Below are 67,171 nucleotides of genomic sequence, written 5' to 3'. Positions count from 1 at the left end.
CCTTCTGGCCGTCGCTTCAAGGCCTCTTTGGGGAGGACAAAGAGACTTAAAGAGTCATTTGTCCCTACTGCTGTTCAAATAATAATCAGTAATGGCCTAAGCTGTGACTCTATTGAACATATTTTAAGCTCATTTAATGTTTCTTAAGCTCATTTAATGTTTTGAATTGTGAGAATCTCTCTTTTTGACATATGCCGTTGGTTCTGATGTGATGTCTGTCTGGCTGCGAAATCAATTTCCCTTTGGGGACAATAAAGAAATTGAACTGAATCGAACTGCATAACTTCCCACCTCTCAGTTATCTAAATAACTAACTTTTTAAAAATATCTTTACCCTTATGCACACGTATGACCATTTATGTTGTTGGGGAAATTTCATATTATTCCCTTTATTATATTGTGTCTACTGATCACGCTCAGGGTAAACAGGTTGTTTAGGTTCTTGGTAATTAAGTTTAATACTGAGTAGCCTGTTGCTATCATGCATTCTTTAGAACAGTTCACTCTGACCTGTGTGACTTATCTGATACCAGCCAGGCGCCTCAGGATGACCCAGTCGGGCATCCTGCCTTAATGTCACTGGGGTTGTTTACGTGCTCAATAAACTGAAAAAGCTCATTAGGTTTGCTGAAGTGTCTAATCCTGTGTGAGGAACAGACAATCTCTTTGTTTGTATTTCATGATGTGTTGTGACTGATCATTCTGCTTAAAAGATGCTGCATGTATGTTTCTTATCAGATTCTCTTCAGATTTTGCATTTTAATTTCTAGCATATTTAACATTTCCCCTAACTGATTAAATTTGTGTGTTTGTGAGTATGTGAATAAGGAAACATATGCAAAATTTGTGTGTCTGTGCACGTGCAAATGTCAACTGTGTGCACAATGCATTACGGCGTGACAAAATGCATAATAGCGCAGGTAGCTTTCAAGTGGCACTTTTTACATATTATCTGTTTCATGTGTGTCTTTTTTTCCTGAACGTTCTAGCAGCACCACATTTTTATTTTAAAACACGTAAAATACACACGGTGAGGGTTGGACTCCACCAAGGCTGCCCTTTGTCACCGATTCCGTTCATAACTTTTATGGACAGAATTTCTAGGCGCAGACAAGGTGTTGAGGGGATCTGGTTTGGTGGCTTCAGGATTGGGTCTCTGCTCTTTGGGGAAGATGTGGTTCTGTTGGTGTGAAGCAGCTGGGATGAGAATCAGCACCTCCAAATCTGAGACCATGGTCCTCAGCCGGAGAAGGGTGGAGTGCTCTCTCCGGGTCTGCGATAGGGTCCTGCCCCAGGTGGAGGAGTTCACGTATCTCGGGTCTTGTTCACGAGTGAGGGAAGGATGGAGCGGGAGATCGACAGGTGGATCGGTGCGGCGTCTGCAGTGATGTGGACTCTGCATTGGTCTGTCGTGGTGAAGAAGGAGCTGAGCCAAAAGGCAAAGCTCTCGATTTACCGGTCGATCTACCTACCCTCACCTATGGTCACGAGCTGTGGGTAGTGACCGAAAGAACAAGATAGCAAATACAAGCGGCCAAAATGAGTTTTCTTCGCAGGGTGGCCGGGCTCTCCCTTAGAGATAGGGTGAGAAGCTCAGTGATCCGGCAGGGGCTCAAAGTAGAGCCGCTGCTCCTCCACATCGAGAGGAGCCAGATGAGGTGGCTCGGGTATCTGGTTAGGATGCCTCCTGAACGCCTCCCTGGTGAGGTGTTCCGGGCACGTCCCATCGTTTAGAGGCCCCAGGGCAGACCCAGGACACGCTGGACGGACTACATCTCTCGGCTGGCCTCGGGATCCCTCCGGATGAGCTGGTGAATGTGGCCGGGGAAAGGGAAGTCTGGGTTTCCCTACTTTGGCAGCTGCCCCAGCGATCCAACTCCGGATAAGCAGCAGAAGATGGATGGATGGATGGATGGATGGTAAAATACACAACTACATGCATTTCCCTGCACTGCTTTGAAATAAACAAAACACAGGACCCTTGGCAGCACATCAAAGTTATGTGTTGAAGTGAAAACCAAAACAAACCCCGTCTTTGTTTACACAGCTGCATCTGCAGTACGTTTATAAAAGCAAGTTGGAGAAAAGCTCTTCACTTACTACCTGACACCATGAATAAACATTACACCGTAGCAGAGGCCCGAGACATCATGCAGTCTAAAACAGTGTGACTGAGCACACCGGTGAAATCTCACATAAAATCACAGAAAGCAACACTCTCTCCACCAAGGTGAGGTCTATCTTCTGGCGGCTGACTAATCATCCACACAACTGACAAGTTTTTCACTTCATTTTGTTTGGCAGAGGAGCTGCTGAAAAACAGTATTACCATGGTTGGCTCTAGCAGAAGAATTGTGCAAAGCAACTGCAAAAACTGCAGGCAACCTCTTTGAAAGGAACATTAGTTCACAGTTTGCAGCTCTTGCCTCCTCTGAACTGTTCTTGTTATGTTGTTATTGTTGTTATTGTAAAATTAATTTCTAGATATTGTTCATGTTCTATTTTTTGTTAGCCTTCATGGTGTTATAATAAATGGCTCGGCTTGTTACATGGATCGTAGGTGAAGCTCTTTGTTACAGCACACACACAAAATTAGATTAGATTAGATTTTGTGTGATGAGGACTGATGAGGGTTTTAAAAAAAAACAATAAATGACAATAACATAATTTGTTTAGAATTTATTTAGTGTAATGTAAAACTGAATTTTATGTGCATTTTTTTGTGCAGAAGAGTATTTGACACTAAGCAAAAACTAATAATGCGTATAAATGAATTTCTAAGCTAATCTTTAACTTGTACCAAGCCCCAATCATCATAAAATAAATTATCCAGTTATCTTAAAAGATATTGAAAATTTTTGTGTTCTCGGATCATAAAATGGAGGTGCACCATGACTAAAGCTCGGCAATGTAGAGGTTAAAAAGGGTAAAAATTCATTAATCAAGATTCAAGATTCAAAGCGTTTATTGTCACATGCATAGTAAGGAAACAGGTTTCCCTGTACAGTGAAATTCTTACTTTGCCATCCACACCAAATGCCATAAATATTCAAAGTATATAAGAAAAGACTAATTTAAGAAGAGCATGCAAAAGAGTAAACATAAACTATAGGTAAAATATAAGTAAAGTAAAGTAATCTATGTACATAATGTGCAGTGTGCTACATAAACTGTGCAACATTCAGCATTAAATGATTAATTGTGCATAAAAAGAACTGTCATGAGGTAGATGGTATGATACATGTGCAAATACTGAATAATAATAATAAGGTGATAATGTAAACAGTCAGTATGTGTAAATGTACAGTCCATTGTTACTCCAGTCTGCTGTTAACTGTTAAGGAGTCTGATGGCTGAGGGAAAGAAAGAGTTTCTGAGTCTGCTAGTCCTGCATTTCACACTCCTGTACCTCCGGTCTGAGGGGAGGAGAGTGAACACCCAGTCACATAGTCAGCATAATCCTGTACACTGAAAGAAGAGTCCTCCTGAGTAGCTGCAGCTTTAAACACATCCCAGTCAGTAGTAGCAAAACAGTCCTGCAGTGTTCCCTCAGTCTCAGGTGACCAGAGCATCACCTGTTTGGTGACTGGATTAGATTGTTTGAGTCTTTGTCTGTAGGCCGGGTACAGGAACAAAGAGATGTGGTCGGAGTGTCCGAAGTGGGGTCGGGGTGCGGCCCTGTATGCACCCTTTATGTTGGTGTATACATGATCCAGAGTGTTCTTATCACGGATGGGAATGTTTACATGTTGGTGGTATTTAGGAAGTACAGTCCGTAGGTTGCACTGATTAAAATCGCCTGCAGCAATAAAAACAGCATCAGGGTAAGCCGTCTCCAGAGCGCTGATGACGTCATGGAGTTTATCAAGTGCTGCTGTAGAGTTGGCTAGCGGAGGAATGTAAACAGCGGCCAGAAACACAGATGTAAACTCCCTTGGTAGGTAGTAGGGACGGCACTTTAGCAATAAGAACTCCACATCAGGCGAACAGTGTCTATGAACAGTCCATACATCTTCACACCAGGCGTTGTTGATAAACACACACACACCGCCCCCCTTCGCCTTACCAGAGGCTGCTGTCCGGTCTCCTCAGTGGATGGAGTGGGTCTGTAGCTGAATGGTGGACTCTGGGACGTCGTCTGAAAGCCAGGTTTCAGTGAAAATTAGAGCGCAGCATTCTCTTATTTCCCGCTGTGTTGTAATCCTGGCTCTTAGCTCGTCCAGCTTATTTTCCAGAGATCGGACATTAGCCAGCAGGAGGCTGGGTATCGGTGGTCAGCTGGCACGGGCCTTCAGCCTTGCATGAAGCCCTCCCCTCTTTCCTCTCTTGCGATGCCGTCTCCGAAGCAATCTCCTTGGGTCAGCTGGCTTGCTTGAGTACGGTGTGCTGGGGCCTTCCTGGTATTGCTGGTGGTGGTGGTGGTCGCGCGGGCGCACAATGAGTTGCAGATCTGGTGATAAAAATCCACTAAACTCAAAAACCAGTGCATTGGTTCTGCGAAGTGCAATAAAAACAAAAAACACATAAAAAAGAAGAAAAAGCCGGCATTCACGAGCGACACGAGCAAACACGTCCACCACGGGGGGCGCCATTTAGCTCATTGATATGGATGATTAGAACTGATGCTGGTTTGAAGAATAAACAAGTTTAAAAAAATAAATTAAAGAGAATATTTTTTACATGACTTTTTGACATACACATTTGTGTTAAGGTGCAAAAGGGAATTTTTTTTAAAAGGGGTGCTTAATATAACATCTCTGTAGAATAAGGTGGAGGGAATACTTCAAAGACCACCTTAATCCCACCGACATGTCTTGCGACGAGGAAGCAGAGTCTGGGGACCCTGACATGGGCTCTCCCATCTCTGGAGCTAAGGTCGCTGAGGTGGTTAAAAAGCTTCTCAGTGGATGGATGAGGTCCGCCCGGAGTCCCTTAAGGCTCTGGATGCTGCAGAGCTGTTTTGGTTGACACTCCTTTTCAGCATTGTGTGGACATCAGGAGCAGTTTCCCTGGATTGGCAGACTGGGGTAGCGGTCCCCCTCTTCAACAACCGGAGGGTGTGCTCCAACTACAGGGAGATCACATGCCTCAGCCTCCCTGGTAAGATCTATTCAAGGGTCCTGGAGAGGAGGGTCCATTGGATAGTCAAACCTTGGATTGAGGAGGAGCAGTGGAGTTTTCGTCCCTGTTGTGGAACAGTGGACCAGCTCTACACTCTCTTCAGGGTCTTTGGGGGAAGCATTAGAGTCAACCAGTCTACATATGCTTCGTGGACTAGAGAGAAGGTGTTTGACCGTGTCCCCCAGAGACTCCTGTTGGGGGTGCTGGAGGAGAGCTGGAGCCCCTTGTATGAGCTGTCTGGTCCCTGTACAACTGTTGCCAGAGCTAAATCAGATTTGATTCCAGAGGAGCCAGATGAGGTGGATCGGGCATCTGGTCAAGATGCCTCCTGGATGCCTCCCTGGACATGCTAAATCAGAAATCAGAAATCAGAAATACTTTATTAATCCCTTGCAGGGAAATTCATGTTTTCAGTACAACCCATCCAAGACTAGACAAAACAACATATAACACAACAGGAACAGGCAGACTGACGGAGCAGCTGTTTCTACAGCGCTCCTTGTCTAAGATATAGGTGAAAGGTAACATTAGGGGAGTAAGATGAAGCTGGAGAGGATAAAAAAGGCATCTCCACACTGGGCCTAAGGGCCCATTATTGAGATACAAAAACACTCCTCAGTACATAAAGAACAAAACTCAGACAATCACAACATCAGAAACACGTGGCGGGGGGGGGGGTCTCCCATCACAGCAAGTCCGGACGCAGCTGACACGAGCGCAGTCCAGTCGACCCGCCGCCAGGGAGTGGAAGGAGCGGGGTAAGGAGCAGCCCCAGGCAGTGAATCACGGGGGGATGTATCTGTAGTGGTGTACTTGAGTGTGGTGCATGTATGTGTGTGCGTAGAAGTGAGCATATGAACTTTGTCCCAGTTCTCCCTCACAGTCTCTGCCACCTGATGATAGTGGGGCATCCTTGAGGGCTGATCCAGGTTGAAGTCCATCGCCCGTGAAGAGGGTGAGGGGAGGGTGGGGGACTGAGCGTCCATCAACAAAACATTCCAGGGAGCTTTCAGCCAGCCATTCAAGGCCAGCACAGGGAGCCAAATTTGATAACAGCATTTGTTTTGGTTCAGGCCAGAGCTGTTTCGTCTGCCTTGAGTCTCTACAGTGGTCCCACTGGCGACTCCAATCATCCGAATTTTGGGTCAATTTCCATCCAGCCGAGCTGACAACTTCTCCAAGTTGGTGACCACCTCACGTACAAGCCCAGAAATCGCAACCAGTTTGCCATCCAGAACTGAAATAGCCTCCAGTTTACGATTCAGCTCCTGTACCGCCACAGCCTGATTGTTCATAGCTCGGCACACACCAGCACAGAAATCCGGCAGCTTGCCAGTGACTGCCGACAGTGTCCGAATTTTGCGATATGCCAGGAAACCGCCCGCTCCAAACAGCAGAAACCCAGTTATCATGAATCCGAATGTATAGATGTCCTCAGCGTCCTCGACAGAAAGAATCGACAGACACATGACTTTCCACACTCCCCAGGAATCCATCACATATCCAGCCGAAAACGTTCCGCCAGGGCAAGCAGGCTCCCCTACGCCTGTTTTCCGATTCGAATAAATTTGGTCGATTGCATTTAGGGACGAACTGATCAGATCCATATTTCAAGATTTAAGTTTTGGAAGGAAATGCAGAGAGATGCTCAGAGAGATGACAGGACAGTAGCAGGGCAGAGTGGGAGAGGGAGGGAGAAGAAAAAGCGTCTGCCTCGGTTGAGAGCCGGGACTGCATCTCTCAGCTGGTCTGGGCCTGACCTTGGGATTCCCCCGTACAAGCTGGCAAAGTTGGGGTTTTCCTGCTTAGGCAGCTGCCCCCATGGCCCAACCATGGATAAGCTAGATGGATGGATGGATGGATGGATGGATGGATGGATGGATCCATTGCTAAAACACGTTTTAATATAGATCCATCAGTGGTGAAACTCTGAGTTGTTAGCAAAGCTAAAAAAATAATTTGATCCCGACAGTTTAGTAATTTCTGTTCCCCTTACAGTGAAATATGCTTTACTAGAAAAATAACTAGTTTCTTTTTTTCCCCCCTTTTTACCACTTTAATCTTTATTGAATTTTTGACAGAAATGACAGTTTAAATAAGCAAACAGTGAACAAAAAGAAACATGGGGTGGGAGGAGGATGATATTCAGTAGTTATAAATGAGAAAACAAAATAAAAAAACAAACAAACGAGATAGAAAGTGAGCCTATACTTTGACATTTTCACACCTTTATCTTCTTCTATCCAAGCATCCTTCTTTGTTAACGAAAATATGAAGATCTACAGATTAGACCTGAACATATATATAATCGAAACCCCAGCATCAGATCACATAGTGCTTCAAGATAAAGGCGGTCACAATTCCCAAGCCCATTACATAGACAAACCAGGGTTATTTTGGTGCAGAAAACAGTGAGTTTATTACTCCATGTCAAGACCCATAAACCTGGTCCATTTATTCCATTTTTTATGAAATTCTGATTCTCGTAACCTTATGATAAATGTTAATTTTTCCATTAAAAATATGTTCTGTATTATATTCGTCCATTGACTTTGGTCTGGAGCAGATGGTTTAAGCCAGAGCCTTGTTATGGCCTTGCGGGCTGCGGTTAATAATATTTTGGTCAAGTATAGATCTTCCTGCCGTACCCTTTCGGTGATGTTGCCCAGGTACATAACAATAGTACTCTCCATAGGGACCCTATTAGTGATGCGCGGGTCGGGTTTTTTTCCGACCCGCGGGTCCCGCTCTTTTAAAAAAATTGGACCGCACCAACCCGCCCCGCACCTCCGCTTCTATTTTTTTAACCCGACCCGACCCCCCCCCCCCGCCCCATTAAAACACATGTTATGATATTGACGAATGCTTTTATTTAGTCTGAGAAAGGTGCATATGGTCTCCTAAATTGGCACTGGAACCTGGCAACACAAAATGTATTTTCATTTGAACGTTAAGCCTATAAACATAAATAGGCAAATAAATAAAGTGTTTTAAAGCGTTTAAGTGTTGTAAAGCACATAGCCAATGCTGCTGCTGTTGTCTGCACTGATTACCTTGTTGAACCTGTGCCAAATCTGTGATTTAGCCATTTGACCCTCTTTCTTCTTTTTAAGGACGTAAACTCCCGAACGAATGTTATTCAACACTTCTTCCATCTTTTGTTGCTTGTCTGCTTGGCGCTTTCTGCACGTAGTCTGCGTAGCCTGCTACACGCCTATGTGGACATTATGTTACAAAACGTGACCTGTTTTTAATAACTGATAAATATTTTGTTTTACATATTATAGTAACAAAATGTAGACACTGATTAAGGTCTTTATTTTCAGTTTGACAAAAAATAAAATTAATAGATAGAACTAGATATTTCAGAATAGTAAACCACACCAACCCGCCCCGCAGTGAAGCGAAAATTCTTTGACCCGACCCGCGGGTAACCCGCGGGACCCGCGGGTTAGGAGGCGGCCCGCGCATCACTAGACCCTATATCCCAGTACTCTTTGTATTACGGTACTGACAGAAACCCAAAATGCTTGAATTTTAGGACAACTCCAAAAAATGTGATGTGATGTGCATTCATACAGCCACATTCTCACCAACAGGCTTGTTGAAGTCAGAGCTGTTTACTTTTCACCTGTGGAGTAATAAAAAACCTAACAACACATTTCCAGTTGAATTCTCTCCACTGCTGGAAGTTAGTAGAAGTCTGTAGTAAACGACAGGTTTGGTACCACTCCTCTTCTGTGATTGCAATGCTTAGTTCACTCTCCCATTTCGCCTTTACATACAGTGATCTGGTTTTCAGATTATGCATCAAGCCTTGGTAGAGTTTAGAGACGATCTTCGTGGTTTTTTGCTGGTAAGCGCTACACATTGTTTTGATCAGCGGATTCACTACAGAAATCCCCTGTTTAATTTCTTTGTTGTAATAATCGCTTAATTGCAAGTATATAAACAGATCTTGGTTCTTGCGGTCAAAAATATTTAACTCCTGAAAGCGCCTCATTCTGTTGTTATTGGTGGCCACGCAAATAGCTGTCAGTCCCTTACTCATCCAGTCTTTAAAGGTGGAATCATAAGTTCCAGGAATGAATTCATTGTCCAGGGCAATCCACCTCAACAGTTTTTGACCACTTTTCAGTTTCAGCTGCCTGACAAGGGAGAACCATGTCTCCAAGGAAAATGTAACAACAGGGTTAAAAATACTCCTGCAAGAGTTTGACAGACCCTCCTCCCCCAATAGTGGGACACCGGTCTCACTAATGTCCTTCCAGCGTGCAAAATAAGAATTGTAACACCAGCAACATAGGGGTCGGAGTTGTGCAGCTTGAAAATACAATTTCAAATATGAATCTTCACACCATTCCGTCCCAAACCACAAATTGTTGTAGTGGTACTTCTATTGGTAAAGATTGAAATAAGTACATAAGTGAAATAAGTGGCAGTATATTCATTTTGATTACACTTATTTTACTACTGAAATCCAGGGGGTAAGTTGACTATCTCTCCAGATCATTTTTTTTATATATTTTCATTAATCATTTTATAATTAGCCTCATACAAATGCTCTATTTTTTTGCTATGTTCACACCCAAATACTTATTTTTGTTTTCCAGTTTACATTGAACCTATTTTTTATTTCCTCTGCAGGGATATTATTGAAACAGATCATCTGTGTCTTATTAATGTTAAGTTTGTATCCTGAGCATGAATGAAACTTTTCTATGACCTCCAAAAGGCTTGTGAGAGAGGTATCCAGTTCCCCAAGATCTAACATTACATCGTCAGCAAATAAATTTTGTGTTCAGTTTCTCCTATGGTGATCCCCTTTATTCCCTCATGCTGCCGAATTGCCTGGGCCAGAGGCTCTATATACAGAGCAAAGAGAGTAGGGCTGAGGCAGCACCCCTGTCTCGTTCCCCTGCTAAGTTCAAAACAATCTGATAAAGAACCATTAACTTTAATTCTCGCAGTGGGTCGTTGGTAAATTGCCTTAATGGTTTTGATTGAATCTTGGCTAAACCCAAACCTTTCCAACGTCTGGTACAGAAATTCCCACCCCACCCTATCGAACTCCTTTTCAGCATCTAGGCTTAATAGGGCTGCACTGAGATTATCTTTAGTAATTTTATGTAATACATGTATAGTTCTTCTAATATTATCCTGTGCTTCTCTGCCTGGTACAATTGGTCCTCATCAATTAAATCTAATATAAATGTTTATATTATTATTCCATTATGGGTCGCGGGTGAGCTGGAGCCTATCCCAGCATTTTAACAGGTGAGAGGCAGGGTACACCCTGGACAGGTCACCAGTCTGTCGCAGGGCCAACACAGATAGACAAACAACCATTCACACACACACTCTCTCCTAGGGAGAATTTAGAATAACCAATTAACCTATCATGCATGTCTTTGGACGGTGGGAGGAAGCCGGAGAACCCGGACGGAACCCACGCATACACAGGGAGAACATGCAAATTCCACACAGAAAGGCCACCGCCCTCAAGGTTCGAACCTCCCCCAGCCAAGATTTGAGCCGGCGACCTTCTTGCTGTGAGGCTGTGGTGCTAACCACCACACCACTGTGCAGCCATGTCTCCAATTTTTGCAATAATTGAGGTGTATAGTTTGTAATCTGTGTTCAAAATGGATATAGGCCTATAATTTACACAATTTTCTCTATCTTTAACTTCTTTGGGAATTAGAGACTCAATTGCTTCGTTCCAAGATGGAGGAACCTGGCCTACCTTTAATGTCCAGTTAAACGATCTTAAAAGAAGTGGATTTAGTTTCTCATGGAACATTCGGTACCATTCTGCAGGAAACCCATCACTGCCCGGAGTTTTATTTGCTTTTAATCTACCAATGGCCTTATTTAATTCTTCCTGTGATTTCTTTAGTAATTGTTTTATTTTGCATTTCACCAACGTTAGGTAAGTGAATACAGAAAATCCCTAATTAACTGCTTATTTACTTTGTCCTCCTGTGAATAAAGCTTTTGATAATATTCTTTGAAAATATTCTCTATCTCCTTTGGCTCAGTTACCATCTTCTGTGAGATAGGATTCTTTATTCTACGGATTGTTGTGTCTGCCTGCTCTTTACGCAGTCTTTGTGCCAACAGTTTAGCAGATTTAGGACCCAGCTCATAATAGTTTTCTCTACCTCTTTACTTAGCAGTTCATCAATTTGAGTCTTCACTTCCCTTATTTGTTTTTGTATATTCCTTTCTTTTTTTACTCTCAACCTTTGTTCCAAATCCCTCAAACTGTTTGTCAGGTCTTTATATATTTCCATTCTGATCCTTTTAAGGTGTGTAGTTCTTCCTATTAGCTTTCCCCGCAATACAGCTTTCAGAGACTCCCACAGTATTAATGGATCAACTTCATCATTATCCTTATCCCTGAGAAATGTATCAATATCCTGTTTAATATCATTTACTGTTGTCTCTTTGAGAATACCTACAATCAGATGCCATGCTGTGCTTTTGGGGGAGGTGTCTACCTGGATGGTCAGAAACACTGCATTATGATCAGAGACATCAGCATCCCCAATTTTACAATCCATCACTCTATAACAAGCTTCTTTTTGCATTAGGAAATAATCAATTCGTGTATGCACTGAATGGGGGACGGAGTAGTGTGTATAATCCCTCTGGGAGGGATGCAGTAGTCTCCAGACATCTACTAAAGAGTAGTATTTAGAAATTTAATTAGGTGCTTTTTACTTCTATTTTGGCTATTTGTATCCAAATTGTAGCTCAATATCACATTGAGGTCCCCACCACAGATACAAATTCCTTCACTTTCCATTGAGATTGTATCAAAAAAGTCTTTGAAAAATTGTCTATCACTGTTTGGAGGTGCATATGTACAGACAAGAGTCAAAATATTGTTTTCACCTTTACCCTTCACAATGATATAGCGTCCTTCCTTGTCTTTTATTTCTTTGTATGCTTCAAACTTTAAAGAGTTTGATATAAGAATAGTTACTCCCCTTTTGTGGCTATGAACATGGGAGCTATGGAAAATTTTTATGTATTCAAATTTTTTCAGTTTTTCATTCTCCTGCGGCGATAAGTGGGTCTCCTGCAACAAGATAATGTGCATATTTTCTTTCTTCAGTTTAGTCATTACCTTGGCTCTCTTGATTGGATTGCCCAGACCATTAACATTAAGTGATTTAACTTTAAGGTTTTGTGACATGGTATGATAAAATGCAACAAGATGTTCCTCCTCCACAGACCTGCAGAACATGAAACTCTAAACAAGAACAAACCCGTGAACAAATAAAGTAAAATTGTGTTAATGAAAATAATACAAACTGAACCTGAGAAAATACTGACTTCCAAAATGAGGTATTTGCAATACACTCTGGGTTTTTAGTCCCATCATTAAACCAGAACCAGAACCAGAACTAGAACCAGTGATTAACCCATTAAGAGACACATTCATTCCAGCTCAAAGCTGCGTCTACCTCATAGCAGAGCTTTTTAAGGATGCAGTGATTACTTATTTGCACAGTACGATCAAGTTGTTTTCCCCTGACGTTAGTCAGGTGAGCACAGACAGGTGCATGGCCCAAATAAAAGTTGCAAGATACCTATAGGGTCCACTGGTGTCAGGTTAGACCGTGTTGCGCTGAAACTCCTGAAGTCGTCCGCGAACTCGTTGGATAGTTCCCTTGTTGCCGTGCGAAGTGGCACATTGCCATGGTGACGCCGTCTCCAGCTGATCAAGTAGAGCTGCTGTTTCGGGTCCGGCGCTCTGTCTCGGCTCATCCACTGCAAATCACTGTCGCTGTAGATCATGAGCGGCCTCACCAGGACTGTGGTAGGTCTGGGGGCTCGTTGTCCCAGTGGACACGTAACTTTGTGAATGGTGACTGGAATCGAATACCCTTTTCCTTTAAAGCGCTCTTCACGACTTTGGAGGCTCGGCGCTGCTGCACCACTGTAGCTGTGTAGTCGTGGTCAAAAGCAAGGGGCTTGTCCCGTATTAAAATCTTCTTCTGCCAAGCGTTTCTTAGGACAGTTTCTTTAATTTTAAATTGAAGAAAGTTAGCAATGATGGATCGGGGAGGTGCATCAGCATTGGGTGTGGGTCCGAGAGAACGGTAAGCTTGTTGTATTTGAATGTCAATTTCTTCATTGATAAGTTTTTCATTACGGATCACGTTTTCGACAAAGTGAATAATGGAGTTGCCCTCCTCTCCTTCGCATATTATTCCTTCTTGCTCTCGATTCAAGATCATCTATCTTATCAAGCATCTTTCTCTGGTCTAGTAGTGATTGCCTGAGCGCTTTGTTAACTGCCACGGACCAAGTCTCAAGTCCATCTATTTGTGTCTCGGCCTCCTCAAGTTTTCTGCCTTGGTCCTGCACAGCTAGCTTAGTAGCCGTTAGCTGCTGCATAATGTCCTGTTTGAGTGCGTTCAATCTTTCTTTCATGTCACGCTTAAAATCGTCCTTGAACGAGTCCAAGTCGGATTTCAGATCTGAACGTAGTTTACTAATCTGTTGGCTGATGGTTTTCATTCCCTCGTTGCTTTTGCTGAATTTTAGGGGAAAAACTTCTCTACTATGAGGAGCTCAGATATCAGTCAGCCATTCTGCTCCACTGCCAACCAGCAAAAAATAACTAGTTTCATTTTGCATAACTCCTTTGACAAGCCTACTTATTCTTTTATTTATTTTTTTATTTTTATTTTTTTTTTATATTTTGTATGTTTGAGTTTGGAAATGAAGAATATTTCCTATATTTTATTGCTTTGATGCTTGTTGCTTAACAATTGGCATTAGTGATGCGCGGGTCGGGTTTTTTTCCAACCCGCGGGTCCCGCTCTTTTAAAAAAATTGGACCGCACCAACCCGCCCCGCACCTCCGCTTCTATTTTTTTAACCCGACCCGACCCGCCCCCCCCCCGCCCCATTAAAACACATGTTATGATATTGACGAATGCTTTTATTTAGTCTGAGAAAGGTGCATATGGTCTCCTAAATTGGCACTGGAACCTGGCAACACAAAATGTATTTTCATTTGAACGTTAAGCCTATAAACATAAATAGGCAAATAAATAAAGTGTTTTAAAGCGTTTAAGTGTTATAAAGCACATAGCCAATGCTGCTGCTGTTGTCTGCACTGATTACCTCGTTGAACCTGTCCCAAATCTGTGATTTAGCCATTTGACCCTCTTTCTTCTTTTTAAGGACGTAAACTCCCGAACGAATGTTATTCAACACTTCTTCCATCTTTTGTTGCTTGTCTGCTTGGCGCTTTCTGCACGTAGCCTGCGTAGCCTACTACACGCCTACGTGGACATTACGTTACAAAACGTGACCTGTGTTTAATAACTGATAAATATTTTGTCTTACATATTATAGTAACAAAATGTAGACACTGATTAAGGTCTTTATTTTCAGTTTGACAAAAAATAAAATTAATAGATAGAACTAGATATTTCAGAATAGTAAACCACACCAACCCGCCCCGCAGTGAAGCGAAAATTCTTTGACCCGCCCCAACCCGACCCGCGGGTTAGGAGGCGGCCCGCGCATCACTAATTGGCATGTATTGGTGGGATTATCCAGTATAAGACACGGGTTTTATTCCTCAGGCTTGAACATCGTGACTTCAGGATCCTATGTCTAGTGATGGTTTAATGAAGCCCCATGAATGTGTTGAGTCTTTCTGGGCACTTACGTCGCCAAAAGTGTCATTACTCAAGGCCCCATTTAACAGCTCATTTGGTAGCACTGACATCTGCTGGTCATGTGATGTCCAGCAGTCCTGTAAACTACATATTGGTGGAAATGTAAACACAATGATGCGGCTGTATTGTCAATCTATAAATATATATAAAAATATAAAAATAAAGTAATTCTATCTTTCTATCTATCTATCTATCTATCTATCTATCTATCTATCTATCTATCTATCTATCTATCTATCTATCTATCCATCTATCTATCCATCTATCTATCCATCTATCTATCTGTCATATTAATCATTCCCAAACTGCTGATGTATTTTGCTTTAGTTGGTGCTGCATGTGTTGTATCACCTCACTGTCACCTGGAATTACGCACAGCATTTTTTCTTTCTTAACCATTTCATCATAACTGGGGATTTTAATATTCATATAGATAACATGATGGATGGTAATGTCAAGGAATTTTGCTCCACATTTGATGTTTGGTTTGTGGCAACATGTAAAAGAACCGACCCACATTCGAGGTCACATTCTGGATCTGGTTATTTCAAAGGGTGTGGACATTTCTTCTGTAGCAATCACTGATTCGGCCTTGTCTGACCATTTTTGTATTTTGTTTGATTTACTGATCACTCAGAAAGTCCAACCAACCTGCTCCTCGGTTAGGAAGAGGTACATTAATGAAAGAACAAGTGCTAAGTTTGTGGAGGCCATAGCTATGTTACCAACAACCAGTGCAGAGTCAGTTGATGGACTCCTGGATAATTTCAATCTGAAAATCTTGAATGTAATGGATGCTGTTGCACCGATAAGAATCAAGAGCACTTTGAGCAAACAGAAAACACCATGGAGAAACACCACTGTGGTTACCAGCCTAAAAAGAGAATGCAGAAAAACTGAGCGGAAATGGCGGAAAAATAAACTTCAAATTTACTATGAGCTGTACAAACAAAGCCTGCGTAACTATAACAATGAGCTGTGAAGGCCAGAGAGCTGCATTTATCTGGAATGATTAACAGGAATGTCAACAATTCTCTCTGTTTGCTATGATTGTAAAACTTACTAATCCTTCTATACAGATAAGCCCAGAGCTCCTTTCAACTGAGAAATAAAACCAATTTGCCAACTTTTTTAGCCAAAAAATTAAAACAATCAGACAAAATATTATTTCCACACAGTCAAACAAGAAAATTAGTCTGTGTCTAAAACCGAGAAATAATTCTGATGTCATGTCGCAATTTAAAATGGTGAATTTAAAAGTCCTACAAGAAACAGTTTGGCATTTGAAATCAACAACATGAACTCTGGACATGATAACATCCGATTTTTAAAAACAGTTTTTAACTCAGTAGAAAGTGCTCTCCTACTGATAGTTAACAGCTCACTGGCATCAGGCATTTTTCCCAAGTCACTAAAGATAGCTGCTATTAAGCCTCCTAAAGAAAAGGACTCTAGACGCCTCTATAATTAACAACTATAGACCATCTCTAAACTCTTTTATTTCCAAGATTATTGAAACAGTTGTATTTCACCAGCTTCATGACTTTTTAAATGAAAGTGGAAATCTTGATAAATTTCAGTCCGGCTTCCGACCTCATCACAGCCCTGAAACAGCTTTGGTCAAAGTGTTAAATGACATTAGGTTAAATACTGATTCTGGTCAAGTATCAGTCCTGGTTCTGTTGGATCTCAGGGCTGCATTTGACACTGTAGATCACAGAATCCTGCTGCACAGGCTGGAAAACTGGGTTGGACTTTCTGGAGCGGTTCTTAACTGGTTCAGGTCCTATTTAGAAGGCCGGAGTTATTTTGTTACGATCGGCAGCTATGAATCCGAGCGAGTGGCCATGACTTGTGGAGTCCCCCAGGGGTCAGTCCTTGGACCTCTTCTGTTCAACTTGTATATGCTCCCTTTGGGTAAAATATTACAGAACTATAGCATTAAATATTAAAGTTATGCAGATGATACCCAACTTTAAGTGTCTCTGTCACCAGATGACTGCAGTCCAATAGACTTATTGTGTCAGTGTCTGGAGCAAATAAACACCTGGATGAAGGAGAATTTCCTACAATTAAATGAAAATCAAACTGAGATTATTCTGTTTGGTAGCAAAGAGAAGAGGGTCAGCATTGGTAAACACCTGGAGATTCGGGCTCTTAAAATCACCAACCAAGTTCGTAACCTGGGAGTGTTGATAGACTCAGATCTGACTTTCAGCTGCCACATCAAAGCTTCACTAAGAAGCTTTTTACCAGCTCAGAAACATCAACAGAATTAAAAGTTTAGTCTCCCAGAAAGACCAAGAGAAACTCCTCCATGCATTCATCTCCAGTAGGCTTGATTACTGTAATGGTCTTTTAACAGGACTTCCTATAAAGAGCATTAAACATCTGCAGCTCATCCAGAACGCTGCTGCTAGAGTTTTAACCAGAACTAAGAGATCTGAACACATCTCACCAGTTTTGAAATCTTTACACTGGCTTCCAGTCAGTCACAGAATAGATTTTAAAACCCTTCTGATCATTTACAAATCCCAGAATGGTTTAGGCCCAGAACACATCTGTGATATGTTCAGAGAATATAAACCTAGCAGAGCTCTTAGATCCAAAGACTCTGGTCAACTAGTCCAGACCAGAGTCCAGACTAAACATGGAGAAGCAGCATTTAGCTGTTATGCTGCAAACATAGTGGAACAAACTGCCAGTGGAGATAAAACTTTCACCAAATGTAGACATTTTTAAATCCAGGTTAAAAATATTTCTTTTCTCATGCACCTATACATGAAATCTACACGGAAACTTTTTAACTAATCTTGCTTTTAATCATTTTAATATAATTTATTATTTTATTGTGATTATGTGTTGATGCCTTTTACTATTCTAAATATCTGAAATGTCTGTTTTATGTAAAGCACTTTGAATTGTCCTGTACATAAAATGTGCTGTACAAATAAACTGCCTTGCCTTGCCTTTTGTACCATTTTAATTTGCAGATAACGACATCCTTTGGTTCTCCCTCCGGTTCACCACAGTAGCATCCTGAACGGCACTGTTGCTCTGAGGTTGGGGAGACCACTGTGTGTGGTACTGTATAGTACTTTCCCACTGTGCGTGGTACTGTGTAGTACTTTCCAAGTAGTTCTGGCAGAAGTCCAGTTTTGATGAATTGCACTACTCTGCTTTATGTCTCACCGAGGAACACTTCATCAAACTGAATGCGCTGAATAAATGTTTCAGTCAGATTCCACATAAAAAAGTCACAATACTACACACCTACAATACGCATTTGTGCTTGAACTTGTGACGTGTATTTGTGATCGGCCTTTAGTGTGATCACATTGTTCTTTTCCATCAGACAGAAATTTGTGCCGGTGTTCTGTCAGTTTAGCATACGCATCAGAGTAGCATACATTACGTTAATGCACATGCGGGTTAAGGTTAGGGTTAGGGTTAAGGTTAGGGTTAGGGTTAGGGTTAGATGCAGTTAGTTTGCACTATGCGTATGCTGATCTGACATTGTATGCTAAACTGACAGAACACCGGTTTTACAGCTGTTGATGATAGAGCTATCTTTGAGGACAAAGGGACCTCTACCATGGCAGACACAGTTAACAATCCCATCTGGTGAAGCACCAATCCAGGGCAAAGATGGGTTGATGATGAGGCCTGTTGTTGTTACTTGAAGATCTGTGTGATGATCTCGCTGTGATGTAATGCTTCCTTGCTGCTGGCTCATTTTGATTTCCCCATCTAGAGAAATGCAGTAGCACATTAATTAGACCGACTACTACTTAGTAGTACAATAGCAAGTTAGAGTTTACTAGTTCATATAAAAACCTGTACATTAGAACGTATGTATACATTATGTAATTGTAAATTGTACAAATTATATAATAGTGGAATTACCTGTTTTCTTTTTCTTTTTTCTTTTTTTTTTGTAAGGGGGGAATATTTTGAGCTTGCAGAACTTAAGTGTTTGAACTGGAATAATAAGAACTGTTTCACACTGCAATCTAGTTTATTAAGGAAACGAAAACTGTTGGATAAAAATAATCCCAGACTTTAAATCAGCAACGACAGACCAACAGAATCTTGGTCGAGTCAAATTTACTTGCAAGGAGTTCAATTTTGTCATGCTCCGTTGTATGGTGCTCAGATTTCCCAGCTGCCCTGAAGGCATCTTCCTTCCATTCACTATGATTGCTGATGCGCTCCACCTGTGCTGAGCTCTTTATATGCCTTTTTGTGGTGACTATTCCCTACCAGTTCGTCTTGGTTCTTCCCTGCATGCATCCAGCCTTTGTTATCCTGCCTGCCTGTCTGCCTGCTTGCCTTTGACCTTGTTGTTTGGACCTGGTTTTCGCCTCTGCCTGCCCCCTGTCTGGTACTCTGCTTTGTTTGTGTTGGATCATCTGGCTCTCTGACCTCTGGATTTGTTAACAGGACTAGGATATCGGATTACGGACTTAACCTTCCTTTTCCCACCGGAGATATTCAGGAACCTCCGCTGTCTACCATACAGCATCCCTGCCTATAGTCTGTGACTTTCCCACTAACATCTCCTTTGCTCAGCAGCTCTTTCCCACACCTCAGCGGTCTCCCTCTTGGCTTCCCCCAACCCAGACTCCAGAGACTGCTCTAAGTCATATGCTGGAACTAGGGATGGTGAAACCGAGGCCTCATGAATCATCGAGCCAACTTTGACCCAAATGCTTGAAAATGGCTTAGTGTTCTGAATCATTTGACCAAACCAAAGAGCTCCATCTGCTGGCTGTGGGAGTCTGATGCATCAGAAGGACAGCGTTGACGCCTCACATCTGTCATCCCTATCTCAACTTTGAATACGTGTTCAATAAAACGATACGTAGTCTACCATCCGAGTGAATATTTATTTTCTGTTGTTCATATAAATAACAAGGAGGAGTATTAGGTAACATTTGTTTAGGTAACAGAATTGTGGTGTAACTTAAGTAAACCAATCTGTAATGATAGTAGTTACTCAGTGGGAAGGCATGAGGGAAGGAGTGTTTGTGTAACGGGTATAGTGACTGTGTTAGTTATTTTATACAGTTGTAATAAAATTGTTTACTGTTTTATGTGTCTTATTATTTATAATAGAAATTGCAAATGCGTGTTATCGTCTACCTCATGAGTTGTTTTCTTTTGTATAGCTGATTAATGTTAAATGTGGCACAACAGTTTATAGCACACTGCACATTTATGTACCCACCTGTTCTCTGCTGCATGGACTAGTTTTTATTTAGAGTCCAGATCTGCATCTGGTTCCATTAAGCTGGAGTTTTGAGTGTCTTTCCCCACACAGGAACTTTATTTCTTCCATTTTATTTGAGCTGTTTCTTTCTGTTTTTATTTATTTCATTTATTTCTTTTAATCTTTTTTAATGCACTAGTATTGCTTTCTGCTCCCCATTTTATGTAAAGCACTTTGAATTGTTTTGTATATAAAATGTACTATACATTAAATTTGCATTTGCCTTTATGAATTTCAGTCAGGTTGAATTACAAACTCGACCCTAAGACCAGGTACAGAGACTACGGATCTTAGTTTCATGAGCATGACGTCACTAGAAGGCAGAAAACTGATCCTCCGACCAACGTCTCAGACTCACGGTGCTGATAATAAAACAATAAAAGTGATCTGCTATCTTCTCTTATCCTGAATAAAACACATTTTATTTTGTGTTATTGTGATTTAACATTTTATACAAACTTCACGGCGGCAAAACTGATTATTAAATTCTGTTTGATACATTTTCACTGCGTTTTTATTTTAGTTTATTAAGTTGATAAAATGACAATTAAAATGATTATATAAGTGTTACGCATGCGCACACACGCGGAGATCTTTCACTTTCATGCAGCAGCTGCTTCGTGACGCTTCACGTTACACGGTGAGTGATTAAAATGACCTAAAACAAGTTTTATTATATATAAATAGTTTCTCTCTGTGAGGATGAAGATTAAACACGATCGTTAAAACGAGCGGAGCTTTAAAACAGCCTGAACATTATTGATCGTTTATCAGTAGAAATAACGGTAGAAATAACGCATCACCGTCAGACCGCTCAGATTTTACAGAAATGATTTTAAACGGCTGAAAACCACTTCCAGACATTTTACAGGCTCCACATCAACAGTGATGATCTGATATTTACTTCTCAGCTCTTGGTAAGATTTTCTAGGACCGCCGCCATTTCAGAAGAAGTTAAAAATAGTTTGAAGCATTAAGTGGAACAGACTTACATAACAAATACTTCAGATGTTAAACTGCTTAACAACAGTTTAAATGAGATATTCAGATGTTACAGAATAAAAAAAAACTCCAGAAATCATGCATTCTTCTATTTAAGGTTTAAATAAACTCTATTTAATATTTGAACCCAGTTCACACTGCACCCAACTATACACCACAGGTGTGTGTGTGTGTGCATGCTTGTGTGTGTGTGTGTGTGTGTCATTTTGTGATATTAAATAGTTTCTACAAATGAAATAAAGCCATGAACAGGTTTCTTCTCCTGCAGGTATCTGTTATCATTTTCAGGGCTTAATGAAACCTATTTGTATTTATCATGTCTGAGTTTTAAAAGTTTTTATTTAAAAACAAAAACCTTTTTTCTCTGTCAGGTTGGTGAAACCAGTGTTTGTTCTCCTGCTGAGTTCTGGTGTGACAGAGTAACGTCATGGCTGCAGCACCTGGTGAGTTCACACTGACACGATTACAGACGTTTTTACTTCTAGCAGAAGTCAGTAACAACCAGGCCAGTCCACATGCAAAGAACCAGACCTTAGAAATGATGTGTAATATAAAGGAATGACCAGGGAAAGTAATGAACTCGCTTACTGAAAGTTAATATTTAGTTGGTGAAAACGGCTTCCAGACGTCTCCTGTACAGAGGAACTAGTCTCATGCATGGCTCAGGTGGGATTTTGTCTCATTCTTCCATAAAAACGTTCTTCAGATCCAGATGCTGCTGCACCTCTTCTGTGGACTCTGGTCTTTAGCTCTTGGATTCTAGTCTGGTGATTGGCTCCTCCGTTCTAGCAGCTTTTCTTTCTTTCTCTGAAACCAAGTGAAGTTTCCTCAGCCGTGTGTTTGGGATCATTGTCTTGCTGGAATCTCCATCCTTGCTTCATCTTCTTCCTCCTGGAAGTAGTTTAGAAATCGTGCTTCACCTTTGCAATGAAGCAGCGTTTTATAGGGCATCAGCCGGGCCTGAACCAGCTGATATTAATCTGCTCTGATGGGCAGGATTGCTTCTAATTACTGATAGATTTCAGCTGGCGTGTCTTGGCTTTCCAGTATTCAACCTTCATGTGTTGAATACTTTTTCTCTTGTCATTTAGAGGCTAAACAACATGTTGCATGTTCTCATGTCTGCAGAGTGGCATTGTGGGTAATAATCACCTTGTTTGAGCTGAAGTGATGTAACAGTAACTGTAGGAATAAATTCTTTCAGTTTAAACACAACTGAAATGAAATATTAATGTTTAATATTCTTAAATATGACCCAGAGACCAAAAAGCTTCTTTAGAGGAAGAAGAGATTTTTTAAACTGAAGGTAAAACACTATGAACCAAGATGCAGTAACTTTCAGTTTGCAAACACTTTAAACTGATCAGCTGCTTTTTAACAGCAGTGTTTACAAATTAGAAGTTAAAAATGCAGTATGTGTCTTTTTAACCTTAAAACTCTGCGTTCCTGACTTGTTTGATGGCACGGTAACATCTGTTATGTACACTTGTTGCTGCCCAGTTGCATCGCAAGGCTGAAAAACCACATTTTACTACTTTTTCTTCCCTGAACGCTGCATGACGTTGCAGCCGAGTTTCAGTCTACGCACCACCTCACGCTAACAAGCAGATATAAACTCACCGGCCACTTTGTGGCTGATTCTCCCTCCTGTGGTCCTAGATTTCTTTCTCTAACCTGTCCTGTCCAGCATGAGGACAGCAGGGTTGTTCAATACTTTTCTCTGATGAAATTAAATTTGAATGAATTTGATTGAATAATGTGTGTTTATTGAAGAAAACAACATCCAGGGTCCTCTGGGGTCAAACATGCAGAACGTGGTGAAATGAGTTGAATTGTGACGACACTGTTGTCCTAAACATCCTTGATGTTGCTGCTGGATTTGATAAAAAATAAAATTAATCAAAGGTTTTATTCTATTTTATTATAAAGGTTTTATTGTATTTCACATTTCAGAGAGAGTCAGTGCAGCAGAATGAGAGGCAGATTGATCAATATTATTATAGTGAATCTGATGCAGCAACACGATGTAAAAAGTAGTTCCAGGGTGGCGTTCGGCACGGTGTAAAAAGTAGTTCCAGGGTGATGTTCGGCATGGTGTAAAAAGTAGTTCCAGGGTGATATTCGGCATTTCCCTGAGGACTCTCCGAAGGGATTAATAAAGTATTTCTATTCTATTCTATATCGCCCAGCCCTAGTCTGGCCAGTTCAGCAGCTGGACTCTTCTGCACCACTGTAGAAGATGGGATCTTTAAAGTCTTCACAATTTTACGCTAAGGAATATTTTTCTGAAATTGTTCCACAGTTTTAGATCCAGTTTGTCTCAGATTGGTGAAGCTCTGTCCATCTTTCCATCTGAGAGACTCTGCCTCTCTGAAATGCTCCTTTTATACCCAGTCATGTTACTAACCTGTTACCAGGTAACCTGATTAGTTGTCCAATGCTCCTCCAGGTGTTTCTGGTTTGTACCAGGTACTTTTCCAGCCTTTTGTTGCTCCTGTTCCAACGTTTTCCAGACGTGTTGCTGCATCAGATTCACTATCAGCTCATATTTTTGTCACATGGTGAAACGTCATCTGGTATGTTGATTTTCTACTGGGAACAAAATATGACTTGATGAGATTTGGACATTATTGAACTGTGATTTTATGTGGATTTTAAACAGCATCCCAATAACTGTTTTTACTTGAAAAGGTAGTGTTGACATATTTTATTTCAGGTAGTGGGTATGGGTGGCGTGGCCCACAGAGGCCAACACCATCAGGGAAAGCAGAATTAAAAGGCACCCTCAAAATTCAGGTTTTAAAACAGTTTATTCCCTTTTACAGATGAGCCATCTTCCACTCTCAGTCCTTGAAATGTTCCCCGAAGATATCCTGCATGCAGCCACTGGCAGTAACTACACCCATCGATCCCGGGTCGATTGTTGCACTCCGACTTGCATTTCGTCCATCACTACTCCGAGGTCCCGTGGCATGTCGCTTTGCTCTGGTCTCAGCCGCCTCCTTGTCACTCCTCTGTGGTCCCACAGGGCGTCCCGTGCTCTGAACTCAGCCGGTACCTGTCTCGGCTGCTATCCTCCGATCCCAGCCGTCTGCTGTCTCTCTGTGGGCTCTGCCTAAATCAGAGCTGGACTGGGACAAGAAATAGGCCCAGGCATTTTGAGCTGAGACTGGCCCACCAGGTACTGATGGAAAGACGACCACGTCTATGAATGGAAAATAACTTTCCTATAAGACTGTTTATACACTGCCTTGTTTATTTATATGTATTTGTCTCATAAACTTAAACCAACACCATCCTCCCTGTTCTATTATATAGAAATATCATTTTAGGAAAACAGCTTAAAGTGATACTAATAATAACAATAAAAGGAACATTAGGAAACATTTATTAGTCTCTCAATGGGGAAATTGCTTTGTTGCAACAGTACAGGTGCAGTAGCAGAAGCACATGGGTGACATAGAAAAGAACACTCACACAAAAATAATAAGTAATAATAAATGCAGTATATGGTCTGACAAGTATTCAAAATAAATAAATTACCAAATAAAATGTCTTTACACTGGAATAAATATATAAATAAGGCAGCTTTGCCTCCTCAAATGCTGGTTTCTGCTGTGGGTGGTGACCTAAGAATGCCTGAACCATGGCGGCTCAGGGCGAGCAAAGCAGTCCATGCCCTGGCTTTTTCTCTCTTGTTCTTCCATCTCCTCTCTCTTTACACTCCTCCACTGGGGACGATGGATCAACTTGATGTAATATATTAAGATTGACACAATTGGTTGATCTTTTTTTTTGAGGTCACGGATAACAAGGCGCCAAAAAAAGATATTTCTATTATATTCCTGCAGTTTAAAAGGTTTTCACTAAAGTAGTAAAGCCTAATTAACCTGGTTGTAGTTACATGCATCCATACGTAGATCTATTTTATCATGATGCAGTTAAATAAAAATGGTACAGAATGTAGATTTTACAGTATTTTGAAAGATCGTACTCTAAAAAATAACAACCACTAATTATGTCTGAAATGAAACTGAAGGATCTCACATGCAGCCTAATCAATGATATAGGTTAGGATAGCAACATTATACTTCTGTATGACTAACAAGTACCCGGAGTTATTTATCTATAGATTATAAAACAGTTGCCCATTTTTACTGTTAAAAGTAATTCCCAGGATCAGTATGACATTGACATACGAAGTGGGACCAATGCACCGTCTACATGTCTATGACAGAAACTGCTCAGCGGTAGAAAAACCTGTCATGCTAGCATGTGTAGCTAGCTAAATTGTTAAATGGCCTACTTGTAACTCCTGACTGTTTTAGGAGGTATCAAGCAAAACAAAAATAAACTACACCCAAACTTGATATCTGGCCCAGTGCTTACTACAGTTCATTACTTACCATAAGTTCAGTTTCCCACCAGTGGCCCCGGCCGCCGCCAGACTCTCCTCCTTCCTCCTCTTCCCCTCATTCACCTGCCGGCCACCTCCATCACCTACGGCTGGTTCTGATGCTACTGAGCAATCTCCGTCACTGGCAGCAAAAAGTTGTGTTATTTTAACACATTTAGCTGCATCTGCCTGAATGGTTTGCCTTTTTCTGTTTGGAATTTTTTTGGCGCCTCCTTTATGATTTTTGTTCTCCATCTTGTTCTCAGTCTCGCTGTGTGATTGACTGACGTTACAACCGTGGCTCAAGAGGGAGGCGGGCATCAGTCCTCGGCTGTAATTGGTCCAGGCCGAATCAGTCATGACTAGTGGGTCGATATTTCAGATTTGTGTACCAATAGGCATCTTCCCTTTATAATTAGTAGCCTAAAAAAAAAAAAAAAAGAAAGAAAAGGCCCGGCCTAAAATCACCATTGGCCCATCAGGCAAGTGCCCGGTATGCCCGATGGCCAGTCCAGCACTGGTCTAAAGCCCCTCAGAACTGCTCACACCTGTCTCTAATCGGGCTTATTTCCCAAGGGTTTGATTGGCTTCAGAGGGTGTCAATAAAATCAATACAAAATACTTTAAAACCCAGGTCTCACATAAAAAGGTGAAACATGCGGTTAAAAATATAAATAAATTAAACTAATCAAAACATGCAGCTAAAAGAATAATGCACTATTTCAAATAACACACACCGTCTTGGGCCCCATCACATAATGAGGTTGAATAATGTTAATTAAATGCTGAAACAGGTGGGTGATAATTTAGAATTCATGCTTTTTAAACAGGCAATCCAGATTGTGACCCCAGAGGACCACAGATTTAATTGTGCTGCTATTAATACTATTATTTTTATGGTTTCAAAACAGCATCTTTACTCAACTTTGACATATACTTGTCTGTAATGATGAATTAACATACAGGACTCAGATTTCGTTAACTACAGCCAGAATTATTAATGATTTTATCTATTTTTACGCAATAAAAGCGGAAAAGTTCATGCAAATGAGGTCTTATCCTTAGATTAAAGAAGGAATAATGAAATTGTGTTAATGTGTTCATATGCAGCTATTATTGGCAACAAATGACACAGAATTGGCTGAACTATTCCCTTTGTATTATTTAAATACCCATGAAACTAGGTGGGTCATTTTTGACCTGAGGGGGGGCCACAGGTGTGATTATTTGCTGCCATTAAAAAAACAAACACAAAAAACATCCTCACTAAACTTTGACATGTGCCACTCAAATAGTTTTATTTAATGCTATCTAGGGTCTATTTTTGGGATGTTGGCCCTAAATTCCTATAAGATGGGAACAATTTGTGGTGGGGGGTTGGCCTGTAGCATGACCGAAGGTGTAACTCAGAAATGATTGACAATTTATACTTTATGCTGTAATACAGATGGAGTGGACCCAAATGCAACACAGTACACTGAGGAAAGGGAAGAAACTTTTTTACATTTCCAAGCAGAGTCAGGTGGATAGGTCTGTAACCGCAGCAGGGACACGGGTGGAGTTGAACCCCCGACACCACTTGCCAGACAAACTCTTCCTCTGGACCAACAGGTCTGACTGTGATGCGACAGAGCTGGTGAGTGATGAGAAGCCCAGGAGGTAGCAACAAGATGATGAGACTTTATAGTACGCAAGTGAAGACTCACTGTTTGTCGTTCCAGAATATGATCCACGTAAATCCAGATACGGAACAGGGCTGAGACAAAAGGCAAGGTCACGAGCAGGCAGGGTCGAAGCCAGGAAATCAGAGACGAGGTCAGACACAGATCCAGAACAGAGCTGGGATACGAGGCAATGGTCAGGAATCCCATTTTTCGGAATGGCAGCTCACGTAATCCAGCTTACTTTTACCCCTGTTGTTCAAAGAAAAATAGGATTGGATCACCCTGATCCAAAATCCCGTTTTTCAGGATCACAAAATCTGGATTTTCAGTATGTAGATGAGTGTGTGCTGCCGGCCACGTGAAGAACAACAGGTAGAAGAGACGGTCTGCTTGCCTTAAGTACTTGTGAGTGGAACCCCAGGGAGCATGTAACATCATATGTGCATGTTTTGTCCTGCATAACATTGCGACCAGGTGGACTGTCCCTCTCTGTGACCATGTTAATGATGCACCTGAGCCCCGTGTGGAGGTACCGGCCGCCTGGCATTCTGTCAGAATGACGGATGGATGGGACGTGTAGTGAGGAAAGCAGTCGTAAGAAATTTCTTCTTTTTTTTTTTGCCAGGTTCTTCTCTGATTATGCAGTGATGAGTAACAGGAAAATTTTATTTGTGTTTGTTATTGAATTTGTTGGGGTGGTTATTTCATGGGGAGATGATAATGTAATGGTTTTTTTTTTTGCTTTACTACGCTGAAAGGCTTAATAGGGCCTATGCCTATTTAACCATTTTATCACTGTAATGGTTAAAAAAGTCAGGTGCATAATACAAATATAAGCATATACACCGAATAAAAAGTTCTATTATTTGATCAACTGTTAGGTTTTACAGCAGTTTCTTCCTGAAATCCACCTTGTAATCCTGCCCTCTGTTGCAGGAGATCACGGTTGAGTGTGACACTATGCTGTAAATAAGAGTGAAACAAAGTGTGGTTAAGGACCATGCGTGTATAGTTATTGAAAGGACATTACCAGGGTTAAGCAAAGAAGTGCAAGAGGACATTATTGGCGGTAGAGAGGAATTAAAAGAAAGAAAGGGACAGAGCAAGAGATAAGACAAGAGTCAACTTAGGACTCAATTTCTCTGTCTGTAGAGATCTCACAGTACAGGTAGGATGCAAGATGGATACTGAATTAGCCGTTGTTAAGGGGTGCATTACTAAAAAAATCTGCAAAAAAATCCATCCATTTTCTTCTGCTTATCTGGGTCGAGTCGCGGGGCATCTGTCTAAGCAGGGAAGCCCAGACTTCCCTCTCCCCGGCCACATTCACCAGCTCATCCGGGAGATCCCGAGGCGTTCCCAGCCCAGGCAAAAGATGTAGTCCCTCCAGTGTGCTCTGGATCTTCCCCGGGGTTTCAAGATGCCTTTTAAAAGCAAAAGAACAATATCTGATAGTAGATTTTAGCCATCATGAGCATTTCCCTGCCGGAACAGACAGAAAGCAGGATTATAATGTCAGAACTTTTATAGTGTGAGAGAGGAAGTGGTGTTTCAAGGGGAAAATAAAGAGAATGATCTGAAACTTGTGCAAATATTCAATTAATCTACGATACAACGTTTTCTTTTAAAATTCCTAACATCTACAGTACCAGCCATTTAATGGGAAAGTGTGTCCAAATTTTTAACCCATGGGGGTTCCAAGATAATATCAGAAGGTTGCCATATCATTGTAAAAAAAATTATGGCTGTCAAATGATTACATTTTTTAAATCAGATTAACACAGCTTTCAAATAATTAAGCATGATTAATCACATATTATAAATTGATCATGATTAATCACCATTCTCAACTGTGCCTGAAATCTGCCTGTTTTTACTGTATTGTATCAACAGAACGAGCCGATGCTACAAATATTTACTGTTAACTGACCTTCTCTTACCAATACCAATCTGTGCACTGCCTGGATTGATTACAAGAAAGCCTATGACTCAATGCCACACACATGGATCATGGAATGCTTGGAGATGTATAACATCAACAGGACTCTAAGAGCCTTCATTGCAAACTCAATGCGGCAGTGGAAGACCACCCTCGAGGCCAACTGCAAGCCAATTGCACAAGTGTCCATCAAATGTGGCATATACCAAGGAGATGCCCTGTCCCCTGTGCTGTTCTGCATAGGTCTGAACCCCCTCAGCCAAATAATAACCAAGACTGGCTATGGATGCCGACTCAGGAATGGGTCCACCATCAGTCACCTCCTCTACATGGATGACATCAAGCTGTACGCCAAGAGCGAGCGAGACATTGACTCACTGATCCACACAACCAGGATCTACAGCAATGACACTGGAATGTCATTCGGGTTTGAGAAGTGTGGGCGGATGGTGACAAAGAGAGGGAAGGTAGTCCATACAGAAGGGGTCTCACTCCCAGATGGCAGAATAGCAGACATTGAGGACAGCTACAAGTACCTTGGAATCCCACAAGCAAATGGCAACCTCGAACAGGCCACAAGAAAAGCAGCCACAGCCAAATACCTCCAACGAGTAAGGCAAGTCCTAAGAAGTCAGCTCAATGGCAAGAACAAGGTCCTGGCAATTAACAGCTATGCCCTGCCGGTCATCAGATACCCTGCGGGAATAATAAGCTGGCCAAAGGAAGAGATTCAGACCACAGAAGTGAAAACACGAAAGCTTCTGACCATGCGTGGAGGGTTCCACTCCAAATCCAGCACCCTGAGACTGTACACTAAGCACAAGGAAGGAGGCAGAGGACTAGTGAGTGTCAGAACCACTATCCAGGATGAAACATCCAACATCCTGGAATACATCAGGAAGATGGCCTCAATGGACGAAGTACTCTGTGAATGTCTCAGGCAGTGGAAAACAGATCATGTGGTGATGGAGGAACCATCATGGGAGGAAAAGCCCCTCCATGGGATGTACCACCGACAGATAACTGCAGGGCCCGGTATGGAGAAATCCTACCAATGGCTAGAAAGGGCTGGACTGAAAGACAGCACAGAGGCACTGATCATAGCTGCACAGGAGCAGGCCTTGAGCACCAGAGCAATAGAGGTCCATCTCTACCATACAAGACAAGACCCCAGGTGTAGACTGTGCAAAGAGGCCCCTGAGAGAATCCAGCACATAACTGCAGGGTGTAAGATGCTGGCAGGGAAAGCTTACAAGGAGCGTCATAACCAAGGTGTTGGTATAGTGTACAGGAACATCTGTGCGGAGTACAGACTGGAAGCCCCAAGGTCAAGGTGGGAAACACCTCCGAAGGTGGTAGAGAATAACCGAGCTAAGATCCTGTGGGACTTCCAGATCCAGACCGACAAAATGGTAATGGCAAACCAACCGGACATTGTGGTGATGGACAAACAGCAGAGGAAAGCCGTTGTGGTTGACATCGCAACACCAAGCGATTGTAACATCAGGAAAAAGGAACATGAGAAACTGGAGAAACACCAAGGCCTGAAAGAACTTAAGAAGGCCTGGAAAGTGAAGGCAACAATGGTGCCCGTGGTCATCGGAGCAGTCGGGGCAGTAACCCCCAAACTGGAAGAGTGGCTACAGCAGATCCCAGGACAAACCTCAGACATCTCGGTCCAGAAGAGTGCAGTCCTAGGAACAGCCAAGATACTGCACAGAACCCTCAAGCTCCCAGTCCTCTGGTAGAGGACCCGAGCTTGGATGGATGACAGACTGCCCACGGAGGGCGGGGAGACAATTTATACATACATATATATATATATATATATATATATATATACACATGAATATGTGTATATATATGAAACCATTTTGTGGTATTACAACTAAAACCAATTGATCTTAATTTGTCAATAAGCAATCCATGGTCAACTGAGTCAAATGCCTTAGAGAGATCCACAAATAAGGCTGCACAGTGCTGTTTTTTATCTAAGGCTCCAATTATGTCATTTATTACAACTGTGGCAGCAGTGACAGTGCTATGACCAGCTCTGAAACCCGACTGAAAATTATTTAAAATATTTTTATCAGCCAAGAATTGTTTTATCTATAAATTTACATAAGACTCAAGGATCTTAGCCAGAACGGAAAATTTAGAAATTGGACGATAATTGTTCAAATCTGCAGGATCGCCACCTTTAAATAAAGGGAGAATTTGGGCTGATTTCTAATTTTTAGGTATGGTATTAGAGCAAAGACTCAAATTAAAAATATGAGTGATGGGCTCAGCAATAATATCAGCTGCAACTTTTAAGAGGTATGGATCCAGTGTATCTGGACCTGCAGACTTTTTGTGATCAATTTCTTTTAGTGCTTTATGAACTTGAGAAACAGACAGGTTTAAAATCAAACAGCTCCATATTTCTATATTCTACTGAGTTGGCTGGGCTTGAGACAGGTGTATTTACATTTTTGTGATCAAATATAGATCCAGCTTGAATAAAGTGTTTGTTAAACTGATTGACCATAACATCTTTGTCTTTTATTTTGTCTAAGCCAACAAGAATTTCTTCCGGGAGGATTGAGGCCATGTCTGTACCAGACAGGGATTTAATCAATTTCCAGAATTTTGCAGGGTTTTTTTGATTTTCTGTAACTGATTTTAAATAGAATTCAGATTTGGATTTTTGGATCATTAAAGTACACTTATTTCTTAGAGTTCTAAATGCTGTCCAATCTTGAGAGGAATGTGAAAATCTAGCCTGCACCCACAATTTATTCCTCAAACAAATTTGCTCTTTGAGACTGTCTGAAAACCATGGATTTTCCCTACCACTGACCCGAAACTTCTTGATTGGTGCATGTTTGTTAGTAATAGAAAGAAAATATTGTCATGCCAATTCAACATCAGAAATCAGAGAAACTCTATTGAGATCACTTTGTTATAGGTCACGCAGAAAAGCCTGATGTTCAAAGGTTTTAAAGTGTCTTTTAAAAATGAGACAAGGTTTTACCTTGGGGATTTTAGTATTTCTGACACAAGCAATTACACAATGATCACTATATCGTTACAAAATATAGCAGGTGAAATGTACTTGTGAACTGTATTTATTATAATTAAATCAAGAATAGTAGATTTAATAGCCAACGGGTGGCTTTGGTCTGTAAGGATTAAACGAGCCTTGTGTAACATTCTGGCTTGATGCAGGGCCGAAAGGTCATTCAGGGAGATCCCTGCAATTTTCCCACACAGTCTAACATCCCCTGTAATCTATTCTTGTTCCTGAGAGAAAGGAGCCGTACCAACAGATAAAAGAGAAGGTTAAAAGTGATTCAATAAAACATGAATAAAACATTTGCTTAAAAGTCCTGTCAACGTTAAAACTACAAAGCTTCCGATAAAAATACATGTGCTGGTGAACTTCCTGCACACAGCGTCCACATGAATGTCGAAGGTCAGCCTGTCATCCAGGCGGGTGCCCAGATATTTATAAGTGTTCACCAGCTGTACTGCCTGGTTCTCAATCCTGACAGGAGAGATTCTTCCGAAAGTCGATGCACATTTCTTTTGTTTTGCTGATATTGATATTTAGAAAGGATGACCTGCACCAATCAGTGAATTCTTCCACTACAGGTCCGTGATCACTACTCAGCAAGGACACAATAACTGAGTCATCTGCAAATTTAAAAATGTTACGACCTACGTGTTGGCTGCGACACTCATTTGTATATAAAATAAATAACAAAGGTGAGAGGATTCTTCCCTGTGGGGATCCAGTGGAAGAGGTGAGGGTGTCTGACAGAACGCCATTAACTCTCAGACGTTGTGGCCGCTCTGTTAAAAAGTCGACCAGCCAGGCTACGAGACCAGAATCAATGTCGTGGGAGTTTCTTAATCTTTCTGCTAAAACATGCGGCTTAATACAGTTAAAAGCAGATGAAAAGTCAACAAATAAAAGACGAGCGAAGGACCTGCTCCCTCAAGATTGGTTAAAACTAAATTCAGCAGGGTGCCTGCAGCATCCTCAACACCTCTGCCTGACCTATAAGCGAACTGCAGTGGGTCCAGATGTCAGGAGTGATTCCTTAACAATTTTTTCAAAAGACTTCATGACCAGAGAAGTTAGGGCAACAGGTCTGAAGTCGTTAGGAGTTTGGGGAGATGCAGGTTTAGGTACTGGAACAATGATGGAATATTTCCAGAGTGAAGGGACCTTATGAAGCTGGAGGGATGTTGAAAAAATAAAACTAAATATATCTGCCAGCTGCACAGCACGGTTTTTGAGGACCCAACCTCCAACACCATCAGGACCAGGACTTCTCCTCTCCTTAACTCCTCGGAAGAGTTTAACAATGTTGATCCTTTCGACAACAACACTGCTCTGAGAAGAGACAGTATTTCTAAACACAGACAATTCTTCACTAAAAACATTGACATTAAAACGGTTAAAAAAAACTATTCAGTTCATTGGAAAGCACCAGGTCAAACCTTCTATTTAGGGAGACGTGACATTTCTTTGGTGGCTCCCCATCATGGATTTCAACCCCTCCCATGCAGGGCGAGAGCTGCCTGCTCTTAGCATACTCTCCACCTTGTCCTTGTACCTGTACTTTGCGGGTTTAAGCCTCTTTTTTAACTGTTTATGAAGCTCTCTCTGTTGTACAATATCACCCTGCAAGGAGCAAATGTTCCTTTGGTTAATTATATTTCTAACGTTTTTTGTCACCCATGGCTTGTTTTGGAAGAAAGAAATTTCTTTCCGTGGTATGAAAAAAGGAAATATAAGAAGAGACAACATCAGTTAGTTAGTCAAGATCTACACACACTTCTTTGAATAAGTCCCAGTCTGTGTAATGGAAACAGTCCTGAAGACAAAGAATTGATTCCTCAGACCAAACCAGAACCAAACGTTTCTCTGGCTTGTTTCTCTTCAGGACAGATTTGTATGACGGAACTAAATGAACCACACTGTGGTCCGACATTCCCAACTGAGCTCTGCTTAGAGACTTATATTTGTCTTTCACGGATCCAAAGCAGAGATCAAGACACTTTCCGGCGCCGTCCCCTGGAGCGGCTGTACTGCTTTTAGCACAGCCAGTGTGGCTATGCAAGTGTTGGCTTTAGGGTGAATATAAACCAGGGTTATAAATAACTGTGGAAAGTCTCTGGGTATATAAAAAGGTCGCAGTGATACGGACAATAATTCAATGTCTTTAGTGCACAGTGTCTCCCTGACAACCACCGTTCTACACCCGCTTTTATTGACATAGACACACACATCCGCCAAGTGACTTGCTGGTCACTGCGGGGTCTCTGTCAAGGCGATAGGGAGCTCCAAATCCATCAATTTCCAGATCCGACTGGGGATCCTGCTCTTTAAGCCAAGTCTTCGTCAAGGTCAAAAGACAGGCATCCCTGTACTCAGTCAGATATTTGACGTTGCTCTGAAGTTCATCCACATTATTCCAAAGTGGACTGAGGGCATCCAGCGGTGGCCCAGTAGCTTCAGGCTCTGGCGTAGTCCACCACGTCTCCCCCTCTTCCTCGTTTGCCTCGATCCAGACGACCAGCTCCAGTTTTCCGTGGAAGGATCCAGCCAGTAGAACGCCGGGGGTACCGTTCCCGAGGAATCCAAAATGCTGATTCCGGAGTCACAGAGCAGGAGTAGGAAGTCACGGCTGTACTGAATAGGTTTCCCAAAAAGTGGAATAACAAGAATAAAAATAAAGAGGATGCCCACCAAACTAAGACGAGTCCCTGTCGCCATTTCCCACACTTTTTCCTTAAAACTGGGAGAGAAATGAGAAATGAAAAAGAGAAAAACACACAAAGTCAGCAACACTAGCACGTCACCCACACTGCTGCCGCTGCGTGTCGCCATGACCAGCGCCACATGCATCATCTTTTTTTTTTACATTGGAAACTTCAGCCAACCAAGCGGAGGCAGCTCCGTTCCCCGGGATCGTCCACAAGGCAGGACGAGCAGGAAACAGGTCACCATGTCCAGGATGTACAGAAACTGCAGCCAATAAACTGCTGCCAACCCACCACACACCAGGGGGAGGGGTGCAGCCAGGATGGTCCTTTAAGGAGATATAATAAAGGTGTTGCTGAAATGTGAAGGGTGGACTCACTTTTGTGAGATACTGTTTGCATGTGTGTGTATAATAACTTTCTGTCTTTCTGTCTTGACAGATGTTCAACCTCTAAAACGCAGTGGGAGCTATGAACTCCTACCACCTGACAGTAAGTTTAACTGAACTAAGTCTGCATTAAAAATCTCTAGAAATCACTCTGAACATGCTGCTGTTCAGAGGATGATGAAGGTTTGTGGTGATTCAATCTGATTCTTGTCTAATGGACCAATAAGCTTTGCTGAGCGTTTTATGTACTGACTTCCTGCTTCCTTATACACTTGCTTGCTGCTGCTCTTGCTCTCTGCTTTGATTTTTATACTGATTTTTTTCCTGTTTTTCTTCGCTTTTTTTACTTACAAGCCCACCACAGTAGGTTTTGAATACCTATAAATAACTGGGACTAAAGCATTTGAAATAGAAACTGCTACATTTTTCATAGCTCTTTTATCGTCTGCTCTCTGTGTGTGTGGCCTACGCCCAGCTGAAGCCTGCACGTAGCACTCAGCTAAAGCTAAGTAGCTTGGAAAGGTGTTAACGCTAGGCTAACGAGCAGCAAGCTGGCTTCCATCTCCACAGACGACTACCAAGACATATTTAAGAAGATAACAGCCCTGGAGGTGAAAGTTTGCCGCCTTGAAGTCAATACTGAAGTAAATGGACTACATGGAAATAGGGCTGCAACTAATGACTATTCTGATGGTCGATTAGTCACCGACTATTAAAACGACGAGTCGACCAATCGGATTATGTATCTCATGATTATTATATATCGATCTTATTTCACTTTCAGCTTTGAAATCTTGGATGAGGTTGTTAAGTAAGTCCGACGTTCCTCCTCTTTAAATGTTCGAGCATTGCAGACGTACATCTGTGGTACACTAAGTTCCGCTTTACAAACCTCACATGTATTTAATTTATTTTGTAAGTTTAACGTGAAGTTATTCCAAACTTTTAATGTTCTCCGCCGCCGTTTTCCTCCCTGGTTGGCCGACATATTTTTCCCCTGGCGGACTTTATTGCGCATGTGCAGTCTCAGCAGAGATAAAAAAAAAGGAGACAATGTCTCACTATGTATTTTTTTCCCCTCTTTGCGCATGTGTTGTGCAACTCTCAGCAGAGATAGGATTAGAAGACGATGTCTCACTCGGTAGTTTTTTTTTTTTTTGCCGACAATAGTCGACGGCTAAATTCGTTGTCGACTATTTTTATTGTCGACTATTGTCGACAACGTTGACTAATCGTTGCAGCCCTACATGGAAACAACCTTGCTATTGATTTAAAACAGCGGAGATGAGCAAGCTAACACATGGCTAAAAGGCACAGATGACACTACCAAGAAAGAGGCAGCCTCTGTGAATTACAATAAATCATTAGGTAAAAATCCTCCCTGGAATTGTCTTGGTGCAAAGCCAAAAAGTAAATCATGCCTGAAAAAGGGAGGACAAGGTATCACGGGCTGGGCGCAGCCAGCTGAAGTCTATGACGAGACCGACTGGCCTTCACACCCTACAAAACAAAGGACCTCTTTTACCCTCTACATGGTAGGAAACAGGACTGGACAACCCAGACTGGGAAGGTTAACAACAAACCTTGAAAGTGCCTGAATGTGGAGCTACAGAACAGATTTGCTCCGCTATCTGATGACTCGGGATATTCATTGGATGACCATCCAGTGGTGTAGTCTACGTGATACGCAGGTACACGCTGTATACCCACTAGAAAAGGTCACAGATTTCCGTATAACCACTAAAAAATGCTCAAAGATGCGTATCAACATATCAACATTTCGTGACATAACTTTCACTTTCTCGTCATAAATTAGCCACGAAGATGCCCGTTTAAACCATTCTGTTAAAAGAGAGAAAGCAGCTTGGCCGTCTGTCCTGATCCTGACCTGCGGTCCTTAACAGCTGGTGGCTGGCTGCTAGACAACCGCCAATTAAAAAGTGGTGGATGAGAGGAAGAAGAAGTAGCAGAAGAAAAAGAAGAGGAAGAAGATTTTTTGGGCGGTACGAGTAGTTAGTGGAGAGGGAACGCAGAAAAAAACATGAAAAGAAAACAAAATCAAATCACACTGTCTCAGTGTGTCAGTGAGTGTGTTGCTACTGGTTCTATTTCCACCGTCGATTCGGGGGACGCTACAGTTACACACTTACAGGCGGGAGGAGAGTCTGATGCTGTCGTCCAACCTGGGCCCCGTTTCAGAAAGCAGGTTTAGTGAAAACTCAGAGTTGGTCCACCCAGAGTTACGCTTTAAACTCAGTTTGTTTAACCTGCTTTCTGAAACGGGGCCCCGGTGAGTCTCTCTCTCTCTCTCTCTCTCTCTCTCTCTCTCTCTCTGTGTGTGTGTGCTGGCCGGTCTTGTGGACTGAGAGTCAGGAAGGGGAATTTAAAAACAGCCATCTTTGGTTAGAGCAGAAACGGAAAGTTGGTAAATGTTGGACATTTAAAGCTGGTAGAAACTATTTAAATGTACAAAGTTAACGCTGTATTAGCGTGTTATTATTATAGATAAATAAAAATGAAGACAAGTCATAGTCATCTTAAATGTCCATTAATAAGGACGCCTTGTACACAATCAAATAAATAACTTACGTGTGTTGTGTGTAGTTGTCTCATTATTCAAGCTATTCCAAGAGTGGAATGTTTGCCTCTATATTTTTTCATGAATTTTTATTAATTGAAAATGGATTTGTCTTTTTCTGTCAGTGGCTGTTCGGTGGTTAATTAAAGTGCAGCTGTTAATCAATTCACATCAAACTTTATTTATAAAGTGTTTTTCTTGCCAAAGGCAACACAAAGTGTTTTATATGATAAAATAAATGTATGCATATTAAAGTAAAACAAGCCTTCACACACTATATGACATAGCAATTTAAAGCCAGCCCACCCATTTCCACAGAGACCACCACAGCAACCACCCAGATTAGCGCCGACCAGAGTCCACATCACTGCTGTAAGACTGCAGTGCAGGACCCCCAGCCACTGGGACAAGGGCGATCACCACGGCAGCAACCCCAGTCCAAGCAGGCTAAGCTCGTCCCCATGAAGGAATGAATTATTAGGGTCCGAGCCATACGAAGTATGGAAGGACCCTATTGTTCCTGAAATGTTTATTCTCCTCCTCCTCCTAAGCGCTTCGACCCCAAATATGACCCCCTAAACACCCATGAAAAGTTGTGAAATTTGGCACATACCTCAAGCCCGGCGAAAATTGCAATATTCTAAGGTCCGCATACACTTCAATGCAAAATTGGCTCAACAGCACCACCTAGACACCAAAAAATGCCCAAATGAATGGGGCCCTGAAAGTCTACTTCGACGTATGAAGACGAAACTCGGCACACACATGTAACACCCTGAGTCGAGCAAAAAAGTCAATCAAACACCTGTTGCCATGGCAACGGCGTGTGCGCCATCTTGTGCGGCCATTTTTTTGCCATTTTTTTCACTTTACACACATCGTTTTTGAAAGAAATAGTCTGAGGGGATTCGTGCGATTGACTCCAAACTTGGTGGGAAGCTTCCTGACAAGTTGGGGACCAAACGCTATTCAAATCTTTCTAATAGCAGAAAGCGTGTTACCGTGGCAACCGACGGAAAAACGCCTTCTCGCCATGAAACACGGTTTGCTCATATCTCCATAGAAATACATGGGATCTGCACCAAAGTTGACAGGATTCATACGTGTAACACCCCTAGTCCAGCAAAGAAGTCAATTGAACACCTGTTGCCATGGCAACAGGGTGCCCGCCATCTTGGAGTTCACTGCCATTTTCTCCACCTTATACACATCCTAGTTGAATGAACTAGTCTGAGGGGATTCGTGCGACTGACTCCAAACTTGGTGGGAAGCTTCCTGACAAGTTGGGGACCAAACGCTGTTCAAATCTTTCTAATAGGAAAAACCGTGTTACCGTGGCAACTGACGGAAAAAAGCCTTCTCCATGAAACACGGTTTGCTCATATCTCCATAGGAATACATGGGAACTGCACCAAACTTGACAGGATTCATAGTTGTTGGGTCCTTAACACATTACAAGACCTGTTGCCATGGTAACAGAGCATGTTAGCTAGCAAATTAGCATGCTAGCAAAAAATGCTAATTAGGTATATCAACATTTCAGATTCTCAGCTGGATATTTTACTGTGTTACGCACCATGCTAACAGGTTACCTACAATGCTAGGAAAAGGTGTATGAGACAAGTGGCGGGGTCCAGGCCGCTCGGACCCGATGGATGCCGCTTGCGGCTTTAATTCATCTTGTGTTCTTTACATTTAGATAACACAGAACCAGTCTTTCATGATCTCAGTTATGTGTGGATGCAAACTTTATTAATTACTGCGGAGCTCATTAACAAAGTATATATTTAGGAGCAGTTTCTGTTTTGGGAAGGGTGCTGGGGGACAGATGTTACAGATGTTGTGTGTGTGTTGGGCGGGCAGGAATTAGAGTATACCCACTAGAATAAACTAGACTACACCACTGCGACCATCTATCCCAGGACTGTGAGGTGAGAACTAAAAGCCGGTCAGAAAGGAAAAGGCCATACTGGTTAGCTAACGTGAACTGTTAAGGGAGGTTGACAGTAGTAGTAAGGACTAGATACGACTGCATGAAAGATGTTTGTCACATAAAGTCACTACTGGGCTGCTAGATTTTAGATTTGTACTTGAAACAGTGCCTTTAACGCCACGATATATTTATTTATTTTTTTGTTAGCACCCACTTGTATGGTTGATATGTCATTACCCTGCAGATGAAAGTAATTCCAACGGTAGTGTAGCGATAAGCTAGCAGCTAGCTTTCGCTACTTAACCTACCATTTGGCTAACTTAGAAACATCTATTGAAGAACTCGCTGACTGCTCGAAATAACACTAAGTGAAGGACATCAGAACACAAGAAACCTTCGTGCTGGTGTCAAGTTTATAAGCTCTCGGCTCCCGGGGAACTGCCCCCACCGCCTTGTAGGTTGAATTCATGAACGTGCTGAGTGCATAGTCGATGGGGATGGGGAGTGGAGTCCAGGAACAACGGGCATCACTGACCCAGGGAGAAGTGCTGCCTCTGGCTTCCTCCAGTCAGTCAGAAGCCAGTTATGAGGGCATGAAGCACACCCGGTCCGTCCTAAACTCACTTTTCTCAGGGGCTTTAGCTGGAGCCGTGGCCAAGACCGCTGTTGCCCCATTGGATAGAACTAAAATCATCTTTCAAGTGTCCTCAGCAAGATTCTCTGCCAAGGAGGCTTACAGGTTGATCTACCGCACCTACCTGAAGGAAGGTTTCCTCAGTCTATGGAGGGGGAACTCTGCTACTATGGTGCGAGTCATCCCATATGCTGCCATCCAGTTTTGTGCACATGAGCAGTATAAAAGGCTGCTGGGAGGCTACTATGGCTTTCAAGGGAAAGCCCTACCACCAGTCCCAAGGTTACTGGCCGGGTCTATGGCTGGTACCACTGCAGCCATGTTGACTTATCCTCTGGACATGGTGCGAGCTAGGATGGCTGTAACACCAAAGGAAATGTACAGCAACATTCTGCATGTTTTTGTGCGGATCTCTCGGGAAGAGGGCTTGAAGACCATGTATCGAGGATTCGCTCCAACCATACTGGGTGTTGTCCCCTATGCTGGACTAAGCTTCTTTACTTATGAAACACTGAAGAAGTTGCATGCAGAGCAAAGTGGCCGCCCACAGCCCTACTCTTATGAACGTCTGGCTTTTGGAGCCTGTGCGGGTCTCATTGGCCAGTCAGCATCTTACCCTCTAGATGTGGTAAGACGGCGCATGCAGACCGCTGGTGTCACCGGTCACACGTACAGCACCATCCTGGGTACCATGAAGGAGATAGTTTCTGAGGAAGGGGTTATCCGAGGACTCTACAAAGGTCTCAGTATGAACTGGGTCAAAGGACCTATTGCAGTGGGGATTAGCTTCACCACCTTTGACCTTACACAGATTCTCCTGAGAAAGCTGCATCAAATGGGCTCCACTCGATAGTAGTGACACGGAAAGAGGACAGTTGGGAGGGAGGAATGACAAGATCCCCTGTAAGCCCTCTGAAGTTAAACAAGGACAAGGGATTGAGACACTGAAGAATGCTTATTGCTGGATAGAAGCAAAAGCACAGTAACTAAGGATGTGTGGGTAATATCAAGTCGTGCTCTTGCTATGTCTGTGAAGCAGATATGAGGTGATATTTAGAACACAGCTTGTTGTCAAGTGCAATATGATCAATCATCTTCTCTGTGTGTATATAAATTGTAACGCTCCAATCCTGGTGAACCAGATCCCCAAGTGCATTTGGAAAAGAATTAAGAAATGCACCCCAGCTGCCATGTGCAATGATACCAAAGCTTTTGAATTCAGCGTGTTGCAGATTATAGGATTTTATAATTGTTTAAGTACAACGTTATTGCAACGATTCCCAGCGCAGAAATTTAGCAGTAATATTTACAAATCATTTGGTTTTTGAAAAGTTTAAAATTAAAACATTTCTCGGCCCCAGAAAAGTGAATCTGCATCTTTAATGGTAGTTTAACTGCTGCAGTGACATCAGCTGTATATTTTATGTCAGTGCCAACATGTCTGTTGAGAGTGCCCCTATTGTTTTATGTTTGTTTTAATTGTTAGCATATCATTGGCTTTTTGAAAGATTGTAAATTGTGGCTTGTCTAAAAAAAAAAAAATCTAATCCAGATTTTACTCCAGTTTAACTTCCCGTTAACATGCTGTGTGGATACCTTTTCAAATGTTAGATCTTGTACTCTGATTTAACAGCCCAGAGTGAGCACTACCTTTGTGAAGTTTACACTGTCACATTGCTGCTGTCACCATGGTAATTAGATTTCTTGTGAGGTTGTTTTGAGCTACAGCACATTGAGGCATTTTAAATATTGTTATCGGTGACAGAGTATGTACAGAATGCATGTATCGTCTTCCATTTGCTGTCAGTCTGACAGCTGCATGCTATGGCTCCTCACTGCCTGTTTTGTTTGAGAAAGACAAGACTCTTAATTCAGACTGACAAGTCACTGCAACAGCATTAAATCTCCTGCTTAGGGAGGACTCGCAATGTAGAGCTGTAGCAGTAAAAACTAATGGAATAACTTGACTGGAAATATGCAAACATAATTTAAACAGTCTCATTTAAAACATATTAGTGTTCTTGGTATTGTACTTTACCTCTGCACGTAATCAAAGGCTTGTCTAATTGTTGCATATTAATGTGTTATGCAGAGTAGAGGCAAAAAAAGGGACTTCTACCTGCAGCCAAATGAGCAATTTGGCTGCTTTGGGACAGTATTGATGCTGGCTTACAGCCATTAAGAGTGTCAATGGTTTCTATAGATAGACCACACATACCAAGGCAGGAGGGTTGAGCTCCTGAATGTAGAGCTAACTGGAGCAGAGGTCACGACATGCCAGCTATTACCAGAAAACTGTAGACAGGCGCTGGACAGGTTATTTACAGAATATTATTTGTATTTTTAACTCTCTGTCAAGGCTGCACAAGTGATTATTTATTACAAGTGGTATTCTGATCGTTTGCTCTTTAATCACCAAACAAACTCCCATTAGAAATACCAGAGGACAGAGTTGTGATGTTGACGATAGCTTTGAAATACTGCCGGGCCAAAAAGAAAAGGGGAGGGGGGAAACAAGTATGGGAAATGATCTGGTTTTACTTCAGTTGATCAGAATCTTTTTTTTTTTCTTCCTTGATGGCCCAAGTTCATTCCCAAGAGCCGTTCAGGAAGTGTGAGACATTTTGATGTGAGTCATCACTGCATAAACTTCTTGAAATGATGCCATGAAAAATGTGTGCTGTAATCACAGCTTAAAACTGTCTAATGAAGTAAAGCTTTTATTTGTTTTTGTCAGGCAGTGTATTCCTAGAAAAAAGTTGTTGGGAATCTTAGTATTTGTTATCCTCTCATTCACACTCTTGTCCTCACGTATATATTGGGATTGTTCTCACACAGGGTAAATGTGCTTCTCTGTTAAACTTTCCTGTACCTGCATACAGCAGAGCAGTCTCATCAGGTGACTTTGTGAGTGTAATGTTTTGCAGGGCTGATGTCCTACCAGCCAACACATCTGTCTGATCAGCTGCAGGAAACCGAGAACTGCTGACAACAATGTAGTCTTTTCATATCAGTTAATAATCTTTAACCCTCTCCTTAGATTAGCAGGAGAGAAGCTTTGATCATTGACAGTTTGGCTTGTAACTAACACATTGGTTTAAAGTACAAAGTAGCTTAAAGCTAAATGAAAGATAGTTACTGACTCTTAAGTGCCTAGGAAGAAATGTTTTTACAATGACTGAGCTAATTCTGCTAACCTTTTTTTTTTTTAAAGGTTGCTTCCATTTCTAGCCTTGTCTCAATTTTGAAGTCAGAAGCATTAAAAGGAGGCAGCAGACATTTGAAAGTGGTTTTAAGTTTGGTGATTGTTTAACCTCACTGACTGAATGTATTAACTTCAGGTCCAGTTTTTGTTTGTGAATTTTTGTAAAACTTCAACTGCCTTGCAGGATATTGCTGTCTGCAGCAACAGGTGTGGTTTTTGATGGTTCCCAGTTCATTCCGACAAGCTTTGGACAAATTTTTAAGGAACTAAGAAAAAAAATATGATTATTAATAATAATGATAATAATAATAAATTAATCTTTAAATAGGTAGATAAATGACCTACTCTGTAACTAAGAGAGACTGTAGGACTCTTGGACAATCATTATATGCCAAAAAGTTTTTTTTTTTTTTTGTGTGACTAAGAACATGACAGTAACTGAACTACACAAAATACTGAAGCACTACAACTAACTGGTACAAACTGTGTATCTTTCACGTTTGCGAAATGAAATGTCATCTTTGTATTTGTTTGTAGGTATTCTATACAAGTGCAGACGTATATTTCTACAGTGTTTGTGTTGCAGCAGATAATTTTGTGCAACAGTTTGTAAATCCTAGTGATTTGTGCCAACTGAATGTAACACAGCTACTAAATAACTACACCCTGTCTTCAGTCTCTAGTGTTGATGGTGTATCTGTGGGAATATTATGGAATATCAAATTGTTTAATAAAACTGGACATTAACACTTAAAAAAAAAAAAAAAAAAAAAAAAGAAAGGAAAAGGCCACAGGGAAAGCTAAAGGCTGGGTGTTACAGCCCCTGTTTATTGCTGTCACCTGAGGCTCATCTGGGATGAAAATCCCTGCCTGCCGGATCTGGGCTTCTGAGTGGCTGTGTCTGGCACACCTTTGTCTCCTCCCCTGAGATTGGATAAGCCTTGACCAATCATGCTGCAACCTGCTCGCCACCCGGAAATAAAGGACTGCAATGTTCTCCAGTTGAGAGGGAAGCGTAGGAGTAGGAAGGAAGGAAGGGAAGAAGCTGTTGAGCGTGAACTGTCTTCTGTTCCCTTGGTTGTGTGATTTAGAGATGATTTTGTTTGGTTAGAATAGTGTTGGTTTCTGGTGGTGTAGCCTCTCGTGCAGTATGCAATGCTGTGTTAGTTCTTTGAGTGGGCTTTGGTGAGAACTGCCCGCATTTTCTTTTCATTTAGAGTATGTTGTTTTGTGCATTCAGCTTTAGAAGCTGCTCCTTTAGTTCTTAGTATTGTTACCGGAGTGGTACAGATTTTGTTTAGCGACTGTTAAGTGTTGGGCTAGTTTAGTTGTTGTTGCTGGGGTTTAGAACACCCACTATTAGTTTATTGGAACTGCTGCGTTTTGTTTTGTTTGACTTGCATAAAGCAACTGAGACTTTAAGTTAAACCCATTTTCGGTTGTTGTGGGGGAGGCTTCCTTTTGTTTATGTTATGTTTGTTGTTTTCAGCAGTTCTGCTCCTCCCAACACCCGTGTCGCTGAGTATGTGATGTTTTTTCATCCACGACAATAAATGGTTAAACGTCCACTCATGTGTTGCGCCTCTTCTTCCGTAGACGTGGGACGTAACACTGGGCCTGAAACTCTGGTTATTGGTGATTCTACTGTAAATGATGTTCAGTGGATGTGATTGTCATTACTGTGTTTTCTTTGCATGTACAGTTTCTATTCACACAAATGTCTCAACAGAGATGATCACAAAACGCTGTATAACTAAAAACACAAGTGGGATGTTTAACCAGATCTTCTTTTCAACACCTGTCCTGTCAGGTGGTTCAGCCAATGAGCTTGTCACTAGTTTTAATGCTAAAATATTATGGATGCTATTGCTCCTGTTAAGGTGAAAGTTGACTCTGGAAAGAAAAAAGTCTCCATGGAGAAATTCCACACTGGTAAAGCATGGAAAAAGAGAGTGACGGAAAGCCGAGTGTAGATGGAGAAAAACAAATCTACAGGTTCATTATGACATGTTTAAAGAGAAAATTCACTCTTATAATCTACAACTAAAGAATGGAAGAAAGTCTTATTTCTCTGACATTATTAGTGGGTGGCTGTAGCTCAGGAGGAAGAGCAGTCGTCTTTCAACCGGAAAATAGGCAGATCGATTCCAGGCTTCCACTGACTACATGCTGAAGTGTCCTTGGGCTAGACACTTGACCCCACGTTGCCTCCCGATGTGCCTATCGGGGTGTGAATGTGTGTGTGAAAAGTAGTGTAAAGCGCTTTGCGTGGTCAAACTGACTGAAAAAGCGCTATATAAGTACAAGTCCATTTACCATTAGCAAAAACTATCAAAAAGCTCGGGTCTTATTCGCTATTGTTGACAGGTTAACAAACTGTGTCAATATCACCTGAACTTTCTTCCTCCAAGGCTGCAATGAGTTTGCCTATTTGTTCATGGAAAAAATCAAAAATATCAGACAAACAGTTGGTTTATCAACAGCAGGTTCAACAGACATACTGTGTCCATTGAAAACCAGTTTAAGCACCATGACACAGTTTAATCCCATTAACAGCAAAGATCTGGGCTTATGTCAGTTGAACTCCTCCTCTGGAGCCAGATCTGTTACAGATTGTGAACTTGTCTTTAATTTTCGGTGTCTTCCCAGAACTTCTAAAAACAGCTGTAATCAAGCCTCTGCTAAAAAGGGACAACCTAGACAAGACACACATGAGCAACTACAAGCCGATCTCAAATCTTCCTTTTCTTAGTAAGATAATCGAAAAAGCCGTTTTTCATCAACTAAACAACTTTTTAACACAAAACAACTACTATGATGTCTTCCAGTCAGGTTTTAGACAGCACCACCGCACTGAGATGCTCTGACCAAATGTTTGAATACAGATGATGGAAAAATGTCAGTCTTAGTCTTACTGGACCTCAGTGCTGCTTTTGATACACTCGACCACAATACATTACTTAAACGACTGGAGAACTGGGTGGGCCTTGCTGGCACAGCACTAAACTGGTTTAAATCTTATTTAGAGAATAGAAAGTACTTTGTGTCAATAGGTAATTTTACATCTGAGCAGACAAGAATTACATGTGGAGTTCCCCAAGGGTCCATCCTGGGGCCTCTTCTGTTTAACATCTACATGCTCCCACTGGCACAGGTCATAAAGAACAACATTAGTTACCATAGCTACGCAGATGACACACAGGTTTATATTACAATGTCACCAGGAGACCGAGGCCCTGTACAGGCTCTTGGTAGGAGATTAATGACTGGATGTGTCTAAACTTTCTTCAGTTAAACAAAACTTAACTGAGGTGATGGTTTTTGGAGCCAAAGGGAAATGATTAAAGGTTACCACAGAGCTTCAGTCTATACACCTAAAAACCACCAACCAGGCCAGAAATGTGGGTGTACTGATGGACTCAGACCTTAACTTTGAAAAACAAATTAAGGGAATTACAAAGTCAGCCTATTTTCATCTTAAGAACATATCAAGGGTAAAAGATCTGATGTCTCAGCAGGACCTGGAAAGACTAGTCCAGCTTTCATCTTTAGTCGTCTTGATTATTGTAACAGTGTTTTTACAGGTTCTACCTAAAACATCAGTCAGACACCTGCAGCTGATCCAGAACTCTGCTGCTCCAGTCCTCACTAAGACCCTAGAAAGTGGACCACATCAGTCCAGCTCTGAGGGTTTTACACTGGCTGCTGGTCTGTCAGAGGATAGACTTTAAAGTTCTGCTGCTGGTCTAGAAAGCTCTGAATGGTTTAGGACCAACATACATCAGAGACCTCTTGACCCAGTATGAACCTACCAGAACCCTCGGGTCAATCTGGATCCAGGTTCTTATCAGTTCCAGAGTCAGAACCAGACATGGAGAAGCTGCATTCAGCTTCTATGCTCCACGTGTCTGGAACAAACTTCCAGAAAGCCTCAGATCAGCTGAAACACTCAGTTTATTTAGATCCAGGTTAAAGACCCACCTGTTCTCTGCTGCATGGACTAGTTTTTATTTAGAAATCCAGATCTGGTTCTTTTAAGCTGGAATCATGTTTTAATATTGTCTTTCCCCATACTGGAACTGTATTTCTAGCATTTTATCTATTTTATTTTACCATTTTTCTTTCTGATTTTATTTAATTAATTTAATTTCTTTTAATCTTTATTTTTATGCACTTGTTATTGCTTTCTGCATCCTGCTGCAATGTTTTATGTAAAGCACTATACAAATAAATTTGCCTTTACTGAAGCAATTCAATGTTAGTTAACAAATAGTGGAAAAATCAGACCTGATAATTTGGATATTTGAAAGTATAAAAACATTAAAAATTAAAACAGAAAGTAAAGACAGTATATTTTACTCAGAGATAGTTAATGTGATTATAAAGTAATTTCCTCTCAGCTTTGGTTACGTTTGTTATCATTTCTGTTTTTTCCTTCTTAAATGAAGATCTCTTGCAGTTTAACTTGTGTTTAATATTTATTTCCTTCCAGTGTCGGAGATGAGGATGGTTCTGCTGGGAGGCAGCTGGTCTGAGAGGAATTCAGTGGGGAACTTCATACTGGGAGTGGATGCTTTTAATAAAGAACTTCAGTCCTGTTTGAGAATCAGTGGAACAGAGAAAGAGGACAAAATAGCCGTCATCAATACTCCAGATCTGCAGTTTCCTACAGCAGACAAACTGACAGAGTTTGTAAAAGATTGTACGAGTGTCTCTGATCCTGGACCTCATGTGTTCCTGTTGGTTCTGCAGCCTGAAACTTTCACTGAGGACCAGAAAGATATTCTCTGCAGAGTGCTCCAGAGTTTCAATGATCAATCATTTAATCATTCACTGATTCTGATTTTACCTCCCAGACAGGAAAGTTCAGGTTTGATGGAAGATTACATGAAACAGCCTCCGTTAAAGGAGATGATCAGAAAATGTAGATACAGATATCTGATGCAGAAGAACCTTGAACTTCCAGAGCTGCTAACACGCTGTGGTCAGATTGTTAAAGAGAACAATGGAGGACATGTGAGTTATGAAGAGTTTGAGGAAACAACAGACAGTTTACCAGATGATCATCAAAGCCTGAAACAGAAGATACCAGGTTACATCATGACTGCTGTTACAGATGCTGGTGAGTCCAGAAACAACTTAAAGAAATGAAGAAGTAAAATCATTGTTCACACAAACTTTCTTTTACAGGAATCTGCTCTTTTATTCATGTTAACAGGTCTGTGTGCAGCTAATTTAATCTCCCAACTTCCATCCTTTGGGAAGAATCCTTCATCTGACAGTAAGTAAATTAATCTCAGAGTTAGTCTTAAGTTTCCAGACACATATTTGCTTCATCTTTTGTAAAAATTAAACCCAAACTCATCCCTCAATTCTTTATGACTGAAAAGTAAAATCAATTAATTCTATTTTACTTTTATATCAGAGGAAGAATTTAGGTTTTTATATTATATCACCTTTTCATAATGAAAACATTGAACATAGAAACTAATGATGGTAAATTATAAATTATATGTATAAATTACACAGATCTCTATATTAACGTCTACATCCATCACTTCACATGGAAACAATTATTTTCATAATTCCATAAAATCCCATAATAAATTATTGTTTTCATTAAATAATTTCTCTGTATTTCAGCATCTGATCTCAGGGTTGTGCTGTTGGGAAAAAGTGAGGACAAGAAGATAAAACTTGGTAATTTTATAACTGGAGGACAAAGTTTTCATCACCAGATATATCATCTAACCAAACCCTGTGTGTCCTCCTGTGGAAAGTGGAGAGGAAAACCAGTGACTGTAGTAAAAACTCCGGATCTGTTCAGTCTGTCTGAGGAAGACGTGAGAAGAAAAGTGAAGGAATGTGAGCGTCTCTGTCCTCCTGGACCAAATGTTCTGCTGCTGTTAGTGAAGCCTTCAGATTTCACTGAAAATGAGAGAAAATCCCTGAAGTCCATCCTGAGTTTGTTTGGAGAAGATGTCTTCAGATATTCGATGGTCATCATCACACATGAGAATAAAATGAATGTTCCTGTTAATGAACTCATTCAGGACTGTAAAGGAAGACATTACATCATGTCTGAAGGTCGTCATGGATCACTGATGGAGAAGATTGAAGAAACAGCAAATGGTTATAATGAACTCTCCCTGCTGGCAGAGAAGAAGAAAGCAGCATTAAACCTGGTTGTGTTTGGGAGGAGAGGAGCAGGGAAGACTTCAGCAGTCAAGGCCATTTTAGGTCAGACAGAGCTTCGTTCAGCCTCCAGCTCATCAGAGTGTGTTAAACATCAGGGAGAGGTGTGTGGACGTCGGCTTTCTCTGGTGGAGATGCCTGCCTTGTATGGAGAACCTCAGGAGGCAGTGATGGAGGAATCATTCAGGTGTGTCTCCCTCTATGATCCTGAGGGGGTCCATGCCTTCATCCTGGTCCTACCTGTGGGTCCCCTCACTGATGAAGACAAGGGAGAGTTACAGACCATCCAGAACACATTCAGCTCTCGAGTCAATGACTTCCTCATGATTCTGTTCACTGTGGAGTCAGATCCTGCAGCTCCAGCTGTTGTTAACTTCATCAGAGAGAACAGAAACATCCAGGAGCTCCGTCAGAGCTGTGGAGGAAGATCTGTTGTTCTCAACATCAAAGATAAGCAGCAGGTGACTGATGTGATGCAATCAGTAGAAAATATTAGAGCTGAGAGACCAGAAGGCTTCAATAAAGACACGTTCACCAGGATTCTGATGGAGATATTAACAAGACTTAAAACTGAGCTGCAACAGAGGAACAAGATGGAAACCAGAGAAGAAAATCAGAGCAATGATTGTCTCAGGATGGTGCTTGTTGGACGGACTGGCAGCGGGAAGAGTGCAACTGGAAACACCATTTTAGGAAAAAAACATTTTACATCTAAAGCCAGCACAGAGTCAGTGACAAAGTTTTGTGAGAAAAAAACAGGAGAGTTTGATGGTCATCCAGTTGTTGTTGTTGACACCCCCGGCTTGTTTGACACGTCTCTGTCCAATGAAGATGTTCAAGAGGAGCTGGTGAAATGCATCAGCTTGTTGTCTCCTGGACCTCATGTGATCTTACTGGTCCTGCAGATCGGCCGGTTTACTAAAGAGGAACAAGACTCTGTGGAGCTGATCAAGAAATACTTCGGTAAACATTCAGAAGATTACATCATGATCATCTTCACCAGAGGAGATGATCTTGAAAATAAGACAATTGAGAATTACATAGAGGAGTCTAAAATTGTAAAGAAACTGATAAAAGATGTTGGAGAACGTTATCAGGTCTTCAATAACAAGAATCAAACCGACTGCACACAAGTAAGAGAGTTGATGACAAAGTGCAACAAAATGCTGAAGAAAAATGGTGGCAGCTGCTACACGACTGAGATGTTCCAGGAGGCCGAGGCAGCGATTCAGAAGGAGGTGAAGAAGATCCTGAAGGAGAAGGAAGAGGAGATGAAGAGGAAGGAGGAGGAGCTTCAAAGAAAGCATGAGGAAGAAATGGAAAACCTGATGAAACGATTAAAAGAAGAGACAGAAAGAACTGAAGAGGAGAGAAAACAGAGAGAAAAACAACTTCAAGAAATGGAGGAAAAAATTAAAAAAGAACGTGAGGAGAGAAAGAGAGAACAGGAAACGAGAGAAGAAGAAGACAGAAGCAGGAAACAGAAATATGAAGCTGACCAACAGGAGTGGGAGGAAAAACTAAAAGGAACATTAGAGCAGAACAGAGAAGAGATGAGAAAACAGCGAGAGAAGTGGGAACATGAACAAAAGCAGTCAAGGGACAAACGATATCGAGAAGAAGAAAAGAGACGAGAGGAGGAGCAGGAAAGACTTAGAAAGCTTCAGGAATCATACGATCAGGAACGAACAAAATATGAAAAGCAAAGAAGAGAAGAAGATCGTCTGAGACGAGAACAAGAGGAGAACGAGAGGAAACAGCTGGAGGAAAGTTATAAGAAACAACTGGAGGACATGAAGAAGAAATATGAAGAGGAAGCCAGAAAACAAGCTGAAGAATTCAACGAGTTCAGACAGAAATACGCCAAAGATTTTACAGCTCTGGTGGAAAAACACATGGAGGAAATACAGGAACTGAAGCAAAGTCATGAGAGACAAATGCAAGAGGCTGAAAAGACCCACAACAGAGAAACTGAACTGTTACAAAACCTGTCAAGCAACAAAGAAAAGAATCTGAAGAAGGAGATGGAGAAAATGAAGAAAAAGCACGAAGAAGAAATAAAAGACCTGAAAAAGAAGTACGATGAGAAATGTATCATCCTCTGATCCTCCAGTTGTTCCAGTTCCTGATGTTTAAACGTCCCTGAAAGATCATCAGTTGCCTGAACTCTCACTTCCAACCACATGGTCCAGACTGAAGATGCTGGTCTCTCTCCATCTCCAGGGAGTTTTAGGGTTCATAAATATTAGAAGCTAACGCAGCTTTTGTTGTGTCATGTTATTGATATAGTGGAAATGTTCTCAAAGTGGAAAGTTAGAGGAATCGTATCTTTCATGGGTTTTTTAAGACGTTGGACAAGTTGAGATAACCGTAATGAAATGTTCATTTTTTCTTTATTTTTGTTTTCACGACTCTTTTCCAAGTTTTCACTCATTACAGATGTTTTTAGTTGTTTGTTCTGTATGTTCAGTTTTGTCTTTAAAAATAAAATACAGCTGCAAGTGATTTACATAACATTAAATTTCTGCATGTTCAAACACTCCCGTGTTGTTTTGGTGGAACGTTTTCTGTCTTTATCCGTCTGTTCTGTGAAATGCCTGTAACGAGCAGTCCTTCCACCTGGGGAGCATTTAGAATCGGCTTACAATCCAAATTCAGGAAGTTGCGTTGCTTTCACAGCGCTCCGAAGTCATGCACTACACCGAATGCATATTTACTGTCAGTGTAAACAGTTAGGCGGCATCCTGTAGCATACTCACAAGCTTTTGTTAGAGCGATTCGTTCAGCTGTTTGAGCAGAGAAATTGTTAGGACGTGAGCCAGAAATCATAGTTTCATGATCAGAACACACAGCATAAGTTACCTGGTTTTCCTCAGTGTTCGGGTCCGGCGAGACAGAACCGCCAACGTAGAGCACAAAGTCAGGGTTCATCAGTGGAACGTCAGTTAGGTCTGGAGGTACATACCTGTTCGAGTGCAGCCCCACAGCAGTGTGGCTCTCCATCGTCCACTGTGGGCAAAAGAGTCGCAGGGTTCAGAACAGCACACCTCTTTACAGTGATGTAAGGCATGTCCAAAAGAACAGACGTGTACCGGAGAAGGCGCGTAGCTAAGGGATGAGATGTCTTCTCTCCAGCAGTATGAGGGAATCTGAATAACCCACAATGTCTCGAGACACAAGCACGGCTCTCTTTGCTGCTGCCACGGCACGAAGACAAGGTGGCAGCCCTGCTGCAACTGAAGTCATACACCCACATTTTTCATCCACAACCTGCACAAAATCTTTACCAGAATCAGGAAGTCCAAGCATCTACAGGGCTACTTTAAGATCCACAAAAGCTTTTCAGCCTCATTATTCCAAGAGACACGGGCAGAGGGAGGCAGATCCTTCCCATAAATCAGCATATTCACAGGAGCTTAGGTAAGATGTCATGACCAGAAAGGACCAAAGTTGTTTCTTTGTGAATGGGTGTGGAATATTCTGTATGGCAGAAACACCCTCTGCTGAGATCACGTGACCCAGGAATGTAACTTTCTTCTGCACAAATTGCAATTTTCTTAAAACTCACTTTGTGACCTTAACCAGCCAAATGGTGTAATAACACAGTAGCTCTTTCACACTCTGCTTTGGTGGGTGCTGAGATAAGCAGATCATCGACATAGGTTATCAAAGATATGTTGGGGGGAAGGATTCGACTGCTGAGGCTCTCCTGAAAGATACCCCTGACACAACCTCGTAAAAGTCCAGCTTTTCCCCAAGAACTCAAAAGCAAACTAGAACCTGCTCATAAGGGCGTTTTCTATGCTAAAGAAACCATTTTTCAGATCAACAACCAACCAGTAGCAAACATCCGGAGGGATTTGTGACAAGATAGTGTTTGGATTAGGAACGCACAGGGCGCAGGCTTGTACCGCATCATTTACAGCCTTCAAGTCCTGAACAAAACACCAATTTTCTGGCTTGGACGATGAGGTCGGCTTCTGGTCTGGGAAGATTGGTGTTCTGACAGGAGAATCTGGGCACTCCACGATTATACCAGCATTTGTTAGCGATTTAAACACTGGCATAATACCCTGAATTGCTTCTGGTTTCAGCAGATACTGTTTCTGACACGGTCTGAAATCTGAGAGCGGTGTGATGACAATGGGTGGGCAGTTCTTAATCAACCCTACGTCGTACGGGTCTTTAGCCCAGAGAGACTCGGGCACACCTGCCAAGGCTGGGATGTCTGCCAATTCTGCTGTTGACAGGAATGCAGTCTGTGTTGAAACGTCATCAGCTGGAAGGTTCTTTCACAGTATGCAGGTATCGGAAATGTTTTCTTAAATACCTGCAGGCAGTCAGAAAACAAAACAGAAAGATCCTCAATCCATTGTTTCCAGTCACTCTCACACATGCATGCAGCCCCAAAATCACCCACATCTCCCACTTTGTCATCCTGAAGCCGAGCCAGAGTAATATGTGGATAAGAATGACACACACCAAACTGTGGGTAGTGACCAAAATACAACTGGCCAAAATGAGTTTCCTCTGCAGGGTGGAGGAACCAGCTTGAACACTGCAACTTCAGGATCCTATGTCAGGTAATCCTAATTGATCAGATTTGGAAGTTTTCACTTCTGTTGTTGATAATCCTTGGGTCCAAGCTGGTTCCATCTTGCCCTGGTGGTCAGATGTCCACATATTATGACCCCGACTGAAGGGAGTAGCCAAAAAAATAAATGAAATATACGTTATTTGAGGAGGTGATTGTTTCTGCACCATCTCACAAACTGACTGACCAGTTCTCTGTACTCAGCTTCTGGGCCTTTGCCCATGGGGCCCGGTCAGGCTCAGCCCAAAAGGGTGACATGGGCCTCCCCTCCCATGGGCTCACCACCTGCAGGAGGGACCATAGGGGTCTTTGAGGGGGCATGGGAGTTTGCCCAACCAATCTACATGTGCTTTGTGGACTTGGAGAAGGCATTCAACCGTGTCCCCCGGGGACTCTTGTGGAGAGCACTCCGGGAGTATGGTGCCGGATCTGCTTGTACGAGCTGTGCGGTCCCCATACGACTGATGTCAGAGCTTGGTCCCCATTTCCGGCAGTAAATCAGAATCATTTCCAGTGCGGGTTGGACTCTGCCAAGGCTGCCCTTTGTCACTGATTCTGTTCATAACTTTTATGGACAGAATTTCTAGGTGCAGCCGAGGTGTGGAGGGGATCTGGTTCGGTGGCCTCAGGATTGGGTCTCTGCTATTTGCAGCCGAGTGTGAAGCGGCTGGGATGGGAATCAGCACCTCCAAGTCCAAGACGATGATCCGCATCTGGAAAAGGGTGGATTGCTCTCTCCGGGTCTGCAATAGGGTCTTGCCCCAAGTGGAGGAGTTCACATATCTCGGGGTCTTGTTCACAAGTGAGGGAAGGACGTAGCGGGACATCGACAGGCGGATCAGTGCGGCATCTGCAGTGATTCAGACTCTGCATCGGTCTGTCGTGGTGAAGAAGGAACTTAGCAAAAAGGCAAAGCTCTGGATTTACTGGTCGATCTGCATTCCTACTCTCACCTATGGCCACGAGCTGTGGGTAGTGACCGAAAGAACAAGATCACGAATACAAGCGGCCGAAATGAGTTTCCTCTGCAGGATGGTGTAAATAAATTTATAGGGATATTCATCAAGGAATTACTTAAGTGTGCTACTTATTTTAATTAATATTCTTACTCTGTTAATCATATTAAATATCTCTTATCTTTAAGCTCATATACTTACTAACAGTGTGCTTAAGCAACAATGAGACTCTTCATATGGGGTGAGTGAGAAGAACATGTGAGAGGCTGACTAACGCTGTGTTGCCAGTAAAATAACGTGAGATGTTACACTTAAGGGAAATTTCTGGGTCAGCCGGAGTTCGGTGGAGATCCCTTGTTTGTCTGTGTATATGGTCTCTTTGTCCCTGTTTTCCAGAGCACTAGAAGCCACCAAATGGATGGATGTCACAAGGAGGGGGGTAGACATCTGCATGACCTGTGACTGCATGTGGCCCAACTTCTGCAACTGCAGCATTAGTCAGCAAAACTGTGTATATTCAGACCTATATAAGGATTCCAGAATCAGTTAGAGGGAGTTCTGACTGTAACAGCAGCAGACTCCGTCTTGTATTTGTCCAGCGGACAGATAATACGAATCCAGAAATCTGTATTTGCACATTTCTCATATCAATTGTAATTAATAAATTAGTTAACTGAGAGAAGTAGTCTGTCATATTTTGATCAATCAAAGAACACGCAGGAGAAGACCCTAAAGAGAAAGGTATAAAGAAAATGTGTGGAACAGTACCTGATTAATTAGGAAAGTGGGAAATTAGTACCTGCCTATTTTAATAATGTAGGAAGAAGTACCTGTTCTTTATTACTTGTGCATTTTTAAGGTTTTCTCCAACAACTTGGTGACCCCGACGTGATGGATCCGGTATGGCATAATTATTAAATGTCTTTGAATTTTATTTACAAAATTTCTTCTCTGTTGACATCAAATAGGATTTAAAGGACAATCATAATCATCCTCTACCCAGATCAGGCACTGAAAGACCGGTCATAAATAAAAGTAAGGACAAACCTTTTCTAAAAATTGTCCACATTTAGTACTCTAAATTTAAGTGCCTGATCAGGTAACAGATGGTTTAAGTTTTGGTGTGAGAAATGAGGCTTTAAGAAGTTGAAGAATAATAGAAGTAAAAGGAAAATATGTGTAAATGGTCTGGGACCATAAGGATCTGGGATCCTGAATAAAGGAATAGAAGTATAAGAGTTGAAGAGAAACAGATAAGAGTAAAAGAGAATAAGTGAAAAGTGTATCATTTTAAGTGTGGAGTGAATGAGTGATTGGATGTAGTATTTATAAGTATTAAAAGTGTTATGGAACTGGGGATCTCAAGAAATTGACAGCAGAAGATGACAGATCTTCTGTAGAAGCTTAAGAGATGTAAGTGAAAAGGTCAGGGACCTTAAAGAGAGAAACTAAGTAAAGAGAGGAATAATGCCTTGTGGTTCTTCCTTATATAGAAGGTTTAGCTTTGCATTGCTTCATGTTGGAAATGAATTTTCCTAACATATTGGTTCTTTGAGCCGGATCTTAAATACTCATCTGAACCCAGTATGGAATCGCCGAGAGACTGAAGACTGTGTGCAGCCAGGTCTGGGACCTGTAAAAGACCTCTACCTCGACGTTAGGTGGGAGGCCAGTCATCTGGGGTTCTGAGTCTGGCGTCGGACGGTGACAGGAAATCTGTCTTCAACAAGCGAGCAGTTGAGTATAAATCATGTGATTAAATAAGGTTGTGTGACTGCCTCACCGTGAAGAAAATCTTATAATTAGACGAAACCGGTTTTAAAGATAATGTTTGAACCAGAGTAAAAAGGCTCTAAAAGATCAATTCTGTTCCAACAAGTTAAAGACAAAGAAAAAAAAAAGGCAAAATAGTGTGAGTGTGTATGTGTGACTGGAGACTCACATTCCAAAGCAAAAGGCAGAGTGGACACCTCGTTGGTGGTTGAAAAGTTGAATAGGTTGTGAGAAATCTCATGAGAAATTAAAATAGGTGTTTGTGTCAGTGAAAAGTAAATTAGGAGATGCTAAATTTATGCATGGAAAGATTCAGATAATGTAAAATAATTTGGTCTGTCTGAGAAAATGTTTTGTTCTGCTCCAGAAAACTTACATACATACACAAAGAATCTTTCTGAAGTTGAAGCTGATTGTCTGTTTGGAAAGAAAGACACACTGTGCTTTTTACTTATATACATACATCTAAAGATACATTTACATTATCAAGTCTGTGAGATAAAACATATGCAACTCTTCTTGGAGAGACATACACACTCTGTAGGATAATTATTAACCCTGTTCCTGTTTGAGAATTCCTGTCTTGAAATTCTTCACAGGCTGCAAATCCGATTCGACTCAGGTCATCCAATGGAGTAAAAGGCAGGTGGGAGTGCTGGCAGTGGACGACTGGTTTTGCCGGGCTGAACGGGTGTGGCAAGCCACGCACGTCCAACTTCGCAGAGCCATCAGGCATCAGAAAATCCAGGCTGACAGACATCGTTCGGAGGCCCCCGTCTTTCAGCCCGGAGGTCGTGCCTGGCTCTCCACTAGAGATCTTCGTCTCCACCTTCCCTGCCAAAAGTTGAGTCCTTGCTTCATCGGACCCTTCAGGGTTATTCGTCGGATCAACGAGGTGACGTACACTCTCCAGTTGCCGTCACACTTCCGCATCTCAACTTCCTTTCATGTCTCCCTCCTCAGGCCAGTGATCAGGGGACCTTTGGTTGACAAAGTGCCGCCAGAGGAGCCTCCACCTGCTCTGGACATTGAGGGCTCCGTGGCGTATTCTGTCAGGTCCCTCCTGGACTTCCGGAGGTGCTAGGGTCGACTTGAGTACCTGGTGGACTGGGAGGGCTATGGTCCTGAGGAGAGGAGTTGGGTGCCTCGGAACGATGTTTTGGACCCCGACCTGCTCCGAGATTTCCACCGGGCTCGTTCGGATCGCCCTGCTCCCCATCCCAGGGGACGTCCACCTGGTGCTCGGCGAGGCCCGTTGGGAGCCGTGCCTCGGAGGGCGCGGTACTGTCATGCCTGCGCCCTCCTCTCGGGTGCGCTCCACTTCTCCGGAGTACTGATCACTGGTCACTAACTACATCACCCACAATCCCTCAGCGTCAGATATCTTGGACACACCTGCATCAAATCCCAATCATCTGTTTCACCTGGTCAACATCCTATATAGGCCTGATTCCCTGACTGTTGCATTGTGTGTTATTCTATTGCATCAGTGTATTTAACTATGATAGTACTCGCTCGCTAGACTATATTAAAGTCTACATTCCACATACCTGCGCTTGTGTCCAGCTTCTCCTTGGAACCTTGACAGTATTGTTATATTATTGCTCATTTTGTGCCTATTTAGTTGATCTAATACAGGGCTGGAGTTTATAAATATGAAGAATATAAACAAAAGCTTGATGGCAAGTTACCAAATTAATTTGAAGATTTAGGTGGTGGTGACTAAGAGGCAGAATTACCAGCAGCGGGCTCCCAAAACAGATCATTCAGTGGGTGGCTAGTAGATAAAGCCACCAGCAGCAAGCTAGCAGGCAGGGCTCCCAGTAGCAGGCTAGCAGAGCATCCAGTGGGTAGCTAGCAGGTGGGCTGCCAGCAGGGGCTAGCAGAGCATCCAGTGGGTGGCTAGCAGATAAGGCTACCAGTAGCGGGCTAGCAGTCAGGGCTTCCAGTAGCAGGCTAGCAGAGCATCCAGTGGGTGGTTAGCAGATATGTCCACCAGCAGCAGGCTAGCAGAGCATCCGGTGAATGGCTAGCAGGCAGGGCTACCAGCAGCAGGCTAGCAGAGCATCCGGTGGGTGGCTAGCAGGCAAGGCTACCAGTAGCAGGCTAGCAAAATTACGAAATCTCAAGCACTGAGGTCCACACACAGGTGTGGCTTGGCTGCCATCTTGGACATCCCGATAATATCCAAATCAGACCCCCTCCTCCAAAATACCCAGCCAGGGTTGATCAAGCCCCAGCTTGTATCCAGGTATCACTACTCTACTTGCCACGCCTCTCCCCTCTTGATCCACAACCACCTTGATGCCACTTCTGCTGCGTCAGTGCCCAACTTAACAGCCCTTCGCTGACTGACTCCTGTGATGCCCAGCATCTTGTAGGTCCTGCAGAGGGACTGGCCCATAAATCCCCGGTATCCCACTTCGATGGGTTGGTATTGTGCCCACCAACCATTATTCCAGCAGTCTTCCACTAGCTCTGAGTACTTTGCCCTCTTTCCCTCATGAGCCTCCTCCATCCGGTCCTCCCACAGCACAGTGAGCTCCAGGAGAATTACCTGCTTGGTTGCTGCTAAGAGGAAGACAATGTCTGGCCTTGATGTTGTCTCGGCGACTACTTCTGGGAACTTCAGCTGCTTTCCCAGGTCAACTTTAAGCTCCCAATGACACGCTGTCACCAACAGGCGAGGGGAGGTATTTCGAGAAGCCGCTGCAGGCTTCTCCCAAGCTCTGACGAAAGTGATGGTGTTCCTAATTGGGCGAAGGCTCTTGCTATGGCTGATTCCACTGCAGAGAGCGTCTCCTACGGCCTTCAGGACTTGGTCATGTCCAGAGTGCGAACCATAATGGGGCTTAGGGGGAGCCGCTTTTTTGCATTTCCTAGCTTTTTTCGGCAAGTAAGAACATGATGCCAGCTGATATTACAGCTTGCCCCACAGAACATAAGCATACCAATACATAATGGTTAACAACTCTTATGCAACAATAATACAGAACAGTCCCTTGCAAAAAAAAATTTACCACTCTTTTTGTGAAGATCAACTTACATAGTTAATATTCCCCACATATCACACACGTACACAGCGATGCTTGCCATACACAATATAATGAGCAATGATAGTTTCCCATATTGTAAATAGTTAAAGCAGGTCTTACCTTACCTTTTACGCATTTACTTCTTTTATTTTGTATTTAACGTAGATCTACAGGAAGTTTAACTTGGAGCGCCGCCACGCTTCAGTGGTCACAATAATTATAGCATCCATAGTCATACTTAAGGCTATTATTATTGTCAGTATTATATAGCTCCCCCAACATTTCATAAATCCTGTTTCTAGGGGAGCTCATGTTTCATTAAGGGGAGCTATAACTCCCCCAGCTCCCCTGTGGTTCGCACCCTGGTCATGTCTCCAGCGGTAGCGCCTTCTTCCACGGCTCTCGGACAGCAGCTGAGGATGTGCTCCAGGGTTCCTCTTTTCTGGCAGAGGGGGCAAGCTGGTGTCTCCACCTTCCCCCATGTAAAGAGATTAGATGGACTAGGCAGCACATCGTAGACTGCCTGGATCAAGAATTTTATGCGATACGGTTCAGCTTTCCGTAGCTCGGTCCTTGTGACCTTGCCCTCCACAGCTTGCTTCCACCTCGTCCAGGCTCCCTGCTGCCTCATTCCCACCATCTGGCTGACCAGCTTCTCCTCTACTCCAGCTCGCACCTCCTTAAGGATCAGTGACCTCCTCTCTTTCCCCTGTGCCCTACCATAGCCAGGTGTTCTACCGCTACCCAAACCAGCTCTTCCCTGTGCTATTGTGCCCACCAGCACCCTCTGCCATAGCCTTGACTCTGCACAGCCTCGGAAACTCTCCACTCACGCCCCGTCCCAACCTCGATCCCAGCCTGGGCGACGTTTGGGTCAATGGACTCCCGATATTGAAGCAGCTCCCTCGACCGAGTGACCACGAATTCCTCTCTCAGGCTGCTGATAGTGAGCTTCAGCTTGTTGGTCTTCCTGTACAGGGTGATTCTGCTCAGGCTTCACAGCAGCCCCAGCCACCTGCGGAGAAACCTGCTGACCCTCATCTCGAAGCCTTTCACTGTTGAAATGGGGACTTCATAGACCAAGAGGGGCCAAAGGATCCAAGGAAAGATACCGTGCCGGTAAATCCAGGCTTTGAACTTGCCAGGTAGGCCACACTTGTCCACCACATCTAGACAGGTCTCCAGCTCTTGGTTGGTTGCTTGTGTGGAGGCCGCATCTCTCAGGCTGCAGTTGAACACCTTTCCCAGGCTCTTCACCGGTTCCTCTGTGAGTGATGGTATCTTGGTGATGCAGAGTGAGAAGCAGAACTTGCCTGTCACCTTCCCTTTCTTCAGCACAAGAGACCTTGACTTATCAAGTTTGAACCTCATACGAGCCCAGGAGACCAACTCCTCGAGTCCACTTAGGATCTACCTGCAGCCCGGAACAGATGTGGTTGTCACTGTCAGGTTATCAATGAAGGCTCGAATGGGTGGCTGTCGGACTCCAGACTTGGTGAGGGGCCCCCTGCACTGGACTTCCGCAGACTTCACCAGCATATTCATGGCGAGTGCAAAGAGTATGACTGAGATCGTACATCCAGTGGTAATCCCTTTGTCAAGTTTGTGCCAGTCAGAGGTCGTTAATACAGAAGACTCTCAGGCTGAAGTTGGCATAGTATTACAGGATGAACTTCTTTGGGATGTGATGTTGGTTCACTGCCTCTTTGACCAGCTTGTGCAGCATGGATCCATAGGCATTGGTAAAGTCCATCCACAGCACAGCCAGGACACCTTTGTTCTCCCTGGCTTCCCTGATGAGCTGAGTGACCACGCCTGTGTGCCAGAGGTAGCCTGTCAATCGCTTGGCGACAATGCTGAAGAAGATCTTCCCTTCAACACTCAGCAGTGAGATGGTTCGGAACTGATTGATGTTCTGAGACCTTTCCTCCTTGGGGATCCACACACCCTCTGCCTGTCTCCACTGGTCTGCTACCTTGCCCCTCCTCCAGATCACCTTCAGGATCTTCCAGAGCCTATGGAGTAGCCTGGGGCAATTCTTATATACCTTGTAAGGTACTCCATTAGGCCCAGGAGCGGAGCTTGCTCTTGGCTTCTTGACATGTCCTGGATCTCTCTCCAGTTAGGCTCCTTCCCGTTGAAATCCAGGGTTGGTGCAGGTGGATCAATCAGGGACCTACAGGGGCCCAGTTCTTGCTCTCTACGTACATCACTGTAGGTCCCTCTGAGGTGCTGATCGACCTTGGCCTTGGAGCAGGTGAGTTGACCACTATGCTTCTGCCCTAGCAGCTGTTTTGTGAACCCAAATGGATTTGCTAGGAAGGCAGCCCGCTTCCTGGATCTCTCCTTCCTCCTCCTCCTATGCCACTCAGCCGTCCTCAGGATCATCGGCCTCTTGTGGATTATGGTGCGTAGCTCTGCCAGAGTTCCCCTCTCCTCTACACTCCCTGCCTTGACCGCTGCCTTAAGTTCTTCAGCTCCTGTTGGAATTGATAGATTTTACTAGCTCTGTGATTCATAGTGTAGGGTGGCTTTGCTGTACGCCGCTCCTCTAACCCAAACCTCTCTGCAGCTAGGCTGATGATGATCGTAGTCATCATCTTAAGGTGGTGATCAGCTTCCCCGTAGGTGGTTGGGTCCAGAATGAACATGCATGTGGTGCCTGTGTCACCTGGAGGCTTCGGGCACTGTGCGGTAACCAATATGGCCTGGTGGATCCACAGGCCATATTGGTTAAAACAACAGTAGATCTGTATGTTCTCTATATCCAAGTTTGCAGACAGCCCTTATTTGATCCAAAAATGTTTAGATTTGGTCAGAACTACAATATTCCTTGGCATTTGTGTCTGAACAAACTTAATATGTGATTTCCAGCATATTCTGTAGTTGATAATCACACCAAGAAATGTGTAATCGTATTCCCTTTCAATTATTACATCCTCTATTTTCACTTGTCTCCCAGTATCTGTACTACACTTTCCAAATAATATTTTAGTTTTATTAAAAAATAATTGAATTTATTTCTATCAAACCATTGTTTTACTTTCTTCATTTCCTGTGTGATTTGTCCCAGAACCTGCTGCAAGTCTTCTCCAGGATTAGTTTCAATGTATCTGAAACTTTCCAAATATCATTTATGTAGAAAATAAAAAGTTTTGTCCCCGACACTGACCCTGGGGGACTCCACAAACAATGTCCAAACAATCTGACTTGTGTTCACCAATCATCACATGCTGCTGCCTTTCAGTTAAATAGCTCTGAATCCATTTCAGCACAACCCCTAACCCCACACCGTTCCAATTTATTAATCAAAATACCATGGATAATAGTGTCAAAGGCTTTTTTGAGGTAAATAAATAATCCTGCTGCAAATAGTTTCTGATCTATACAGTTAGTAATTTCCTCTACTAAATGCATTATTGCCACAAATGTTGATTTGTTGCTTCTAAATCCAAACTGACAGTCTGATCAGATATTATGTTTGTCAATAAATTTATCCAGTCTTTTTATAAATAACTTTCCCAGTATTTAAGAAAACTGCGAAAGTAATGAAACGCCTGCAATTTCTAATTTACTTTGTACCGCGTTACTCCCAACACTGATTAGGACATGTGTAAAATAAAAAGTTAATCTTTTCTCTTCATTTCATTACATATGTATTATTGTCACTATATTATTCCAGTCTTGATTTATTCAAATAGAAAATTTTACAAAAATTCGTCACAAAACTAATCTAAAACTAATTGGGCTTCACGGTGGTGTGGTGGTTAGCACCGCAGTCTCACAGCAAGAAGGTCGCCGGTTTGAGCCTCGGCTGTGGGGAGGTTTGAATCTGGGGGGCGGTGGCCTTTCTGTGTGGAGTTTGCATGTTCTCTCCGGGTTCTCCAGCTTTCTCCCACCGTCCAAAGACATGCATGTTAGGTTAATTGATTACTGTAAATTCTCCCTAGGAGTGAGTGTGAATGGTTGTTTGTCCATATCTATGTTGGCCCTGTGTAGCATATGCAATGTTGATGCTATGGTTACAGGTATGATTGACCAGTAGTATTTGGTAATGCTAGGCTAGATCAGAAGTTTCTAAGGTCAACTCAAGGAGGATCACAGTTGTAAATAAAGCACACACACTGAGAGGACAAGAGTGCAGCAAGTGAAATGTATTCACCTATATACACTATTTACACATTCACATAAAGAAAGAACTGGTTCAACATTGAAATGAACTTTTTCTTCTGAGCATAGTTCAGAAGCTGGTATAACCAAAGTGTTATACCCCTTTCTTGGACTGTCTTTTAGTTGATGATAGTTCATCCAATAAGTGTACTGCAGTGCTTCCTACCACACCAGAGACAGAACCATGTGCAGTTCACATTCCTGATGTTTTCCGAATCAATCCCTTCTGGTAGCTCGCCATCATCATTTTATGGTAATCCTGTATAACTTGTACTCCTGGATCCTGGGCCTGGAGAATCCAATCTCAGACCTAGGCTTAAAACCTGGCCTTGAAACCTGGTTTTGAAACCTGGCCTGCAGAGACAGGACCAGTGATTACCATCAATGCACTTAACATTTCCCTAATGCTAAAAAAAAAGAAATAATCACTAATACTTTAAACATCAATATAACAAATAGCAGTAAACAGCATCATCATTTTCGTTTGCATTATCTTTGTCAATTTCTTCATGTACATGATCATAAATTGTTACAAATACCTCTTTTCCATCATCAAGTAAATGGTATTTAGACTATAAGATATTAAATAATAGAGTACTCTAACTTGAACAATCAGATGCATCTTAACTTCTTATACCCACACTACAATGTATAAAACATTTTAGTTTTAAATAGTGTTCAACATCATACTTAGAACAATGAAGAGGAAGGCAGTAAACGCCCGCGCTATACAAACATTTCTCACGCATCATTTACTACAGATATTAGCCATAGCATGCTAGCGCTAGCATTAGCATGCTACAAACAATTCCAACACTTACCAGTTCCCTGTTCGTAGTGGCCATGTACCGTGGGATAGTATCAGATATGGTACACACATCTACACTTAGAAGGCATGACAGTAAATCTCCAACACTTTAAGATAAAAAAAAGTCCGAAAACGATTAAGCGCACACCTGCAGAGATCTACGGCACTTCCCCACAGTCCCACGTCTGCTCTCGTGCTGAGAGGACGCCGCCATATTTGTAACATCAAGGCAAAGGTCTCATCAGAGTCTCGAGCCAAATCTCACGGGAAATCTTGGGAGCATTCACCCTTAGACTCCGAGAGTGACCGAAACACTGGGTTACACCTGCGATGGACTGGTGACCTGTCCAGGGTGTGCCCTGCCTCTCACCTGTTAAAATGCTGGGATAGGCTCCAGCTCAACCGTAATGGACTAAGTGGTCAAGCTAATGAATGAATGAATAAATTACAGAATTGTTTCTAAATAAATAAGTATAATGTGTACTTTTTGTTCTTATTTTATTAAGTCATGTTTATTCCGTTTTAAGGACTCTTGTGAAGCTCTTACATGAAAACTGAAGCTTTGCACTGATGCACTGCTGAACTAACAGAGAAACACTGCCATCAAGTGGTGATATTGGGATACTGCAGGACTATTTTATACATTGAAGACAATTCTCCAGTCATCAGTCAGCTTTTAATAACTCACCTGTGGTCTCACCTCTCCACCACTCCTACTGTCTCCTCTTGAAGGTTGCTCTGCATTCATAAAGAAAACTCTCCATGGTCAGCAAAGTTCAGTTCTTTATTTAAAGATCTTTGTTCTAGGAACTCTTAACAGAGGAATTATCTGTTGCCTTCCTCTCTTAGTCTTTACCATTCCCTCCTCTGGAGCGTATCATCTACAAGTCTCAGCAACTTTTATTTGGTTCCTTCACATTTTGTAAAAATATTCTAACATTAGTCTTCTAGTCTCTCCTCCCTGTTTAAAGGTCCTGCCTCCTTCAACATCCACATGTAGATTAGTGACAATATAATATGCATATAAGTTCATTTCAAAATATGCTCTTAGTTTCTTTCTGTTCATATCAAATTAGTTTAACTCTAGCTCAGTATACTGAGATAGATAGATCAAATAAAATATTGTTTTCCATCTTGTTTTTATTTATTCTTCTTTTTCTATTTTGTTTGTGTGTCAATCACTGTTAGATATCTGAGGAAAGATTGTTGTCACCAGCTCACTAAACCTGTTCACCTTCTAAACTGTGAAAACAACACGGGGTTAGTGAACACATCATGTGGATCAGTAGCAAGCAGATATTTCGTTGCAGTGAGTGTGTGTGTGTGTGTGTGTGTGTGTGTGTGTGTGTGTATCTCTTTTTACAGCCTTCTGTGTATGAAATGTCTAAAAATGCAGCTTTCTTCTGTTTACTCTTTAACACTTTCTTTCCATAAAGACGTAGATCTGTTTAACTTATGGGTAAGGTTTTGAATCAAATCATTAATTATTTGTGGTATGAAATCAGAACAATCTCACCATCATTGTGTTAACTGGTCACATGACTGCTTCCATCTCCGAGTCAGCTCTGCCGTGGATCAGTCATATGGCAAACCGCCTTTTTGATCTTGTGGCCAATGACCCTCTGTCACCACATGGATGCTCTGTCTCTGGTCAGTAGAACTGGATGGTTTTCCAACCTCAGGCCCCCAGCACCCACCTCTCTGTTCGGCCCTGCGGAGCCCAGCGGCCATGCCACCTCGGAGCTGGTCTGCAGAGCTCTTGTCCCGGTTTGTCCTTGAGCTTTGGTCTTATCCTCTGAATAAAACACATGATCAGGAGCGTTGTGGAGGATGTGTTCTACCATCCAAAGCAGATGTTTACAAGTCCATCAAACATCTGGTCTCAGTCTCTTTGAAACTTGGAGCAGAGGAACTCTGGTGGTAATTGCTGGAGATCAAATGTCCTTGTGTCTTTTCTTGAATCATATAGCGCATCAGGTGGGGCAGGTAAGAGTGGGTCTCAGTCTCAGTTCGTGGGAGATGGTGGTGATAAATTTTCTT

At 42.3% G+C, this 67,171-nt stretch overlaps 2 protein-coding genes and 1 pseudogene across 4 annotated transcripts; 2 read left to right on the top strand and 1 right to left on the bottom strand.

Annotated features, from left to right (window-relative positions):
• Positions 1-20,697: 20,697 nt before the first annotated feature.
• On the top strand, positions 20,698-52,363 carry LOC121648639 (GTPase IMAP family member 8-like). Of its 3 annotated transcripts, XM_041998880.1 has the most exons (7): positions 20,698-20,743; positions 21,477-21,548; positions 23,931-24,286; positions 35,303-35,353; positions 48,093-48,722; positions 48,819-48,881; positions 49,244-52,362. In XM_041998880.1, coding segments are annotated over exons 4-7 (3,351 nt in total). In that variant the 5' UTR covers positions 20,698-20,743; positions 21,477-21,548; positions 23,931-24,286; positions 35,303-35,352; the 3' UTR covers positions 51,901-52,362. The 3 variants fall into 3 exon arrangements, with proteins under 3 accessions (XP_041854814.1, XP_041854812.1, XP_041854813.1); XM_041998878.1 differs by lacking the exon at positions 23,931-24,286 and having other exon boundaries at positions 20,710-20,743; positions 49,244-52,363; XM_041998879.1 differs by lacking the exons at positions 20,698-20,743; positions 23,931-24,286 and adding an exon at positions 20,911-21,020 and having other exon boundaries at positions 49,244-52,363.
• LOC121648675 (mitochondrial coenzyme A transporter SLC25A42-like) lies at positions 39,814-44,048 on the top strand. The gene has a single exon (XM_041998938.1). The coding sequence runs from the start codon at positions 40,253-40,255 to the stop codon at positions 41,246-41,248; it is 996 nt and encodes a 331-aa protein (XP_041854872.1). The 5' UTR covers positions 39,814-40,252; the 3' UTR covers positions 41,249-44,048.
• A 6,978-nt stretch (positions 52,364-59,341) lies between the features above and the next one.
• Positions 59,342-62,750, bottom strand: LOC121648644 (annotated as a pseudogene).
• Positions 62,751-67,171: the final 4,421 nt, after the last annotated feature.

Source organism: Melanotaenia boesemani, chromosome 11 (assembly GCF_017639745.1).
Source record: "Melanotaenia boesemani isolate fMelBoe1 chromosome 11, fMelBoe1.pri, whole genome shotgun sequence".
NCBI classification, from domain to species: domain Eukaryota; kingdom Metazoa; phylum Chordata; class Actinopteri; order Atheriniformes; family Melanotaeniidae; genus Melanotaenia; species Melanotaenia boesemani.
Note: the sequence above shows the minus strand (reverse complement) of the source record. Positions and strands in the feature narration are given on the sequence as shown.

Excerpts from the sequence above, each read along its gene's own strand:
- LOC121648639 (XM_041998878.1), top strand. Across the intron at positions 35,354-48,092 it reads TGAACTCCTACCACCTGACA|TGTCGGAGATGAGGATGGTT; the intron begins GTAAGTTTAACT and ends ATTTCCTTCCAG. Across the intron at positions 48,882-49,243 it reads GAAGAATCCTTCATCTGACA|CATCTGATCTCAGGGTTGTG; the intron begins GTAAGTAAATTA and ends TCTGTATTTCAG.
- LOC121648675 (XM_041998938.1), top strand. The coding sequence starts at position 40,253 with ATGGGGATGGGGAGTGGAGTCCAGGAACAACGGGCATCACTGACCCAG.